Genomic DNA, 69685 nt, shown 5'->3' with positions numbered 1-69685 from the left:
GACGATGCCCAGGTCCTTACTATGCTCTCAAACACAGCAGTCCTCCCCTCCAATGCTGAGCTCTCATCTTGTGGATCACAACCATTTTGAAGACTCAGAAGCTAAATGCCTTTGATAGACCCAAGTTGGCCATGCTCCAGACAAACCCCATGTTTATGTACACATGTGCTTGCATGGCGTTAGCCTGGAATGCATGCTTACCAGTCACCACTACATTGTGACTTTGGGCATTTCTTCATCTTTGAGCTCACTTATGCCTCTGGTCCTATCACTGACCTGGTAGAATATGGATTTAACAGAAAGTCCAAAGCAGCAGGACTGTCCAGAGACAGGCACGGTCCTCCTCCACCGTGCACACGTCCCTAACCCTGCTCACATTCTTCCCATGCAGGGACTTCTGGAAGTTGTCCTCACTAAATCATGGGGGTGAGCCCACAGCTCATTCTGAATGAGCTTCTGCAGAGTCTTCTCCCAGAAACCAGGCTTCATCATGAGACTTTGAGAACTAGAAAAAGTGGAAACATAAGACTGCTGTCTCACCTCTCAGTCTAGCTACCTTAACATGGAGCCCCAGGAAAATCTCAGGGAGGCCAAGCTCACTGCCAATGGGAGCCTGGCAACTACGTCCTAGAGGACCAAGGTTAGATTTTCAGGTACCTGCAGGGTCAGGTGGGAGAGGGCCCTGCAGCTTCTGGGCCCCTATGGACCTAAGAAAAAAGGCAATTACATGCAGAGCCAATGAGAACAGAGGCTGCCCCCCACCCCACTTTGAGCGAGTCCTGGTTCCTGAAGACACACAGCCTAGCCCATCTAAGACAGAGGGCGATATTGCCTGGGTGCAGATCACTACCACTGTGCTGGGAGTTGTGATTGCCAAACTGACAGAGAGAGAGGTGGGAGCAAACTACGTGGGCTCTCATCAGCTGGGACTAAGACCCCATGGCGGCTGTCCTGCTCCAGGATGCTGCAGGGCCCTCAGCTCTCAGAATAAACAACTTCATTCACTTCGCTCAGATGACACTGGGATATCAAGTTTCAGAGGGTGGTCCCCAGGCCACTCAGCAGAGATGCAGCGAGTACCACCTTTTGTGAAAGGTCAAAAATAAATTTAAATGGAAATAATTTTTTTCTGAAAGGAAAAACTGTAAAACACTTCTAGGGATAGGGTGCCAAAGAGAGGGGTAAGGATGAAGAAGGGTGGCAGGGTGTGACTCTGGAAGCTGTTCTCTAGGACTCTGATAATGGCCTCACAGAAAAGTCTGTTTGCAGGAGCCTGTGACCACCCTGCAGCAAGCTCCCAGGCAGAGGAAACCTGGGCACACAGCCCTGAGCATGAGAAGGTCATGTACGTAGAAGCTGACATGGGGGCTCTGGCATCTGAACAGTCCGAGAAGGGCTGAGCAGGCTCTGCAGCCTGGAGATGTGTGCCAGTGGCTGACAGTGGCTATGCACAGACAGGTCACACTGAAGTCAATTCACCCCAACAGGGTGTCATCAGGACAGGGGAGACAGGTAGGAGACCCACAGAGCCACCAGCTGGAGACCCCTGAGGAAGGGACTCAGGGAGCCTGCTTCTGCTTCTTTGAGGTTTGGGACAGGCGCAGCTCTTCAGGCCCATGGGCAAAGGGGCAACGGGCAGCAGGCAGCACGCAGCCATCAGGATGGTGAGTGAAGAACCAGCAGATGCGCGTCTTGAACACCTCTGCAGGCAGGCTCCGCTTGGCTTCTGGAGGCTTCTCCCTCTGCAGCTCTCGCCGCCAGTCACGGATGTGAACTTGCCCATTCAGAACTGAGTTTAGAACAAAAAGCCTGAATGTCATTAGTGTGCAGAGACTGAGAAGCACACCTTGTGTGTGTGTGGGGTCTTGACAGAGGGGTGCAGGGTCAAGGTAAGGACCTCTAGTCATGAGTCCTGCTGGACAGGATCTGGGTGCAAGGGGTATGTTAATCAGGAAATGGCCAGGGTGGCCCACTGCCCTCTGCCACTTCATTTTCAGGAGCCAATAGCTTCATGTGAAACTTGGCCAAAGCAACCAAACCTTCTGGCCTCCCCAGTGCTATAAAACTACCTGCAGCCAGCATGGCGGGAGGAAGAAAAGTGCCTCATTGAGGGAGTCTGGCTCACTGGCTTCCAGAACTGAACTGAGTGTGTGTGAGTGAACGCAGCTTCCTGTAGGCTCTGGGATCCCCTGTAGTATGGCTCCAGCGAGGCTGGCTGCTGCCATCAGCATCCTGGGAATAAATATTTCCCTTGGAAACCTGAGTAATGCGTCCTGAGAGGACCCTATGGCACCTAGAATACAGGGAAGGTTTCATCTTCAGGGATGGCTTGAAGCCCCCAGAGTCAAGTGACATCACATGCAACCTCCTCCCTTGGGCTGAAGTTGGTCTTCCCTGAGCTAAAGTCCAGGTTAAGGTCATTTCAGGACACTCAGAGACGTTTTCCAGAGTAGATCTCCCCAGTGCAGCACAGGACACAACTCAAATCACTGTGGGCCCAGAACTCTCTGAACTGTGCTCAGGGGAGCCTCAGAGGAATCTTCCAGAAGCAGGAGGACATCTGACTGTAAGTGGCCAGGAGCCCCTGTCCCTGTTAGAAGTTTTGACATGTTTAAGCAATCTGAGGTCAAGCCACAGTGGACATGAAACCTGCCCTCGATGCTGGCTTAGGCCTTCTCTGTGGACACAGTGGCCAGCAGGAGAACCTCCCCAAATGGCTATGAGCCAGTAGCATGCCTAACTACACTTATGGTTGCTATTTGCAAGGTTATGTGACAAGTCCATCTTAAGTATGAAGACCAAAGGGAGCACAAATCACACAAGAAGTCCAGCATCTAATATGCAGAGCATTATCGGTGTGCCCAGTTTATACCAGGATGCCAGGCAGCTTCCCATTGGCCCCAGAGCCATCACTCTGGGAAAGTTGGTGTTAGGTGCCAGAGGGCTGGCCTTCCAGGGCATATGCCAGTCATTCAAGTCAAACCACCAACAGCTTTTTTTCTGGGAAATGTGCTACTAATTTGAAATGGAATTACGGGAAGAAATCTGCTGTCTTCCCAACAACCCCCCCAACTCATGCCTCCTGCTGGGGGCTTGTGGGACTGCAGAGAAACAGAGAACTCTCCACTCATCAGCCGCTGGACAATAGCAGCGTCTGGCTAGAACGTGCTGGGACCCAGGGAACAGGAAGAGCACTAAGGGTGTGCCCTGTCTTCAGGAGCATCAGTGCCAGGGGCTCGCCTGGCCTGGACTGCCACCAACTCATCGGAGCTATGGCCAAGTCCTCTAGATGAGGAGGCTGCTTCACCAGCTGACAGGAAGAGACAGCCACGCAGGTCTTGGAAGGGGTGGAGCCGAGGCGGAGTCAATGCTGATATGGCATGGACATGCAGTGTTCACACGGGCTGACCTAAGCCATCTGAAAGCTGCTTCCTCAGGAGCACACTCTCCTCCAGATGACCCAGCCACATCAGCTTAGAACAAACCAAACCCCACGCAGAGATAAGCCCTAGCTTCAGCACATACTCTCTGCATGACCGCAAAGAGAACGCTCACACAGCTCTGATCTCTAGGACTTCTACTCAGAAGTGATTCCAAAACTAATTGTTCCCCGAAGTGAACTCACAGAGAAGCAGTTAATCCCATATACACATATTTACACAGGACAGGAGCGATGGTCCTTCATGAAACCAAAGAAAACATGGAAAACAGAGAGGCGCCTCAGGCTGTAGTATTTTAACTGATTAAAGTTTTGTAAATAAGCACAAATTTCAGGCACTGGGAAGCTCATCTGGACATGTGTGTGTGGGGCTCTTGGTTTCAGCAACACCTCCAGGGGGCTATGTCAGGGGGACACACACTCCATGAAGCAGAAGTGGCCTGCGGGAAGGTCCTGCAGTTCTTCCTGACTTGTGCTAGACCTACACACTCATGACCTCAAGACCCTGTCTACACCTCGGGCCTCTGGGTGGACACTGCCATACTCTACCTCCCATCCTCAGACTGAACACTCCCGCAGGGCAGGGATGGAGCCATGACCCATGGAGAACGGGCCCCTTTCTCTCTGGAGCTATGGAATCCAGTGTTGGAGCAGAGCCCCAGTCTACCAGGAGGGTCACTCAAGGGTCCTGAGTCCCTGTGCTAGACCAGTAAGGTGGAGGCATTAAGCAGAGTCTAGCAGATGGCTCATGTCCCCAACCTGCCTGATGGACTCTACAGTTTCACATGCTTCTTACTGCAGGAAACAGAGGTGAACAAATGTTCTTGTAGTGACACAAGCAAGCTTTGCAACTGCCTACCAGCTCTGCATGAAGAATAGGCATCACAGAAGCAATGGAGGGCATATCCTAGACAGGAGCCACCTGGACCAAGACACAGGGAACCTGAGTCGAGGGTGGAGTGTACCTAGAGAGAATGATGGCTATGGCCTCACCCTGAGATACAAGCCGGTGATGGTCTGGGAGGGCACAGGGATGTCATATTGTCCACTTGGTTCTTATGAACATCTAGGTAGTACCTAAGTATCACAGTCATTGGGAACAAAAAGCAGAATTCTACAGAATGCAGAGAGGAACTGCTGGGGACAAGCAGGATGGACAGTGTATGGTGACCTCACAGATTTTACCTTCAAACACCTGATGGTTATTCCTGAGCAGGGTCTGTAGGCCTCCACACTCCCGCTTCAGGCGCTGCAGAGTCTCCGGGCTCAGTTCTGCAGCCACCTGCGCCAGAGAAAGGCTCCCTGTGGAAAAGATGTTCACACACAACACAGATCACAAGCTGTAGCCAGCATAGACTGTCAGGTCCCAAAGCCAAACCCAATCAATCCTTCAGCTTCAAGTCCTGTGTGTGCAGTTTAATGACTCCACATCTTATAACCACAGGACACGGGGGTAGAAGTCACCCCAGCCACAGTGACACAGTGTGCCAGCATGCAGGACCACTTGCTTCCACTGGGCAGGCTGAGCATCGAGTCAGTCTACCAACACCTGACAGAGTGGCCCAGCCCCCACATTCCTGGTACTAAACAAATGAGACACAGCCCAGAGTTGAGGAGGCAGGGTCAACAGGCAAGCCTTTAGCTGTGTCTCCTGCCAAGGGCCATCAGAGCTTTACAGGGCACTGCCCACATTGGCAAGCACACAGGGGGCTGGAGTGAGAGGTGTGACACAGAACCACAGAAGTCTGCTCTGACTAAGGTGACAGTGGGTCACCTCCCCACACTCTGCAGCTCACCTGGGTCTCACAGCAGAGCTGGGGGCTAAAATCAGACCCGAGGGCCTCCTTCCCAGTGTCCAGAATGGCTTACTGAGGGAGACACCTAGGCCTCCACCAGGCAGAGCAAGGAGAGGCTGTCTGCGGGCTCAGAGGCCCAGGACCATTCCCATCTCACAGAGATGCTTCTCACCCAGGGGCACCTGAGAGCCTTCAACGAGCCTAGGCCTCCAGACACCCATCAACAAAGGTATGGTACCCTAGCAATCCACCTGGTAGCAGGCAGGATGAGACCTAGGTCTGAAGAGGGTCCACCTAGTTCAGGGCTCCCATGCCAGGCAAAGCCTAACAGGCCCCCAATTCCCAGCATGTCCTCATTTAAACCAGGACTCCTGCTGTACAGCACACTCAGGAACCTCCACATCCAGAGCACTATTCCAGCACTGCCCTGAGTTCTTCCAACCTTCTGGGGAACCTTGCCTGCCTCCCTCTGCAAGGACCCCATCTTAGCATCTAAACAGTGATGCTAGCCCCAAATCACAGAGTGATGGGTCTTCAAGTTACATGGCACCTGAGTCAAAGCCACTCTGGCCAGTGGCTAACCCAGGATTGGTTAGTTCTGAAGGAGAACATACAAGGTCCTGCCATGTCACATATGGGAGATGACTTGAGAAGAAACCTGGAACCAAGAGGCTCAGATGAGGATGTGGCATGGGGGATGAGAGTGGAGCCATTCTGCTCTAGGCTATGCCAGGGGCCACTTGCTCCTGTGCGGGGTGAGAAAAGGCAACACTCACAGCTTCTGATGCAACCCTGATTCTAGTCAGCAGATGGTCCCATACCACCCTCTAGTGGCCACAGGTGGAAGGAAGGGGTGCAGTTCAAAGCTTTGACAACCTCAACCCTACTTACCTGTTTCTAATATGCAGGTTCCAGCCAATGAGCAATCAGATACAACTGTCTCTTCCATGGCAACAGTTTTATACTTAGGGATTGCACTGAATGAAAGTATTGAATTTGCATTCAAGGGAGCGGGGCTTTTGACACTTGGCAACCTGTTCTCTGGTTGCATCATTTCTAAGGAATAGAACACCAGCAACTATGGACAGCTGGTCACTCTCATCCTCTGGGTATGCTGAGCTACAGAGACCCACAGCCCATGCTGGCTAGTGAGTCTGCCCAGGAAGTTAGGGCCTACCTCCTTCATTCCATGTCTTCAGACTCCCGTCCTCAGAGCTCCCCGTGGTTAAGTTCTTTCCATCTAACAACAAATTTGCCACTTGTAAAACCACTTGGTCAATAAAGTCTCGAGGGAGGGCAGCACAATTCCTCACACGCTCGGTCTTTTCTCTGGGACAGAACCCAGGCATCCAGAGCCCTGTGGCTGGGGCTACTCCTCCCTCAGCAGCCAAGCCATCAGGCATGCCCTCAGCCCCGGCATCGCAGGTCCTGTGGCTGTCTTGGGGACCAGCATCGTGGGCAGCTGCCTGGGGTGCAGAAGGCATACATCCTTTAGCAGGTGGGCTCTGGGAGTGGCCCTGTCTGCTGTGGAGGTATCGAGTCCTCTGCTCATCCATCCAGACCTCTGCAGAAGGCAAGTACGTTCTAGATTTTCCAATGAGGCAGACCTGTGTTTGAAGAGACACTGTCTTGCAACATTCTTCATGGATCATGCTTGTGCTAAATAACAATTTAGACCAAAGTTTTAGAAATCAGTTAGAAGACAGAAATTCTTATTTCAGCCTTTTGGTTGAATAGATAGATTCAAGGCCTTACACATGTGGGAAACATTGCCCTCTGAGGTCTACTCCAAGTCCCGAATTCCATTTTTTTAACAGATACCAACAGACATGATTTATAAATAAAAAAACCAACAATAAACCTAGTGAGGAATGTGGTGCAGATCTATGGAAGGAGTAAGTTAGCTAAGTGCTTCACTCAGACGGTCTTTCTTAGGCCTGCCTTTGCCCCAGGAGTGACACAATTTACCTCTGAAAGTTCCTGGGGAATCTGTGTAAGAATGAGGCTGTTTATTAACCTGCTAGCATGACACCCGAAACAATGCAGGTACCCAAAGCATCTAAGGAACTTCCTCCACACTTCCCTCTGGTCATTAACTCCAGAGTTAGAGTGCACACCAGCAAGAGGAGCCAATGGAATTCCATTAGGGTCACCCAGTCCTGCCTGGGTTTGGAACAGTGGGGCATCTGAAGTGTTTGGTCCCCACCAGCTGTGTGACTGTCTAGCACTGATTGGGCACCTCCCAAACTACCCAACGGTAACACTGGGTCAGAGACTGCATGAGCTTCCTTGGTTTTCATGATGAGCAGTGGAATGGCAAGTACAAAACCCAGATCTCTGACACCCCAGACTGAACCTTCTCCAACCCAGAGGGGCAAGACTTGCTGGCATGATGTGATCTGGGAGAAAGGTGCAGTCTTAAAGTTGGGCTCTGAAGGAAACGTCTGGAAGAGCCCCAAGCAGAGCACACTCCCTGGCTCTGCGCCTGCCCTGGCACATACCCGCTTGGTAGAAGGAATCCTGAGGCAGTCCTCCTGCATATGGAAGCCACAGGAAAGTCCCACCTCCAGCACGAAGTCCAGGTATTCACGGTACTGTGTCTTCCTGCTCTGCCGCCGGTGGTATCGCCCCGCAAAGTCAAAGAAACAGCAGGGCAGGACGAAAAAACGGCAGGTGTAGGAAGACCTAGAAGACAAAGAGACCCAGAAAATCCTTAAGAGGCCAGCACAGACCCAGCAAGACCCGAGGAACCCAGCACAGACTCAGGAAGACCTGAGGAGCCCTTCACAGACTCAGGAAGACCTGAGGAGCCCTTCACAGACCCAGGAAGACCCAAGGAGCCTAGCACAGAGACCCAGGTAGATCTGAAGAGCCCTTCACGGACCCAGGAAGACCTGAGGAAGACCCAAGAAGCCCAGCACAGACCAAGGAAGACCCAAAGAACCCAAGAACACCTAAGGGGGCTAGCACAGACCCAAGGAACCCAATACAGAGACCCAGAAAGAGCCGAGAAACCCAGCACAGAGACCCAGGAAGACCTAAGGGGCCCAGCCAGCACAGAGACCCAGATAAATAGGCACATCACAGCATGCACAAACAGCAAGGTCAAGTACCTAAGCTGCTCCTGGCTATTCTGACATCTAAAGAAATGGGTATTTCTTATCTACTTTTTTTAAGGCCAAGGGGTCTCATGAGGCCCAGATACAAATGCACTCAAGTGCACCATTTATTCCTAACTTCTTATCTCCACCTTCAATGTACTGGGGTTACAGGCATAGTCACCACACCAGATTGTTTCCCACGGATCTCTAAAATCCATGCAGTGCATTGTATCTTTCAACAAAACAGAAACTGAACTAATAAAAAACAATTTTCCTGTGTCGTTACTCCAGCCCACTGTGGCATCAGCTTTCTAGAGCTGGAACTTCAGGTAGGAATCAGAAAATAAGAGAGGACAGCAGGTGGGTGGTGGTGGCACATGCCTTTAATCCCAGCCCTCGGGAGGCAGAGATGGGTGGATGTCTGTGAGTTCAAGGCCAGCCTGGTCTACAGAGTAAGTTCCAGGACAGGCTTCAAAGCTACAGAGAAACCCTGTCTCAAAAAAGAAAAAAAATGTAGACTTCAAGACAGGGCAGCAAAGGTAAGTTCAGACTTGACCTGAAGTGGAGCTAGGAGCACAAACAGCTCAGAGTCCTGGTTAGGAGAGGCCCTGACGGAAGACTAGGGGAGGGGGGCTGAAGGCACTGGCAGTGTCTCAGACTTTACAAAGTGTTGTCTAGAGGTGCAGCGGATCTGTCTAAGGAAAGATTTCCCCTAAAAGTCAAACCCTCTAAAACCAGTATACTTTCCAAAAAAGGTGCACATCTATGAACATGGGACAGAAATGTCATAAGATGATGTAACCGGGATCAGTGTTGGCTAACAGAACGTGAGAGGAAACACGTGTGTGGCTTAGGTGTTCTAGGAGCCAAGTTTCAAAAGAAAAGCAGGTAGACTTAAATTTACTCAATATACCTATGCTACTGCCAGTTCAATGCTCTGAGTTACCATGTCAAAGGTCGCACTGCCACAGTGACTAGGGGCCGCCATCGTGGACATTAGTGCACAGGAAGAAACAGCCACCTGCCTTTCCTACTCACCTGGCTGCAATGACAGGGATCCAGGGAGTGAGCTCATCAGAATGGTTACCAATCAGCCAATCAACACCAGGGAACAGGGTCTTGTCACTCGGGATGATGGAACCTTCCTTAAGAATGTCACAGGAGATGAAACAGTCAGTACATCTGCCAGAAGCTCTGAGCCATGACTCATAGTCCACCTACCACATGATCCTCCTAGGCCTCCACTGCGCCCAACTTACTAGGAGGAGGAGGTGACTGTCCTGCCCATAGATGGTCTCCAAGGACACAAATCCCTGGCAACTTTTGGGGTCCCCCAAAAGATCACTTTTCTGGGTGATGACTAAAACTTGTTTCCTGCATAAACACAAGAAAGCAACCAACAGAGAGACAGCTGACGACTGGTCCCCTCTGAGAAGAGGACATGAAGTCTGCTCAGTTCTGGGCTATTCTGTCACTATGGTCAGTGAACTCTCAGCAGTGACATCTCACCCACCCTGCCCTTCTGAGTCTCTGCACGTCATCCTTCCTGGAGGTCAGCAGCCAGTCTCAAATTACTGAGTGACATCTTAGAGAACTGACCGGAGGGCCATCACAACTTGAGATGGTGCAGGATGGACCCCAGGGGATGGAGTAGCACTCTGACCATGCCTGCCTCTCCAGCACTGCTCTACACCAGTCCTGACAGTGGAACTGTTAGCTCCCCACGGCAGGCCTCACAGTAGAAGCGTTACAACTGTGGTGCTGTTTGCACAAACGCTGAGACACTGAACGTACAATTGGCCAATTGCCAAGTGCATGGCCACAAAGGAGAACAAGCCTTTAGAAACATTTATTATCATTCCACTCTCTACATTTAAACCTTCCTGTTTGTCTCTTCATGAATCAAGAGCTTATTTATACTTTGAGTTGCCATTACCAGGCTACACTGTCCTAGAAACAGCCAGACTTGCTTCACAAAAGGCCTTTTGAATATACCAAATTGCAACCATCTTGTTTGATGCACAAACTTAAGACAATCTGAGATCAGCACAGCAACATATTAACAAAAGACTGCAAACACACTTGCACTGAACAGGGTTAGAAAGAAGCTTAAGTCAAGATGGATGGGATTTCTAGGCAGAGCTATCACAGACACCATACAAACACAGCTAGAAACAAACTATCACTGGGAAATATACCAGCAGCACACATAGGTTCAGGCAGAAAGTGCAACAGAAATGCAGCCGACTTCCATCTGAATACTCAACACTAGAACCAGCAGTGTTGGCACTGGGACTAGAAGGGATTCCTGAGTCAGGTGACTCATTGACAGGTCGGAGGCAGGAGATGGGGACCTAATAAACAGCTCAAACTTGTATACATTTCCTAAAAGCTCCTCACACCAACCAGCTGCTCCTTCAGTTAGGACTTACTAGTGGGACAGTGTGAAGTTCATTCCAAGCAGAGGGTTAAGACCTGACTGAGGACACAGGGATACTGACATCTGCTAAATTACTCCTGTGGATTATCAGTCTCACACATAATTCAGAGTCTTAGGCACCAACCATGAGGCTCTATGGACTGCACATCCACCTAAAGGGCTCCCTATGAACCTGCCAGCTTACCAACAGTCCTCAAAATCGAGACACTAAAAGCATCTCTCTTTTTAGACATAAGATCTCGCTATTTAGTACTAGCTGGCCTAGAACTCACTCTGTAGACTATTGTAGAATATTAAATTATGGTGTGTTACATTTGTTTAGGCTGTGAAACATCTGTTTAACGATGTAAAGATGTACTGCATTCTTTCATGGTGCATTTGTTTAACTGTGAATGTGTGCTATTTTACCTGTCTAAAACACCTGTTTGGTCTAATAAAGAGCTGAATGGCCAATAGCTAGGAGAAAAGATAGGCAGAGCTGACAGGTAGAGAGAATAAACAGGAGAAATCTGAGTAGGATGAAGGAGTGAAAAGATCAAGGGATGAGAAAAGAAGGAGTCAGTTACACAGTCAATGAGGGGGGAGATGTAGGATAAAGACAAAAGCTTGGAGGCAAAAGGTAGATGGATTAATTCAAGTTAAAAAAAAAAGCTGGCTAGAAATAAGCCAAGCTAAGGTCAGGCATTCATAAGGATAAGCCTCTGTGTAATTTTTTTGGGAGCTGGGTGGTGGGCCCACTAAGAGACAAAGAGCAAAGAGCCAAAAGAGTAAAACAACCAACAACAGTAGGTAGACTAGGCTGGTCGAGAACTCAGACTTTGCCTGCCTCTGCCTCCCAAGAGCTGAGCTTAAAGGCATATGTCACCATGCCCAGTCCTAGAAACATTTCTCAATGTTCTTTCCTTTTTTTTATGGTCAGGGTCTCATGCAACCTCTCATGCAAGGTTGGCCTTGAAGTCATTATATAGCTGACCCTCCTGCCTCTATTTCCCAAGTGTTGAAATTACAAAAGTTCACCTTCTTGCTTGACAAAATTTCCTATAACATAAATCAGCAAGCAATTAAGAATCCCTGGGAAAGCAACCATGAATACAGAAGGAAGAATGAGCTGAGGGACTGGCAGTGAGCTCCTTGCCCCTCAAGCCTTTGTCATATCATCTCAACTTGAAAAAGTGGTATGATGAAAATGCAGTGGTCTCTAAAGTTGTATTTTTTTTTTGCTGCAGATGAACAGTATTAGCTGTGGGCAGTGACTGGGCAGCATTGGCAGTCACTGTGGCAGCTGTGGACAGTGGGGGAAGACAGTTACAGCAGCATCATGGGCAGTGCTTGGGGCAATGGGGGCAGTCAGTACTGCAGCAGCTGTGGGCAGTGTCTGGGGCAGTGAGAGCAGACAGGTACAGTGGCAGCTTGGGCAGTGTCTGAGGGCAGTTGGGGCACATGGGTTCAGTGGCAGCTTGGGCAGTGTCTGAGGGCAGTGGGGGCACATGGGTACAGTGGCAGCTTGGGCAGTGTCTGGGGCAGTGAGAGCAGGTAGGTACAGTGGTGGTGCTGATCAATAGTTGGTGCTCATCATGTTGAGATGGTTAATTGTGACTGCCAACTTGACGGGGTGTAGAGTCACTAGGAAACACACTTCTGAGTCTAAGAGGTTATTTCCAGAGAGGTTTAACTGAGACATGACTGGTGGGCTGCTGCATGTCATCACTCAGAGCAGGTGTCTGAACAGGTTCTTGCAGCAGGCCTTGAGAGAAGGGGAAAAATACATCTCCCCACTGTAGACAGCATGGAGCATCTCCTATGCACACACATGAACAGCATAGCTCAGGGAAGACGGTCTCCAGCAAGGTCACTGTAACCAGAGGCTGCACAGAGCTCAGTGTCCCTTGACTCTCTCCTTCCTATGTGAGAGCACTCACACTACAGTGAACTGCTACAGTGACTGAATCCAGAGGCACCCCTGCCACCAGCTGACTCCAGGAGACAAGTCTGCTAGAGCTACAGATCTGTGTGGGGTAGCAGGGAGAGCAGTACCTCCAGCTGAGTTTGGGGTCCATACATGTCCCAGATCTTCCTTCTTCGGACATCAATCCCTCTGCCTGGATGCTGAAATAAGTAGTTTTGAAATCATGGGTTAAGTTCAGGCAACTACAGTAAGCTGGCACAAAGTAACAAGTCTGCAGGCACTGCCCTGCCACACAGGAAGGGCAGGACATGACTGGCATCTGCAGAAGGCACAGTTCTCAACTCCTGGCAACACTACACACCTGCATGGCTAGTGAGAACTCACACCCTGCCAATGATCACCACAGATCTTCAAATGAGACCACAGTGGCCTATGTGTGGGACACCACTGCAAATGACTCCTTTATAAACACCCCAGAAAGCTCCAGCTTGGAGCTGTGGGCACCACTCTGAGACTGATATGAGTCCAGGCAAGAAGTGTTGTTGGAGCTGGGTGGCTGCACACTCCGGAGTCAGGGACAGCGTTTCTCTGTGAGTCTGAGGCTAACCTGGACGACACAGCAAGTGCTAGGCTACTGAAACCTTGCCTCAAAAAATTAAAAACAAGAAACATGGGGCCCCTTTGCCCAACCTATAGGACCCTTAAGAAAAGACAACAGAGCCATGCTCACCCCCTCACTGCTCAAGATGTGGACCAGGAGGCCATTTCCGCACCCTAAGTCCACGAAGGACTGCTTGGTGGTGACTCCCCTCTCGGCCCTCTCATCTTCCCATAGGATCTGAGGAAAGAGACAAAGCAAAGACAACCCACATGTTGACTCGTTCTGTTCCAGAGCAAACCTAACAGAGCAAAGGCACACACGTGCCATCTTGGGAAGATGGGGCAGGAGGACTATAAGCTCAAGGCTTGCCTGGGAAACCCGGTGGGATCCTGTCTCAAGATTTTAGAAAGGGAGTTGTGACGAATGGCTCAGTAGTAGAGCACTTGCCTGCCATGTATGAAGCCCTGGGTTCCAGCCCAAGTATTATACAGAAAAAGAAAAAGAAAGACTCAAACACTAATGCCACGGGGGAGGGGAAGGATGGAGAAACTTCTCCCAAGGCCCCAGGGCTCCCAGACAGGTGACACGAATGTGCAGAACAGAAGGGGTCTTTGGCCCACGGACACAGCCCTACTCTTCTCCTTTGATGCTGCATTCATTCAGGGCCGGGGTATAGCTCAGAGGTTATGTTGGAGTGAGCCCAGCACACAAGGTTCTGGGTTCGATCCCAGCACTGTTAAAATGGCATCCACATCCAGTAGTCATCTCCAGGAACCAGCACACCAAGACGATGCAGGGTTTCTTTATACTTTCTCCTCATCCTTTAACTTCTGCAAGCCTTATCAACCAAAAGAACCCTGTTCCCTAAACTAAGAGAACTACAAGTTAAAGGGAAACTGGGAAGCTCTAGTTTAAACGCTTTACAGATAAGAAAATCAAGAATACTGAGTTAAAGAAGTGTCCAATTGAGCTGGCTACCAGCAAGTTAAGGACAGACTAGGAGAGAGAGGCCCAGGCCACAGCTGGATGGCACCAGATTATCAGTGCCTCCACAGTGACAACTGTGTCTCATTGACTCCTGCCCATCTGCCCTCTTACACCCAAATTCCTAATTCACATTAACTCTGTGCTCATGCAGGATGTGAAGTCATTTCACAGCAGAGCAAACCACAAGCCTGACTTGGTGACTGGTCCACCCCAGCTAGCAGCATCTGCCAGAAGCAAGCTTCACACTTCACACACTCCATGAGTGTGAACACTGCTAAGTGTTCTTACCAGCAGGTATGTAGCGATGGCCACATCTTCATAGACAAACTTATCAGGATCTGTTACTTCAGGCCAAACCTAAAATGTTTTCAGGGAATATGGAAATAGCTGTGAAATTACTTTGAACAACTTAAAGTATTTCATAGCAGCCTAAGTCAAACCAACTACAACTAAGAGAGCTTCATACAAGAGCACAGGCATACACTGCATGTATGGAACAGAAAGTGTCCTACACAAAGAGATCCAAAGCACCAACAATATAGTTTAAGATGTCTGATACAGAAAAAAGTCAGTTTATCCGGATAAAGATAATACTAATGGGGCTGGAGAGATGGCTCAGTGGTTAAGAGCATTGCCTGCCCTTCCAAAGGTCCAGAGTTCAATTTCTGGCAACCACATGGTGGCTCACAACCATCTGTAATGAGGTCTGGTGCTCTCTTCTGGCCTGCAGACATACACATAGAATATTGTATCCATAATGAATAAATAGATAAATATTAAAAAAGATAATACTAACGAAATGAAGAAGGGGGGCAGGGCTAAGAGGGAAGCTCAGTCAGTAAAGTACTTACTTTGCATGAAGATAAGAATTCAAATCGCTAACACCCACATGAAAAGTCATGTATGGCCCTGTCCCAGCCCTGGGTCATTGGTAAAAGGAAGATCACTGGGGCTTGCTGAGTGCCAGCCTAGTTCCAAGTTCAGTGTAAAACCCTAGCGACGGAGCATGTTACATGACATTCTCCTTGGACTTTGCATGTGTGCACACAGGTGTATCCATCCTCACACATACGCACGTGAGTATTCAGACAGATACACGATGGGAGTGGTGCAGACAGACACAGACGGACTCAGGAGACTAGGCCAAGCGCTCAGGCCAGGCTCTGCTGACAGGCAGGACAGTAACGCACCTTGTGAGTCAGCCATGTTCAGAACTGACGGGGCCAGTGAGTGACTTAATGGACAAACCATGTCCTGGGAACAATCTAATAGCTGAAAAACAGGAGTACCTTCTTAAAGGAATGGAGAGTCCACAGAAGACCCCCGGGCCAGAGTCTCCAGAAGGGAGCCCAGCTGTGTACAGACAGACCTGAACTGCATCTCTACAATGAATAATCACTGTGGCTCGAGCCTGTGGTTTTGGCAACTTTGCCCTATAAGCACAAGGACTAACTCAAGGCCACGTTGTCATGAAGCATGCTACTTTTTTGGAGCACTTGCTTTAGTAACACCTGTAAGTGAATGGGGCCAGAGCTACTGAGCCAGCTCAGCCGTTAGGAGAGCTTTCTGCTCTTGCAAAAGAACCCAAGTCAGGCAGCTCACCACTACTGCATGAACTCCAGGGGATCTAACACTCTATTACATCTCTGTGGGCAACTGCATGTCTGTGCACATATCCCCACACAGACAGACACACATATAAATTATTCAGTTTTTTCTTTTTAACTAGCCAGGCCCACATGGTGGCACATGCCTGTAACCTTAGCACTTGGGAGGTAAGACAGGAAGACCATGAGTTTCAGGCTAACATGGGCTACAGGGTGACCCTGGCTCGAAAAACAAAAATTAAATTTAAACAAAATGTAAACTTTATAATACAGTAACTAACACAATGTTTAATATTTTTTGATTAAAATTTCCCTTTTGAGTTCCTGAAAAATATAAAAAAGTTTACTCCTTCTGAGTTTAAAAATGTATCGGAACACCCACTTGGTTTACATTGCCTGCACCCACAGTGGGTTTTCAGTGTGGTGCCTGAATTTGATAGGATGCCCACAGGGAAGAGTCTCCCAGGCAGGCACTGGCTGTGTCACTTGTTAAAAGGGGGACCTCGGACACTCCTGGAGCATTACCTTTACCATGTCTCTGTACTTCTCTTTGAGTTCCTGATACAGCCTGCTGTAGCGCAGGACGGACACCAGGGAAAGGGTGCTTTTAAATTCACTCTTCCTGTTCTCCACGGCCCACCTGGCAAGCTTGGACAGCAGTTCTTCTCTAAGCCAGGCAGGCTTGGGGTAGACAACGCCATCTGAATGCCACCTCTCTGGACAGAAAATTAAAACAGATATGAACCTTCAAAAATAAGAGAAATACCAGTAAGAAGAGCTGGCTTCAATTCTTATTAAGTTATATGTTTATTCCCCAGAAGACAGCAGTAACTAAAACATCTTTTTTCTCCCACTCTGTGTGTGTGTGTGTGTGTTGCACGTGCATGTGTGTGTTGTTGTGATCAAACCCAGGGCCTGTCAAGGCACACAATGGGCAGTGTTCCACCACTGAGTGACAAGTCTACAATGTATAACAATCAGGGCTCTAAACTATGACAGGAAATGCCACCCACTCCTCCGATCAAACTATACAAATAGCAGCATGATGATGGGATTAGAGTTCCTATGAATTTGGCCTAGATTTGAAAGGTCTTCCAAAGGCTCCTGCATTGAAGGCTTGATCCCCAATTCATCCAAGTTTAAAGATGTGGCCTTTGGAAGTGGCTGGACCATGAGAGAACCAACCTCACCAACAGGCTGACTCATTGGTGGACTCAGCTTATGGGCCATTGGGAGTGGTGGGAGCTTTAGAAGGTGAAGTTCTGTTGGAGGAAGTAGGGAGCTGGAGGGGCACTCTTGAAGGGTAGAATTTGTCCATGGCTCCCTCTTGCTGTCAGCTTCCTGGCTGCCCCCAGTGAGAGGCTTGACTAAAGCACATGCTCCTAGGTTTTCACTACAGGTCCAAAAATCAAAGAGGGGAGACCACAAACTAAAACCTCTGAGACCTTGTAAAAACTACATACATACATGTATATCTGTGTGTGTGTGTGTATGCGCACGCACATGTGTGTGTGTCTGTATGTGAGTGCTCAGGTTCTCTCCTTCCATCACATGTGTTCTGGGGATCACTCAGGTTCTAAGATTTGAAGCAAGCACCTTTGTGAAGGTGTCATCTCCCAGGCCTTGAAACCTCCTGAAGGTGAATCCCTTTGGTATTTTGCCACGGCAACAGCAAGCTGACCAGCAGAGAATCCTAACTCGCTGCTGTAGACCATGGAGGCCATGTGGAACATAGAAACTGGGGACTACAGCTACACAGTAACCCCCAGTCCAGGACCAGCACCAGGAACCAACAGAGTGGTGACTGTAGTATCCATCTGAGACCATCCAACCAACACAAGACCTTGGCTCTTCTGCACCCCTGCCCAGGGGTAGGACATCACACAGCAGCGCAACAGAATGGTATCCGTCTCTTACCATTCTCCTTCACTGTGATGGAGCCGGAGCTGATACACATTGCTCATCTTAATATCCAAATTCCCCTCATCATCTTCTTCCAAGGGTAAAAAGGTGACACTCCCACTGGTGACATCTGAGGGGAAAGACAAAGCCAACAGGTTACACCTGCTCTTGGGAGCAGAACTGAGCAGCAATGAACATGAAGAGGCTGCTTTCCAGCCCTCAGTGACTGACTGTCTAGCACTGGGGAGAAGGACTCTGCACACCATTAGAGCCAGCACTTAGAAAGTACAAGGCCAGAGCAAGTGGTGGTGGTACTATCCTTTAACCCCAGCATGCAGGAGGCAGAGGCAGGTGGATCTCTGTGAGCTCGAGGCTATGGTCTACAGAGTGAATTCCAGGATAGTCAGGGGTACACCCTCCCCCCTCTATCTATCTATCTATCTATCTATCTATCTATCTATCTATCTATCTATCTATCTATCTATCTATATCAAACAAACAAAAACAAAATAAAAAAGAAAGAACAAACAAGTCCAGGACCAAAGATGGCTCAGCAGGTAAGACACTTGCTGCTAAGGCTGAAGACCTGAATTCTATCACTGGGGTTCACAAAATGGAAGGAAAGAACTGACTCTTACAAGCTGTCATCTGACCTCTACAAGGGTGATGTGGGACACACATGCATGTGCACATGCGCAAACACAATAAATAAGTTTAATGAAGAGAAAGAAAAAAGAAAGTTCAAGGCTCACAACAGTCACTCTTAGCAGCCAAGTGATAGGAAGAGAGTCTGAGAAAGGCCTGCCCACACGGGTCAGCGAAGGAGGCCCCTGCTCTGAGTGTCTGTCACATGCAATCTTGACTTTCTGAAGTAAGTGGCACAGAACATCACTCAATCATTTCAGGTTCTAAACAGCAACCATTGTTCCAAGGCTCTCACACATGAAGGGACATTGCACACATCTTCTCACTAAAACACAAGCAGAACTACCCTAAACTAGAGTCACTTGCATTATACACATCTATGCGGAAGCCAGAGGCCTGAGGGTATGCAGTTCCTTCTTCAAAATCAAGTGTGCCTACCTTTGAGATTAAAAAACAAAAACAAACAAACAAAACAAGTTGAAATGGAGGATAAAAATATACCATAAGAATACAAATTGAAATCCACCTTCATGAGGATGTATAGAAATGAAGCAGAAGTTGAGGAGTCTACTGGATCCAAAAGAAGTACTGTAGGCTGAGGGGCAGGAAACTGACACTTGGAGGTGCTATACACTGGGGGCAGTCAGAAGTCCTCCCCAGGAGCAATGCTTCTGAGCAGAGCAGAAGGTCAGAGTTCAGAGAGTGGGACATCTGCAAAGGCCTCAGTTTGTGAGAACAGAGGTGATTGGTGAGGACAGGGGAGAAATCACAGGGCACCAGGACCAGGATGTAGGCCACAGGGGCCTCACAGCTGACACAGCACAGCACTACCATGAGCTGAGAGACCAAGAAGAGGGATACTGTTTTGGATCTGAACCATCCCATTCAGAATGCACAGCAATTTTGTAAACTAGAGTCATTTTGCCACAGTCCAGATTACAGCTCTGCAGCCTTGGCACCCCTGGCATTTGGGACTGGACAGATCTACTACGGAGCTGACTATTTCTCTGCAGGATGTCCAGCATCACCAGGTTCCCCTCCCTAGCCCAGCTCAGAATGCGATCCAAATGCCTACAACAGAGCCTGTGAGATGGCTCAGCAGGTAAAGGTGCTTACTGTACACGCCTGAAAGCCTGAGTTCAATCCTCGGAACCCACATAATGGCAGGAAGAGAGGAGTGATTTCACAAAGTTGTCCTCTGACCTCCATATGCGTGCCAAGGAGATCATATATACACAACAATAATAAATAAACATTAAACTGTCTACAAGCAATCTGACAGTGATAAACTCTGTCCCTGGTGGAGACCCTGTAGATGTAGATGAAGAATCTGGACTGCTATTCAAGCCCAAAGGCCTTGTACTTCATCAATTGGTAACCTTAAATGGCTCTCTACATTAAGATTTTTATTTATTTATTTATTTATTTTGACAAGGTCTCACCATGTAGTTACAGCTATGGCTGGTCTAAAACTCAGAGATCTGCCGCCTGGGTACTGAAGTTAAAGGCATGAGCCACCACATCCAGTGATTTGTTTCATTTGTTTTTAAGATAGAGGTCCATGTAGTCCAGACTGGCCTCAAACTTGCTATGCAGCTGAGCCTGGCTTTGAACTCCTGATCTTTGTGCCTCCACCTCCCAGTGTTGGAATGACAGGCTTATGTGCCAGGTTCATATTGAAAAGTATGTACCATGCACCACCATTTTAAGCGCCCTATAGTGAGCCATTTCACTAAACTATTAGTATCCGATTTTGCAAATGAAGAAACTGAGGCACAGAGTCCTACAGCTAAAAATGGGCACAGCTGAGCTCCCCATGCATGGAGGTGAAGACTGTGATGAGTCTCCTGCAGAAGCCTGAGGAAGCAATCCTCATATTAGCACACTGATGGAGAGATGGTGCCTCTCCGAAAGAAAGGAAGGGGAATTCTATCTGGTTTCCCTCTTCCAAGCAGCCAGCACGCTTTCTGGACACACCCCATTTAAAGCTCTCTCTCAGCTCAGTAAAGATAGTTGGGGGATGGAAAAGAATTAATGTGCTGGGAATAATACCAACAGAACTACACTTGACCAGAGGTTCCCAGGCCCCGAGCACAGCACTTGAGATGTCTTGGGAAGGCAGAGAGACAGTCAATAGTATGTAGGAAGCAGCATGCACCTACAGTGACAACAGCCCAAGTGACCCACAGGGATCCCCAAGATGTCCATACCCTAAAGCTCATCACTCAGGAGTATGTGGTATTATGTAACAGGAGGAACTTTACAGACCTTATAAAGGAAAGTACTTTGGGCTATCAAGTGACCAAACTCATTCCCATCAGAGCCAACTGGCAGAGTACTTCCTACAAGAGGATGCAGGGTAGGACATCAGGGAGATCCATTCAAAGCATGCAAAGGGCCAGGCACTGCTGAAGGCATAAAGATGCAGGGGTCAGGACAAAAGAATCAAAGAGGCCTCTAGGAGCAAAGCACTGACCCCAATTCTACAACCCTAAACACTGGATCCTGACAGCCTGGGTGAGCTCAGAGGCCCAGTCTTTCCCAGAGACTTCTGGGAAGAGCCCAGTCAGCCAGTTTTCAGATTTGGGCCTTGAAAGAGTCCAGGACTTGGAAACTAGCAGAGCCCACCAGGATTCTGATCCCCCATCTTTGAGCAAGGATGAGTTTGTTCGACCAGCCATTACATTTGCAGCAATCTGGAAAGTTAACACACTGTGGCGGTTAAGTTCAAGGCAGGGGTCCCTGAAATCTCAAGGCTAGAATTACTCAAAGTTCATGTCTGAGGTACAATCACTACTGATGACCAACAGGCTGCTACCTCTACAGATGCTAAAATATCCTACAACATCCAGTCCATCCTTCACCTCTCCCGGAAGCCTTCCAGACCTCCAGCATCTGTTCAACAATCCCATGCTCTACTGAGGACACTTCCCACGTATCTCTCAAAGCCACTCAACGCCCACGACCTCTGCACGTTGCAAAGACACAGGCCCTACAGCTATGTTAAAGTCCTGTGAATAGATGCATCTCAGACCGGACACATTGGCACACGTCTTTAATCCAAGCACCTGGGAGACAGAGGCAGGTAGATGTGAGTTCAAGGCCACCCTGGTCTACATAGCAAATTCCAGGCCATATATGATATATGACCCTGTCTCAAAAAGCAAACGCTTTTCAATCTATTCGCGTTCTTCCCACTACGCTCCCACCTTGCACCACCAGTTCTTTCTTCGGTTCTGTAAGCGGGCAGCGAGGGTTCGCTTTCGGGATGACGGTTCTGAGAACCAGGTCGAGTTTCTGAGGGGCTTCAGGTTGAGAGTCCATCGCGGGCCCAGAGATGAAGGCCAACATTTCCGGATTGTCGTGGGCAAGGCTTTGGGAGACTCGGTCCCACAGAGAGCCCAGGTCAGCCGCGGAGACGTTGCCTTCGCGGCCCGCCCTAGGTCCTAAGCCTGGCTTTCCCTCGGGAGAAGCTTGTCCGGGTTCCCGCACGTCATGCCCCTCCAGCCCGGGTTCCTGGCCCCGCCGCGGTCCTTTCTCTATCTGGGCGCGGGGCAGGGAAGCGCTCCCGTGGGCCTCGGTGCGGGCGCCGCACAGCCGCTTGTTGGCCACCTGTGGCCTCTCCAGCCACACGGCCACGGCGGCCCAGAAGCCCGTGGGTAGCAGAGCATCCGGGTCTGCCAGCCGCACTCTGCCCAGCTCCGCCATGTCTCCGCGCATGGCGCGCTGCAATGACGTAACCCGGCAGCGCGCTGACGTCACTGAGGTAGAAGCGGAAGTCGGCTGTTTTGCACAGTGGGCGGTATCCTCCAGTGAGGCGTCCTCACTGGGCAGAGACGAGGGCGGAGCGGAGCGTGGAACGCCAAGTGGGCAGTCTCCGGGGAGCCTGTTCGGCTGAACGCGCAGTGGCCATGGCCATGGTCTTCTTTTGCTCTTTGACTTGCTTTCCTGCGTAGGAATAAGAGTTTCCTAAGAGCAGTACATCCATTTTATGCCTCCAAAATGAAATTTGGGCTCCATAGGTTCTACCTCTTGCAGAGCAAAGCTGGTAACACCGAGAGAAGTGGGGGGGGGGGGCGGGGGTCGGGCGTTGTTACTTTAGCAAACCAAACGTAACCGAAGCTCCCAGCAGAAAGCCACACGACGTGGAGAATTCTACAAGGTTGGTTGACTAGAAATAATTTCGTGATTGTTAAGAGTTGGAATGCAGATTCAAAGACAACATTACCTACAATGATTATCTGGCTCTTTTCATAGCCGTGGATTGCCTATCTCTGTCTCTGACCCAAAATTCCTATGACTAAAAGTAAAACCTCTGAAATATATTAACTTGGTAGAATATTAACTTCTGCCAACCCAAAGCTTAATCTGTCATCCCAAAACGTAAGAAACCTACAGCAGAGACGTCCCTGTTTCGCTATAACTTGGCTACCCAAGCAAATATTTGTTGTACAAACCAACGTGAAGGCTAAGAATGTCATCAGCCATTTGCCCACGCACTTTGTTCTAACCCACCTACCTGATGGTACCCGCGAGTGTATTTTAAAAATACTTTGTGAAATTTGTTACTATCTGTCATGAAACTCACCACATGGTATTTAAGCCATAGTCACTCATATTTGACTCCAGACTAAGCTATCTCTTATTACCTTTGAGGTGAGAGCTGTTTTTCTTTCAGCACATTCCAACAGCATGCCTTTGCTCTGTGGTCCAGCGAGCCAAGTTCTCACCCCTCAGCCTCACCTCCCAACCTGTTGGCAACACCCAAGGACGAAAGTTTTACCTTGTTGCTGCTTCTGGATTTCACGATTGCCCTTAGGCTGCTCCAGGGACACTTTGAAGCAGCCATACAATTACAGTTGCCTGCTGCCCCTGGAACAGATTGCAGCTCCTGAAGGCGACAGCAGCCTGGGAGCTGCAGGAGTGACAGGAGCTGTGGGAGAAGCAGGGGGGTGGCAGTGGGTGGCAGCTGCCACATCAACGAGGACAGTATGAGAAACAGCAAAACACAGCACTGGCAGCAGCCATGCCGGTTGTCATGGCAAGAGAAGCAGCTAAAAAGTCAGAGGGCAGCCAGGACCGAAACCAGAACATCGGGAATAAAGAGGGGGGTACAGAGTTGAGGCTGAAGGATGGAAGGCTGTAAAGAGTCAGAGGGAAGCAGCTCTAGGCTGCTTGAAGAATTCCAGAGAGCCAAGGGTCTCAGACACCCTCCACCCAAGAGCTGTCACACTGGTGCTGTGAAAGGCTGAGGAATTCTGACACTCTCGACCTGTGTTTAAGAGCTATGACACTTGTCACTGTATGGCTCAGGGTCCCTCCTACACAGATGGAACACTAGAGGGCGCCACTAAACTACCATAAACTCACTGTTACCATAAACTGTAAAAACCATCAAACTCAGACGGCCCTTGAAGAGCTTTCCTTTCGCCTCTTCGGGATTTCTGTACAGTTAGTGAGAAGGGCCTCGGTCTACTGAATGGCAATACCAGTCTATTCAAGGTCTTTAGCCGTGCTGCAACAGTGACCAATGGTAGCTGCAGATGTGTGTGGGACTGAGGATGCAGAGCTAAGCCGACTGTTCCCAAGACGCTGCCAGCTGCAGAGGAGGCTGGCCAACAAGTCGGTATCCTGGAAAGTAAGGTGTGTGTGTGTAGGGGGTGGGGCGTGCAGAGACACAGAGAGAAGCTAGTGACTCAGTGTGGCTCCTCTAGCCTCGAAAGTACTGAGAGAGAAAACTCAGTGACAAGTGACTTAAAGAGAAATGAGCTGTGCTTCTTCCCCAAAGCCAGACTCTAGAATACCCGGCTGTCTAAATAAAGGGGTCAGAACCCAACAAAATGTTTCCCCAGGTCACTGCAGCTTTCACAGTGGGGAACACAAGCTCATGCATATATCTGTCGGTGTTGCCAAAAGTAAAGAGCAAAGTTTCTGGAGGGAATGAGTATTTATGGGGGGGGGTCGCTGGCTTGGGGTTTCTGGTATAAAGCTGACTGTCATTCCTCATTTTAGTTGCTATTAGAATATAAAGTGTTGTTGTTTGGGGCTTTTGTTTCTGTTTTTGAGGCAAGGTCTTTCTGTTACCAAAGTTTCCTGGACCCTAGTAGCTGTAGGAGGCCATGTTACCAGGGCCAGGATGTCCTACCATCTCTACCAAAACAAATTAAAGAGACCAAAATTGGTGGATGCTCAAATCAGGGTTTGGGGAAATGGGGCAGCGACTGTATAAGATACACTTCACAGTAAAGCCGACTGTGGGGCTAGGGGTGAGAGCCACGGGGCAGTGTAGAAAGATACTGAGTTCAGTAGGATAGTTTCTCAAAAGAGCCCTTCCTAGGACACCAGCCCACATCAATTGGATGGCTCTTGCTCTTCCTCAGGCAGCAACTTCTGGATTTCCAAACTTTGCTCCAAACCTAAGCCTGCAGGTTTCTCGGGTCTCTTTCATACTGTTTTGACACACAGCAGTGAAATGGGAACTAAATGATGGTGTTACGACACACCTAGAAGCCCAAATTCACAGTTGTTTTGAGCTGGGATCTTCCTTTATAACTGCTTGACTTGACACTCACTATGTAGACCAGGCTGGCCTCATACTCAGAGATCTGCTCACCTCTGTTTCTTGAATCCTGGGTCTAAAGGCCTAGCTGGGGACCATCTTCTCTATGGTCTGATAGCCAAATGAGAGGGGAGTAATAATTTTTAAGACTGTCTTCACTCCTACGGGATGATGAAATGTTTTAGCTGTTAAGAGCACATGCTTCTCTGCAGGGCCCTGGGGGTGCAGGCCTTTAATCCCAGCATTTGGGAGGGAGAGACAGTCAGGTCTCCAAGTTCAAGACCGGCCTGGTCTACAGAGTGAGTTCCAGGGCAGCCAGGGCTACACTGAGAAACCCTGTCTTGAAAAACAAAACAACAATAAAAACAAAACAAAAGAACATTTGCTGCTGAGGACTGTCACGAAGACTGGAGTTCAGATTCCAGCTCAATATCTAGCAGCTCAGGAACACCTGTAAGTCCAGCTCCAAGGGCTTGGATGCCGTCTTCTGGCTTCCGTGTGCACTTTCACTCATGCACATGTGCATGCTCACAGGCACAGACAAACGCACAATTATACATATATGAAAACAATACCATCACGCCTGCCAGGCCAACTGCATTTCTACACAGGCTGACCTCAAACTAGTGATCCAGCTTCCTCCTCCTGAGTGCTGGGATTATAGGTGTGTGGTCACACCACCATTTAGTTCCTATTTCACTGCTGCACGTCAAAATGGGATGAAAGAGACCTGAGAAACCTACCGGCTTAGGTTCGGAACAAAGTTTGGAAATCCTAAAGCCGCCGCCTGGAGAAGAGGAAGACCCATCCAACTGATGTGGGCTGGTGTCCTGCGAAGGTTTCTTGTGGGAAACTAGCCTACTGAACTGGGTGTCTGTTTACTCTGCTTGTGGCTCTCACCTCTCAGTGCTACAAGGAAGTCCACCTCCCTTTAACCTAACTCCTTGGCCTTCTTCCTCCACCTGCTGAGCCCTGCCCCATTGTCTTTGATTCTTCAAACAAGCCAGGCTCACTCCAGCTTTGGGGCCTTTCTTCTAGATTATACATTTCCAGATCATCTCTCCCGTGAGGAGACATGCCCCAACCAGACACCTCTCAGATCCTGCTGCTGCTGTGGTGCTCTGTCTTTCTATACCTGATCTTGTTTGCTCTCTAGAAGGGGCACTGTTAACCTGCAGCATCACAGCTTCCCGTCCCCTCCCCCCCAGAAGGGGCACTGTTAACCTGCAGCGTCACAACACTAGGATGCTTTGTGGCATGTAGCAGGTCACCAAGGTTAGGAAGTGTCACCTGAGAACTGCAGAGCAGAGATGTCCTGCAAGGATTTCTGGGAGAAGCAAGTCCTACCCTTTAGGGAAAGGAAACCAGCAAGACTGGACAGGGGTCTGAGACCAGTGTGGCCATAGTGGAGGTGAAAAATTTTTCTGTCTGCCCTCTGAGGGTACCACTGGGCAGGCAGGCAACACATTCCTCCTTGGATCTCTTTTTTTGGGGGGGCCACTTACCAGAAAGTGCCCATAAATAAGGGAATCTGTTTAACTGCTGAGCCATCTCTCCAACTCTCTTTCCCTTTCTTATTAAACTGATTCTGTTTCCATTTCTGACCTCGTGTCCCTATTACAACCTTTGTCCTGGGATACAAGAACTCACTGAGCTCAGATCTGTGGTTTGGCATTTGTTTTGTTTTTTCTTGTTTGATTTTTTTTTCTCCTTCTCTTTTGAATCTTGGCCAAAAGTCTAACCATACTTACCCTGACTCTCTGGGCTTTTTCATGGTTCCTATGACTTCCATGTCGAAAGGCAAGGCTTTTCACCACCCTCCTCCCCACTCGAGTTTGCCTGTAGCATGGCTTATGGGGAGATGATTGCCTGAGATTGCAGCAATCCAGGTAAATAGCCTATATGAACACATCTGTATGTCTTCACCAACGAACTAATGCCAAGTCCTGCAGCAAGTCCTTGTAACATGGTTTGTGTGACATTTCCTTTGGTCCCTTGGTCATTAGCGGTACTGTGATCAGTCAGGCCATTCATGGCTGGGTTGCGATGCTCTGAGAGTGTGAGTCTGCTTTTCTTTTCGGGCTGACAATGTTGGATTGAATAAGATTTACAGTGGGATTTCTCCCTCCACTGGTTCACAGTAGGCACATTCACAAATGACTAAACTTCAACATTTGTGTGCGCATCTTCCAACCCAGTGCCCTTCGGGCTGCCCGCTACTGTACAGTTTACAACTAGAAGGGGACTGGTGTGGATGGTCGCGACAGGGCTGTTGCCAGCCACAGTAGGTGCTGAATCCTCACTCCATGTTCTCTACTGAGTGTTGTGGTGACTGTTCCCCCGTCACTCTCCTGTGGTGGTGACAGGGAAGGTATGGCAAGAGACAAGTGACCAGAGTGTGGGCGCAGACTTTAACAATGTACAGTCAAGTGTGTATACACTGCCGCCACCACCAAACAAAAATGTGCCGATGCTCACTGTTAGCAGTGACAGCAACAGAACAAGTGACAAAAAGGGGGGATGCGCATGATAGGACAGTGGAATGAGGTGGAAGCAAAAGTGAGTAACCAGGGAGCAAGAGTGGGGTCTGCTGGTTGGGCCCCTACAAAAACTGCCAGGCCACTGTCTCTGAGTCATTCAAAGAGCCAGCCCACCTACAGCCTTATCAGGAAGTCTTATCAGGAAGCAGCTGTTGAGGCAAGGACAAACACTTTCCTTCTGACAACCTGAGCGCTGCCTGTGCCCGAGGAAGGCGTGGCCCAGTTCTCCTCTACACCATCCTGCAGTCTCATTGTCACCCGGGTTCAACACAGATGCCTAGTGAAGTTCTCTGTCACACACAGGCTAGGCAATGTCCTAAGACTCAGGAGGGGACCATAAAGTTGGGAGGAGCTGGGTGGGCAAAAGCTACCAAGCTTTTTGAAGCTTTCTTGAAGAACGGCAGGCCAGAGCTGAGAATGACAGACTGATTTATTTAGTTCGCAATACCTTGTTTTGTCAGCCAGCCTGGCTTGAAACTTACTGCTCTCCTACCTCGGCTTCCCTGGTGCTGGTATTGCAAGAAAAGTTCAGCATTACACTGGATTGGTAAATCTTTAACCCAAACACTACAGAACTAAATAAAGACGGAAATACTGGCATCCAAACATGCTGAGGCAGTCCCGAGAAGAAGGCTTGGCAGAGGCAGAGAACTGGAGAACAGTTGAGAGTGGAGGTGGGGGAGGGGCGGGACAGGACGACGACGTGCACCTTGGGTGGCCAGAGGAGGCGGAATATGCTTTGTGAGTTTTCCCTGCATGCTCACCTACTGCATTGGTACCTCTCCTACACAGAACTGACAGTCAGCGGTTTTCTTTCTCCCACTCACCCAACTCCACTGCCACAGATACTACTATTATACTGTGTGCAGGCACAAATGTACTAGGGAATGCTCCTGGAAGTTGGAGGATCTCTTTCAGGAGCACTATTCCAGGAGTTCCTGATAAGGAGGTCCCTTTGAGAAACTAGTAACAATTCTGGATAAAGTGCGTCTAAAAGAGCCACGGTCTCACTCTTCCCGGAAGTTCCCCCAGAGTCTCAAGAGGCCTGGACCAAAACAGGACCGCTCTGACCTCGGCTAAGGGCGGTTTCTGAGTAAGTCCGAGGGCTCTAACCAGGCCGAGGGCGACCAGGACGAAACCCTGTAACTCCAAACCCAGAAACACATCTGAGCTGAGCCTTCGCAAGCATCCGCATTTCCTTGGTTACGGGTCGGCACAGAATGATGACGTAGCACCAGCTAGCCAAGACTTGGGGCAAAGGGCGGAGAGTGGCTTGGAGGGATGGCGTCACGCTCCAGGATGGGTGGGAAGAGGCCGGGCAGGCGGCGCCAGCCTGCCCCGCCCTCAGACATCAGGACACTTCTGATCAACAGTGTGCGTAGGACGCCGGGGTGACTAGCACCGCAGACCCCAAGCTGGATCCGGGCGGTGAGGAAATGCGGGGCTCGGGAGGTTCAGGACAGGACAGGAACCTGCTGGAGTTTGCACCCTGCCCCGAGGTCATGCTCTTTAGTACGAGAAAGAGGTGACTGCAGCTTTTAGAGTCTGTCCCTTCGCAGGGAGTTATCCTAAGACAGAATTTGAGCAAAGTTAGCTGTAGATTGAATTTGTTTGTAGTGTTTATGGACTGCTCCCCACTGGACCTTGGCAGGATACTCTTCATGCTTCTCCTCAGGTGCAGTGAACTCTAGACCTAGCAAAATCTTAGGAAGCTGGCTGCCACCGATTTATACCCGAGACCGATTCTCCTGGCCCACGAGTCTTGGCAGTAGTCATAACCGTAGGCCAGTTATGCCCAGCACGAAACTGAGTTTTTAAAATGGAAGCAGAGACAAGGAACAGACTCGTGAAGGTGGAGTCACCAGCTACTTTGTTGAAGACTGAAACAGAGAGGAAATCTTCGAGTAAGGCCAGGTGGACTGGAATCTCCCAGGCGGCCTGGAAAGTTTCAGTTTGATAGTGCAGTGTGTAGTGTTAGTGTTGCCCCGGTCTGGTCTGTGGGGGCTGTACATAGAGGACTTCAGACCAAAACCAAGGCCTCATGTTTAATTTTAAATGGAGGGGAAGACTGGAGAACAATGATATCGAAGCTGCCGTTTAGTGCAGGAAGCATCTCAAGTGCTTGATCTGCGTCCCAGGAAGCTCCTAGGCAGACATTGCCCTGTGTGACCATATCCTTGCTTCTGGGAAGCAGGTGGCAAAACAACTGGCTAAGGTCACTGGCCTGGTAAACTGTATCTATTGGGATTGGAGCCAAGACAACCTGGCTCTGCGGGCTGTTGGTGACAGCTGTAGCATGGTGTATTTGTGTTGGTGAACTTAGGTGGCACGGGACCCTTGGGAGATGGTGAGCATCTGGGATCTAGAGCAAAGCACGTTGCTCCTTTGCCACCGGTGTTTGTAATTAAGGTGAAACCCACTTTCTCTTGTTGCCTGTGATGACCTGTATTAGTCAGGGTTCTCTAAAGGAAGCAACCGACAGAATGGATATAAAGGAAGGGCTGTAGCAGGCCCAAGCATGGCGCACATGATCTCAACAGGTTTTGTCTTTTACCCTTCTCCCTGCTGCTAAAAACCGGTTTACGTTCCTAGAGCTAGCCACCAAGGTCTGTTCCCTTATTTGGCCACTTCCTCCTCCTGAGACTGACCACTAAGGTCCAGCTATCAACGTATCAAAGTCCAGCAATCAAAAGCCCCCTTTTGGCAACCCCTAATTAATCTGCCCAATTAAAATTAATTGGATACCTCATCCTAACACAGGCTTTCCCCTTTTCCTTTTACGAACTGCCATTTGCCTAGGAGTTACATCTGCCCTCTCTCTATGCAGAGGCAGTCCTTTGTCACTCTGGGGCAAATGTTCCTTTCCCCCTTGCCCCTATTCTCCCCCTCCCTTGTCTCCTATCTCCTGTCTTTGTCCCTCTGCTACAAACACATCTCTTTTGTACTGAGAACTTTATCTTTGTGTGTCCTGTGCTGATTCAAGTCCTTTTGATATGTATTCATAGCTGTATCTATATATGTGTATAAACTATATGTATAATTTATTAGATTGGCTTGCAGGATTTGACCTGGATAGTATGACAATGGCTGCCTCACTCTGAGAGGCCAAGAATCCAGTAACTTCTCTGTCCTCAAAGCTAGATAGCTCAGCAGTTCCAGTTTGGGGTTGTAGTCCTGGGGGGGTTCCTGGGGAGCTCCTGGTCTTTAGTCTTTGTTGGAATCCTGAAGAAGCTGGTTCTAATACTGGGGAAGGAATCCCTCCACAATGGGATAGATGAACTTGCCAGTGAGAGTGAGAGCAAGCAGGCAGAAATGCCACCAGAAGGGGCTTTCCTGCTTCAGATGATCCGAACAATAACACCCCTCGCAGGAATGACCGGAGGCTTGTGTTTTAGTTGACTGTAGATGCAGTCAAGTTGGAGATCGGAATTAGCCATCACATGCCTTATCCAAGAGTGTTTTGCAAATCTAAGATGACAGAAATTGGCTCCTCCATCATCTTCTAAGAGTTTGGTGGGTCTAGTTTGTCTGTGTAGATCTGCGAATGGGGGAGATAACTTTTGTGTATGTGAGAACCTTGTCCTTTTACGTGGAGCTCTCCAGGTGTTGAAAAGACTGCTGCTTCTCATTGAATTTCTGTAGCATGCCAGACAAGAAGCAAGTGACAGCTTGTGCAATTTTTTTCTTTTTTTTTCTTTTTTTTTTTTTTTTGTCAGGGTCTCATGTGGCTCACAGACTGGCCTTGGACTCACTAAGTAACCAAGGCTGGCCTTTAACACCAGGTCCTCCTGCCTCTGCCTCAGAAGTGCTGGTGTATGGGAGGTATGTGTGTATGTATATAATATATATCATGACAGGTATGAGAGATATGTGTGTATGTATATGATATATATCACATATGTTGTGGGATATTATTTTAAGGTGTATTAGATTTGTTAATGCTGTGGAACGTTGGTTTAACTCTCTGAAGCTGTGTTACTTTGCCTGTCTAAAACACCTGACTGATCTAATAAAGAGCTGAACAGCCAATAGTGAGGCAGGAGAAAGGATAGGCGGGGCTAGCAGGCAGAATAAATAGAAGGAGAACTCTGGAAAGAGAAGAGAAGGAGCCAGAGAACAAGGAGAGGAGGACACCAGGGGCCAGCACCCAGCTACACAGCCATCCACAGAGAAAGAAGTCAAGAAAGGTATACAGAAATAGAGAAAGATAAAATCCCAGAGGCAAAAGGTAGATGGGATAATTTAAGACAGGAAAAGCTGGCTAGAAACAAGCCAAGCTAAGTCCGGGCATTTATAAGTAAGACTTAAGCCTCTGTGTGGGATTTATTTGGGAGCTGGGTGGCGGGCCTCCAAAGTGTAAAGAGTAAAAAACCACCAACAACACACATATTTATTTTATGTGTGTGTTCACCTGCGTGTATGTGTATACAGCATGTGTATACAGTGCCTGCAGAGGACAGGAGAGGATGTCCCACCCTCTGGAACTGGAGCTAGCTGGTTGTGAGCTGCTATGAGTGCTGGGAACCAAACCCAGGTCCTCTCCAAGAGTGACCAGGGATCTTAACCACCGAGCCACCTCTTCAGCCCCATAAACACAATATGGATGCATTAGTTACGGTTCTTGTGGCTGTGACAAAATACTTAGCAAAACAACCGAAGGAAGGAAGCCCTGCTTCCGCTCACAGCTCAAGGGCACAGTCCATCGTGCCTGGGAAGCATGGCAGGCGAGGGATGAGTGCTGTGCTCAGCTGGCCGTTTTTGAGATTTATTTGTGTGTGTGTGTGTGTGTGTGTGTGTGTGTGTGTGTGTGTGTGTGTGGTTGGATTCTGTCCTCTCTTGTAGCTCAGACTCCATGCATCAACCGTGATTACCAGCACTTTTGCCTACTGAGCCATTTGCACCCTCACCCCTTATATTTGAAAAAAAAATTGTTTTATTCATTTATACTCTGGGGCCGAGGCTCATGTGCCTACATAGCATACACGCATGCATGCGTGTGTGTGTGTGTGTGTGTGTGTGTGTGTGAGAGAGAGAGAGAGAGAGAGAGAGAGAGAGAGAGGGTCATAGAACAAACTAGGGGAGTTGGTTCTCACCCTCTACTATGTGAGCCTCTAGGATTGAACTCAGGTCTCCAGGCTTGACAGCAAATGCCTTTAGGGCTGAGCCAAATTGCCTGCCCCTCTTTTTTTTTTTTTTTAATTTAGTCTGGAACCCCAGCCCATGGGATGATGTTTCCATGTTTAGCTTCGGTCCTCCTTCAGTTAAATGTCTCCAGAAACAGCCTCAGGTGCACCCAAAAATAAGATTTCTATGAGATTCCAGATCCAGTCAAGTTGACAGTCAGGTTTGACCATCACAGATGGTGAGGGTAGAGGAGATTGCTTCTATGGACTGGAATTGTCAAACTAAAATCATCTGTGGCTGTTCTCTGCTTTCCACCCAGTTAGGTGGTCACAGCCCCCATTGCTTCTCCCTGCTGATGGCTCTGTTGCCAATGTTAGCTGCTAGCCATGAGTTACTGGCCAATGTTGCCAGGAGGCTGATTACCTCAGGTAGCTCATTTGGGTCTTGGAGGTGTTCCAGGTGCTAGTAATTAAATTAATCTCTCCTTACAGCTGCCAAAATCTTAGCTAGCTATCTACAGCCATGCTCCTCAATCTTCCTAATGCTGTGACCCTTTAATAAATTGCCTCATGTTGTGGTGACCCCCAATTATAAAGTTATTTTCATTGCTACTTTCTAACTGATTTTGCTACTCTTTAATGAATCATAGTGTAAACCTGTGTTTTCTGATGGTCTTAGGGGGATCACTTTGAAAGGGTAATTTGGCCCACAAAGGGGTCACGACCTATGGGTTGAGAAATGCCAATCTACAGGGTTGTCTTATGGCTTTCCTAAGCTAGGGAGGGGTTGGTAGAAGCCGTCTTTACTTGCAGTATAGTTAGTTCTAATAGTCTGCATTAGAAACAATGTGTTAGAAGCAAGAATATGTAGCAAGCAACAGTGCCCAGCTTGTGTTTGCCTAACAGGGAAAAGGCCTGGTGGAAACTGCTCCCTGCCACTGGCCTTGTTTCTTGGAGTCTTCTTGCCTCTAACAGTCATGAGTCTGTCTCGAACCCAGTAGCAGGCGTCTGTGTCTCTATCCTTAGTGTTGCTACCGTCATTGTTTGCTTGTTTTAATATTTAACTTTGTGTGTATGTGTGTGTACCTGAACATATGTCTGTGAACCACATGTGTGCCAGAGCCCAAGGAGTTCAGAGACATGTTAGCTGCCCAGGAACTGGAGACACTTGTAAGCTCAGATAGGTGCTAGAAACCAAATCCATGTCCTATGCAAGAACAGTAAGCCTTTTAGATACTGGGCCTTCTCTCCAGCCCTGGCTTCGTTGTTTTAACCCCATCATTCCCTTTTTACCTTGTGTCTTCTTCCACTGTAGCATGTGGGGAACGGGGAGTTTTCTCCATGGCCTCTTTCTCCTTACTGCCTCCGTGAGCTGACTCCCGCTTCCGTGTTCCTACAGTGCCCCTGGTGTATGGGTTCCTGAGGTCCCTGCCCGCTGTCTCCTGACCAGAATCCGAGCTTTCTCTTTTCCTGGGAACAGAGGGTGGAAGTTTTCCAGTCCTGTCATCTTTACCAGGGCACAGCTTTTGTTCCAGAAACTCACTCTGTTGTCCTTCCCTCGCCTCTCCTTTGGGCCCTTGCTCTCGTCTCTGTGTTTCCTCCCTCTGGCCTTGGATTTAGTGGCTTATGTTTCTTGGGGACCAACTTCTTGGCTCAGAGCTGGGGAAGGTCTCGTAGGACTTGATCTGTGAGGGCAGGTGCTCAGCCATGCTATGTCCCTGCTTTCCCTGTCACAGAAGAAAACATTGCCAGCACTGTGACCACCACCTGAAATCCAGTCCTAGACCATTTAAACCGTCACCTCAATGGATCCCTAAGGTGTTTGGGTCTCCTTGCCTGGATTTGGCTCTCAGATTCTTGTTGGCCAGAGCATCGGTCCTTTGCCTCTATGCCATGATGAGTCAGGTCTCTAGAAGAGGACCCAGTTTATCCAGAGAATTCCAGAACAGTCCTTTGGTGAAAAATCACCTACCTGGTCTGTGAGATGCGTAAGTACTGAGTACAGACCAACAGTAGTCACGGCGTCTGTGTCCAGTGGGCCTGTGTCCAGGCGAGCAGGGACATCGTGTGTTGTAAGCAGCCAGATTCCAGAGGGGAAGCTCCCTGGCTCTGGGCCTGATGATCCATGAGGGACCTGAACTTCCTGCTACTCCAAAGACCACAGTGTCCTCAGGTCGGACTGTCTACAGCTACCTGGTTTATCACAGCCTGCTTACGTTAGCCCTCTTCCTACTTTCTTCCCAGATGGCTCAGCTCCACCTGTGTCTTCACTGTCTGTTCAGGAGTGCAGTCCAGGAGGGGGGTGCTGCCTCACCCTCTCTTTTGGACATCGGTGCCTCCATGTTAATGCTTTGCCACCTTGGCTACTCTTGCTTTGGAGCCGCTGGTTTTGCTCTTGTTCTGACATGACTGTGGCTGTTCACAATGGCGTCATGCAGCAGGTTTGGTTCTCATGCAGGTTGGCAGTACCATGGGATCTACAGCAGAGGGAAGAGACTGTGCCTTGTGGCCGGACATCCCCAAGGGCCCGCTTAGTGTCTGCCGAGCAAGAGCCTCCTTCAGCTCCAAGGAGCTGCTGCACTTCTGGGACGACAAGGATGTGCTCCAGTTCAAGGTGAGGGTCACATGGAGTCTGCTTGTGTCTTTATTCCCTGACGGAAGTGACTTTGAAGTTCTGAAGCCCTGTGACTTTTCCGGCCCTCGTAGCTCTGTGGTATGGATAGTTCTTGGGACAGTGTGGGTCTGTCTCCTCTTTCCCAAAGAAGGGCCCCAGGATGCCAGAAGGAGGGAATGGACAAGATCTTGAAATTCCTATGTCCTCTTCTCAGCTGGGATGGATGTCTTCATCTTGGGGATTGTGGATCAGACTAGGTGCCAGGCAACCATGGCCCTGAGAGAAACCAAATGTGTAAGAGCACATGAAACCTCACCTTTGGCCTTCAGGTTGACGCCCCATGCCCTGTGTTTACAGGAAACCATCTTCAAGACTCTGGAGAATGATCCCCTCTTTGCCCGCTCCTCTGGGACTGATCTGCCTCTAGATAAGCAACGGGAACTGAACTTCCTTCGTTGTAAGCGGATCTTCGAGTACGACTTCTTCCGCGTGGATGAACTGTTGAATAATCCCATGAGGATCCCAGTGTTGATTAATAGCCTGGGCATGTACGACTGGTCCCTGGCTGCCAAATGTGTCCTCCACTTTTTGGTGAGTGTGTGGTAGAGAGCAGGGAACCCATGTCCACGCAAGGCCACACACATCAGACACAAACCACAGCCACATGGCTCCAAAAATATTCAGAACTTAGAGTCAGTGACAAGACCAGATTTTTGACTTTTGGTGCAAATTTACACTCATGGTTGTTGGATAAAATAAATTCATTCAGTAGTTCAGTAGGAAGAGATGAGATGAGGAGTGTGTGGGGTAGGTGTGAGGAGTGCCGGCCCTGAGCCAGGATCGGCTGCACCCTTCCACACCCCACCCCCATCTGTGTTACATTTCAGGTGTTTGGATCTGCACTGTTCAATTCTGCTTCTGAGCTGCGCTTTGAGTACCTTGAAAAAATGTATAACCTGGAGGTGAGTCGGCCATGGTGAGCCATGACCAGCACCATCACCATACTTACTGGTGGACAGGCAGGCCACAGGAGAGCCCTGGGAGGCCAGGCTCTGCTTGTCTAAGTGCTCTCAGGCTGGCACTCTGCCTTGCCCTCTCTGTCTGGTTGTGGACTTAGCTCTCCTGTCTGCCTGAATGCCCCCGTGGCCTCCTCTGGCTGTAAAGATCTTCGCAGCCTATACCCAACCAGGCTGCTGCCAGCAGGTGGGAATGGTATCCAGTGCAGCAGGGTAGCTCAGTCATGCCATAGTCTGCCTGCATAGGCAGGAAGAAGTGTGCCCAGGCCCCTGGCTTTGGTCTTCCAGGGATCATGGTGGAAAGATCCCCGCAGGACTACACGCAGGAACGCGTCTCTCATCCGGTGTCACTTTGTGCTTTAATGTTCAGATTTTTGGCTGTTTTGCTCTGACTGAACTGAGTCATGGGAGTAACACCAAGGCCATGCGGACAACAGCTCACTACGATCCTGCCACCCAGGTAGGTTCTAGAGTCCCCCGGACCCTGTGGAGCACATGAAATGTTGCGAGTGAACAATAATTAATTAATCAAGAGTGTTGTCCCCTTACACACTCTCAGTAGAGGTCACTGTCAGATGCCTCTGAGAGCATGCCTTGTGCTGAGGCATGAAGCCTTTGTCTTCCATGCTGAGTGAATGGGGACACATCGAAGGTCAGATACTCCTGCTCCGTGAAGTGTTCCAAAGGAGAGTGGTTCTTCCCAGCCTCAACCCTGGGGCCTGCCCTGCCTGCATGCTCACAGGGCTTTTGGTAGCTGAGCAGCCTTCTCTGCCATTGCTGCCTAGATCTTAGCTACTTGCCACATTTCCGGCCTCCTTGTGATAACCCTTACTGACCACTGGTAGGACATTGCCAGGTACTGTTCTGTGTGGACACCGCCTTCTGCAGGGAGACACTGTGGGGACAGGCCATTACTGGCTCTCTAGGAGGTCCTAGTATTCAGGGTGGGAGGGACATGGCTCTTGAATGTCACGGATGGTCAGTGCCAAATGGGGTGTGGAAGCCCCCTTCTCCCCTTGTTTGAGGATCGTGCTCTGCCGCCACCTGCCTTTGTGTGCTGTTGGGAGCCTCGCCCCTCTCTATTAGCGGGGTGTGATCAAGAGGGTCTGCATGCAGAAGTGAAGCTTTGTGTTCAGCTCTTGCTCGCTGCCCATTCGTCCACATGGCTGACTGTGGGCTCCAGCTTGCTGTGTGGTGGAATGGGATGGATCGTACCATGTGCAGCCCTGCCAGGGCAGGGACAAGCGAGGAAGGAGCCCGCCATGCCGCTTGTCATACCTGTCAGCACATAGGCCCCCATGGTTTCTTGCCTGCTTCTTGACCTGCTCTTGGTCTTTCTGCCTCCTTGCCCTTGTCTGCTCCCACTGTACTGTGGTGCCCGTGGCTTCAGTGGGACTTCTGTGGGTGGGAAGCCTGTGCTGAATGGTAGCAAAGGACCCCGGGGCCATACCTTAGGCTGTGGGGCAATCGCTGACTCAACAGAACCAGAAGTTGCCTCACATCCGTGCCAGGGACGTGTGGCCCTAGCTCATGCACCAGTTTATGCCTCCCTTGTCCATCCCCAAAGTTCCTTTCCAAGGGCTGATGATCTTTGCAGATGCCCACAGTCAAAGCAACAAAGGGAAAGCAGGCCCCATTCGTTAACTTTCGGGAGGGAATGTGGCACACCTCTGCTGGCAGAATGTGGCCAGTGTCAGCCTCTGCGGGCAAAGTGCCAGCCAGCAGTTCATCGTGTGAGAGACCAAGCCTCATTTTCCATTTCCTCTGTAAGGTGACCCTGGGACAAAAATAAAGTCAGCTTGGCCCGTACAGGAAAGACAATGTTGAGTCCATTCTTGCTGTTGGCTCAGAGGCTTGGAGCCTCGGAGTCAGCCCGCCGCGAGGACAGGCCATTGTCTGGTCTCGGCTGCTGATTACAAAGCCGCCATCTCCCTTCACAGGAGTTCATCTTACATTCCCCCGATTTCGAGGCTGCCAAATTTTGGGTGGGCAACATGGGCAAGACAGCAACTCATGCGGTGGTGTTTGCTCAGCTTCACATGCCAGATGGCCGGTGCCACGGACTGCATTCCTTCCTGGTGCAGGTAAGCCCTGGGTGGGGCTGTCCCCAGGTAGACAGTTAACCTGCAGCCACAGGTACGGTGTTGTCATGCACAGACTTGTACTGCTGTGAAAGACGCTTGTGCTGGCTCTGGCTTCCTGCAGCATGCCTCAGTTTTAGACCACAGGGCTGCAAGGCTGCTGGAGTCTCTGAGTGGTGCTAAGCGCCCGGCAGCCTGTCACCATGTCACACATCAGTAGCGCTCAGGAAACTGAGGCAGGATTGTGAGACCGAGGCAGCTCTGACCTACATAGTAGATTCTGTTTCAAAAATCAAAATCAACAACTGTTGTTAGAGAAGCTCAGTGGTAAGTCACCATCCCCCTCCAGCAGAGCATCTGCACTCAGGGCACCTCAGTGACATTTCAGCATCCCCCTGCATCAGATCCCTCGTACTCAGGGTCCTCAGTGACATCTCAGCATCCCCCTCCAGCAGAGCATCCGCACTCAGGGAACCTCACCATCCCTCTTCAGTAGAGTGCCTGTATAGAGGGCACGGTCCATGCTGCCCTGCAGGATTGACAGTCTTGTACATACCATGGGAAATGGACAGGTGAATTCGCACAATTAATATTTATGAGTTAGGCATGGCCTTGGGTATTTTTGCTTTTCACTTTGGAATTCTTTCCAGATGAACTGGAAACTGGCACCAGTCATAAGATTTGCTTATTTTGTTTTATGTGTATGTGTGAGTGCTGTGCTCCATGTACATGCAGTTCCTGTGGCGGCCTGAAGAGGGTGTCTGGTGCCATAGAGCTGGAAGTGGGTTGGTTGTGAGCTGCCTGATGAGTGTTGGGAACAAAACCCATGTTTTCTGCAAGAACTACTGAGCCATCCCTCCAGGCCCCACTAGTGAGCTCGTTAGTTTGATTGTTTGAACACTGCCCTGTTAGTTGTTCCTCCTATGTTAGCTTTCTGCTGCTCTAACAAAATTCCTAACACAATAACATCAAAGGAGGAAAGGGTTAAACAGTCTCAGTTTTTGAGGCGTCCATCCCTGGGCTCCTGGCTCTGGTGCTGCTGTGGGCCTGTGGAAGCCCAGGTTTCCTGATAGGAGTGTGAAGCTGAATAAGCAGTGCCTGGGAACAAAATGAGAAGAGACAGGAGGTGGCCAGGGTCTCAGTAACCTCTTAAGGGACACACTTTGTCCTTTAAAGAACACACCATGTCCTACCTCCCCACCACACCATGGGCTGAAGACCAAACCGTTTAGCTCTAGGGATCGGAATCCAAACCTTGACATTTCCTGGTCATCTCTGCTGTCTCTCCACTTGTTCGGTTTTTATGGCATTTATTTCAAAAGGTTTCCAAAATGCCTGTGTCTAAATCTTTACTGAAAGATTATAGAAAATTAGAAGATGCCCTATGACTGAGCTTTAGCCTTACTATTATATATATTAAAGTTAAAGAAAATCAGATCTGCAAAATAAAAAGCTAGTGACTCATATAAATTGCTAAGTTCCAAGTGCCTGGATTCAACCAACCCACTTGAGGGGAAGGGAGGCAGTGGGGCCTCTGCTTTATGGTCGGCAGTCCTGCTTCATGCGGAATGAAACCTGGCTTTTTTGGCGGAGCCCCTGGGTCAGGAGTCTATAGGCAGTCATGCCTGCCTTCCTGTAGGGACTGTTTAGTGGGCACCCACTGGGGAGATGAGATCGGCATAGCTTGTCCTGACTAGCCTTCCCACAGCACATGTGTGCACAGCCATATTGTCATTATACTGGAGTATCACTGCAGGTCCTCTGTCTGAGGCATGAACGGGATCTCTGCACTTCCCCTAAACAGTGTGGGCTCCACCCCACCTTGTGCTGCCTGTCTAAGTCGGGAGAGCCACTGGGCTCGAGAGCCGGAATCAGGACTCAGTGTACTCCTTGATGGCTCGGGATGCTCTCTCCTGCCGTCCCCAGCTGCTGGTTTCATCCACTGGTCGCCATGTCATGCCAGCTTCTGCCCCTCTCTGAGTCTGTCTCCTTTTATAAGGACACCTACCATGGATTTAGGGCCCACCCAGAAGTCCAGGTGATCCTTGTGTTGAGGGCTCTGCCTTATGACAGCTGCAGAGGCCCATTTTCCACAGAAAACTCCATCTCCAGAGCTGGGTACATCACTCCAGGGGACCCAGTATGACCCAGAGCTATCCAGAGTTGCCCCTGAAAGTGGTCGTCTTGTCTGGACCTGCTGCCTTCCGCTGAAAGACTAACTGGCTGTTATTCCTGATGGTTTTGTACAGATTCGGGACCCGAAGACTCTGCTTCCAATGCCGGGGGTGATGGTCGGTGACATAGGGAAGAAGCTGGGGCAGAATGGCCTGGATAATGGGTGAGTGCCACCGGCCTCATCAGACAGATGCTACCTCCCTGGGGCTCCAGGATTGTTCCTAAGCCACAAGCTGGAGCTGGCTGCCAGTGCCACACTCGACCAGGAGCGGGGGTGTCTCAGGGCTTGTCTATGGTAGGCACCACCCCTGCACTTCTTTGAGTAGCAGCCATGGTCTGCACGGTCTCAGTTCTGAGAGGTTAGCCTTGCCCTAGCACCCTGTGGGTCAGTTTCTTGGAATGTGGCTCTCCGAGCTCCCAGGTTGGTCTAGGGCTTCCCCCTGCTGCTGGAGGAAACCTCAGGCTGGGAGGCCCTTCCTTGCTCTGTGAGGGCTCCTGGTGGTCGGCCTTAGTTGTCCACTGTGGAGTCTGCCATAAATATTCACTTTGAATCCCTGAGGCAGCAATTGGCAAAGTGCTGGGCGCATGATGGTCAGGGAAGTGCCTTTGACCCCCAGCCTAGGGCCGTTTGGAAGCAGGGTTGATCTGTAGCCATGTGCATTGAACACTTGGATGGAAGTGAATACCGTGGGCTGGGTTGAACCCGGAAGGACCTTTGCTAATTCCTTAACCAGACCGAGTTCCCAGTAGGACAGCTGGTTGGCTTGAGGTTTATCATGTCCCAGGTGGGGGAGCAGTGGTGAAGCCAGCTCCCGAGAGTTCTCTGTAAACAGAGACTGCTTGTTCATTTTCTGGCTGCCCAGACCTGAATAATCACACGGAAACTATATTAATTACAACACTGTTTGACCAATCACTTAGGCGTTTCCTAATTAGCTCTTCCATCTTAAATTAACCCATTTCTATTAATCTGTGTATCACTGTGGGACTGTGGTAAGGTTCCAGCGTCTGTCTCCTTCAGCAGCTACATGGTGTCTCCTTGGCTCCACCTACTCTCTGTCTCTATTTCTGTTCAGATTTCCCGCCTGGCTTTGCTCTGCTAAGCCATTGGCCAAAGCAGCTTTATTCACCAACCAGTAAAAGCAACACATATACAGAAGGACACCCCACATCAGTTCTCAGTGCCACTGAGCATCTGTCTTTGAGACCCAGGTTGGCAGCAGCTGAGTGGCATCTAACAGGGTAGGGTTCACTGTCATCCCTACCATTTCTAGTACAGCTTTGATGCCTAGCCCTCAAGCAGCCCAGGCTGCTTTCCTGTGTTCCCCTGGGTTAGTGTGTGCAGGTTCCACCCAGCTACAGGATGCCTGGTCCAGTGCACTTAGACCCCTCTTTGCCCACGAGGTAACTCATGACTGTGGAAGAGGCCAACTAGGGCATCCCCAAGCATTGTGTCCTGATAAGCTGTGTTAAGTGTTTGTCTACCTCAGTTCTGTGTGTGTTTAGGCTCTCAGAGTCACCTCAGGCAGCTGCTGTGTCTGGCTACTGAGACTAGCCACCTCCCAGGAGAGATCCTGACCTGTACCAGGTGCTTTCCAAGGCTCTCCTGGACACTGCCCTGTCTGCCCATCACCAGAAGGCTGGGGCAGGGCCAGGGGAGGGCTCAGGCCTCCTGAGTCTGCAGGTCGGCCTCAGGCGGTGTGGAGGGGGCCAGAAGCACCAGGACCTAGCAGTATCAGCTTTAGGAGAAAGATCAGGGCTCAGAAGTCACAGCTGTCACCCCTCTGCTGAGGGCTCTGTGTGCAGCCTGGCTGACCTTGGCTTGTGCTAGTGGAGCATTGTAACATGTAGCCCGTGGTCCCAGGGCCTCTGTCTGCTGCTCTTCCTGGTCTACAGATTAGAGCAGTTAGAGTAACTTTGGGACATAACAGAGAGCTTGAACCTGGCCCATCAAGGCAGCTCCTGTTTTTAGGGAATAGGTAGTCTTCTGGGACGTGTCTCATAGGCAGCAAATCAGACATTTACATGAGCCTCAGCGTACAGGTATGGCAGAGGCTTGGCTGAGCGTCACCATGGACATGCTGCAGGGCAGCCTGAGCAACTGTTCCAGCAAAGCAAACCAGTACAGTGACCTGTTGTGTCCTCTCTGTCGTGCTTGGCCACAGGAGAAGGCCGCTGAGTCTTTGGAAGAAACTAAACTAAGCTTCCTGCCTGCACTGACCACAGGCTACCAGCAGAGGACGCCAGAGCTCCAGGACTGAGTGGCTGCTCTGCTGGTGTTAGGCCTCAATTCAAAGAGCAGCACTGTAAATTAGTGCTGCGCTCGCTCTCTCTCTCTCTCTCTCTCTCTCTCTCTCTCTCTCTCGCTCGCTCGCTCGCTCTCTCTCTCTCTCTCTTTCTTTTTTAAATTGTAATGCTGCTTTTAAACTGGGGTCCATTTCTAAGTGAACTTTTGTCCTTTCATGAGATTCCCCGAAGGTGTCAGGACTATCTAGGAATCCAGAGCGTCAGCTGCATGGAACACTTTCAATCAAACCTTCTAAAGACAGGGTCTTTTCAGGAGACACCGAGCCCAACCTCAAGGTGCCCACGGTAGTTATCATAATGAGGCCGGGCCTTGGAGTCCTCCCTGAAGAGGCTGAGGAGCCCTGGATTAGGATCTGCTCCAGGTGGGGCTGCGCTTGTCTTCTCGAGGGGGGCCCAGAGAAGGAAGTTGCTGAATTTTTAGCTGGACACCCAGGGCGGAAGTTATGTGACACACACACACTCTCTACACCCTTCCAGCACGCCTGCCACAGTCATTCCACATGCCCCATGTTATATGCATGTCCCCCATCATGTGTTTACGACACTTTCACTAGCCCCCTACTCATCTTTCCCTGTAACACTCGCCTTAGGTCACAAAGGTGTCCTGTGTCACTGTCCTGCTGTTCTTACACTCACACACACTAAGCCTCCACGGCCCCCATCCATATACCCCATATACACACACCTGCTTGACCTTCCCATCCCCCGTGTCGCACACCCATCCCATACCACACATATGTGCACGTGTGTGCCTTGTGCCCCATACTCCCTGTGTCACGCTGTCACACTCTGCTGCACACGTATCCCCTGCCCTCTGGAGACCACAATCGTCGTGTGCCCATCACCCACCAGTTGGACCCATTTGACCATTTCTGTGGATAGAAAAGTGACCCGAAGAGCATGTGTGAGGTTTTCTGACGCTACAGTGGGAACTTCACACGCTCCAGTGTGTTCAGACTCGTTCTACCTCTGTGGCAGAAAGGGGGAAGATTTTCCATTCCTTAAAAAGTGCGTTCCGTTGACAACATTGGACTTGAAAAGCATTCCTTGGCTTTCACGTAAACAGATGGAGCACCTCAGGCTTGGCACTCAGGCTGGGTTTTCTTAAAAATGGGGCATTGTGTGCGGCCTGCAGGCTGGGCGCAGGCCAGGTGGCTGCCAGACACAGCGCGCTCTGTTAGCTGGGTGCACTGTATCCAAGTCTGTCACCCAAGGGCTCTTCTTAGCTCTATCCTGTCGTTACTGGGAAAGGCTGCTGTGTCTTCCTGGGATATGGTCTTTGGGGCTCCTTCACCTTGGAGGATTTCCTCCTACCCCAGCACCTCTGTTCCTTTTCACTAAGTTCCTGGTAGGGGCCAGGAACTGTGGACTTGTAGTTCCAAGAATCTGTTGCAGGAAAACGGCTCAGTGGGGAACAGGGACAACCGAGTAATCACTCTGAATGGGACTACCTGTTGGTGTCCCGGAGATGAGGAGTCTGCCTTGTGATCTTTACAGAATGGGTGGGAAATTGTGTTCACTTCCTAGAGGAGATGGCAGCTTGCTTCACACAGCGGGAGACCCATGGTTCTCAGGGAAGAGGCGGGGAGGGCCACAGGTCAGCAGAGAGCTAGCTGGGTCAGGTGGAGCTGTAGCAAGCATAATAGTCTTGAGTAGGGTGTGTCCTTTTTGAAATACTTTGTTTTTGCCTGCTGTTCAGTGAGGGCAACGCAGGTAGAGGGAGGCTGCCTCCAGCCAGGGGCTAAAGGAGGTCAGGTGCAGGCTAGGAGCCCCAGGCTGCCTCTTGTCATCACAGATGGTTGCCGGTGACCCATGAGGTCCTCTGTGTTTGCCTAGCGTCTCAGCCACCAGACTCGCTGCTATAGGAACCACAGAGATTTTTAAGTGTGTTTTATTTTGCAGTTGACATAGATTTGTAGCTTTGCACAAACTTCTTCCTTAAATCACTGCAAAATGTTTTGGGTTGTCAGTGCCCGGTGTCCCTAGCAACGCCTGGTGGACCCTTTTCCTAGCTGCTTAGGGGAAGCAGACCTCTGTTCCCAATCAGTGGACCGGGCTGTAGGCTCTTCAACTTCACTTAGCATTTTAAACCACCATCTGCTGGTTTTCTCTCTCTGTACTGGGAATTCTGATTTGAAGTTGACGTCTGAGGTTTAGCGATGCCAGTCCCCCTATCGGGTGTGGCCGCTGCTGTGCGCAAGTGGGTAGTGGGTGTGGAGCTTCTCTTTGCCGGTGACTTGGGAGCGCCTCTACCCTGGGGAATAAAGAGCTCAGCCATGATGGTCCACACATGGCCCCATTACACATGCACCTTGTGTAATGTTACCTTCAGCTGCTCTTGGGGACAGGAAAAGCCCAGGAACCATGTGACGTTCTTGTGGGACTTGCATGATGGAAGCCCACCTTTTCCCCTGCACAGATTTGCCATGTTCCACAAAGTTCGGATTCCTCGCCAGAGCCTCCTGGACTGGACTGGGAATGTCACCTCCGAGGGCACCTACAGCACCCCCTTTAAGGTACCCGTGGGCTGTTGATATCTGTGGACAGAATTTCTCAAGTGTCTGTCCCTCTGTGTTGGAGATCACCCCAGGAATAGCTGGCCCTAGGTACCTCACACACCAACTAGTCTTTGTTGAGCTTGGTGCCCTCAGCAGAGAAAAAGCTTAGCCATGGTGTTGGTGGGCAGGGGTGGCCAGGATCTGGCAGCATTTTCTGGCTATACCTAGGTATCCATGTCTACTTGGGTAGGGGACTGCTCTCCTAGATCATACAGATGTCTTGGTTACTATTGCTGTGATAAAACACTGTGACCAAGGTAACTTACAAAAGAGTGTTTAATTTGGAACATGTGGCTTCAAAAGGTTAGAGTCTGTGTGGCCGAGCAAAGGCATGGCAGCAGGAACACCTGAGAGCTTACATCTTGGTTCACAAGACAGGGAGAGACACACCAGAAATGGTGTGAGTGTGTTGAAACCCAAAGCCTGCCCCCTCAGTGTGACACACCTCTTCCAACAAGGCCATCCTTCCCAAACCACTGACAGTATTCGAACATATGAGCCTATGGGGGCCATTTTTACTAATAGCAGCAAGGAGGGTCACTGGAAAAGCTGTGTACAGATGGGGTAACCAGATGTAGTAATAACTGAGAGTAGTCAGGCTATCTGGGTAGAGATGAGCCCATGGGGTACCCCACAGCACAGCTCTGGGGAGTGGTGAGCACACAGGCAGGTGGCTGACCCTGAGGACAGAACTCCAGGAGGAGATGTCCCAGGGAGATACTCCCAGGAAGGACATTCCTCAGACAACTCTCACCCTTTGCCTGGTGAAAAAGCAAGAATGAATACAGAAAAGTGACTTGAGAGAAATCAACCCTGTGAGCCAAGAAGCCACGTAAGACACAGAATAATATGAAAATGACCAGTTCAAATTTACCATGATGTGAAAGACCTGGAAGAAAGAAGGCAGTGGAAGGTTCTGGTAAGGTGAGTGTCCTGCCTACCACAGTAGGGTTCAGAGAGGTGACAGACAAAAGTCCCCAGCTAGAGAAAAAGAGACTGCTTGAAAAGGATCTGTGCTGTTACAAAGAGGAAAATCAAGGAAAAGCTGTCTACTGACACCAGGGAAGAATAGGATCATTAGAGAGAAGGTGCAGAAACCATGCTGCCAGGCCCAGGTGAACAGCCACCGCGTTCCCTCTGTTCCTCGGGGTGCCACTGAATTTGAACTTTTTGTTTCCTTTTTTTGTTTTGTTTTGTTTTGTTTTCTCTGTGTTGTTCCTGAAGTGGCCATCCTGGACACTCGCTCTGTAGACGAGGCCTGTCTGGAACTCGGAGATCTGCCTGCCTCTGCCTCACACGTGCTAGGATTAAAGGCCTGTGCCACCATCGCCTGCCAAATATAAACATTTTTAATGCCAGCAAAACTGTCTTCTCTACGTGAGGTTGTGACAGATGTTCCATGTTGGGAGACTGTCACATACACACTACACTGTTTTGGAAGAAGGACCCAAACAGTAACCCCAGAGCAGCAGCAGGGGACAGGGGGCAAGGACATCAGGCTGTCCCACAGTACCGCCAGGGAACCTGAGCACAGCTCCTGCCAAACAGTGAAGAGCAGGACAGCCGTGCCATTGACAGTGAGGCTGGAACACTGGGCCCCCAGGAGCCATTGCACCAGCAGAATGCCTGGTGAATGTGGGGCCCCATGCTGAGCCACCGTGCATTCTGGTGCCCATGCAGGAAAAGGCAGGTCACAGTGCCCTCGGGTGGACAGTCCCCAGCTCAGTCACAGGGCATGCTGGGAGCCCTCTCCTCCCCCCACAGTGCATCTGGTGTACACCTTCGTCTTTGGGATGTTCTCTGAGGCTGCACAATGTCTGACTGACATGTGACACTGCTTTTCTTCCCCAGGATGGCCGGCAGCGTTTCGGAGCATCCTTGGGCGCCCTGTCCTCAGGACGCATCACCATTATCGGCTTCTCTGTGACCAACCTGAAGCTGGCAGTGTCCATAGCGCTCCGGTTCTCAGCCACACGGTGTCAGTTTGGACCCACAGACGAGGAAGAAATTCCCGTCCTTGATTATCCACTGCAGGTATTGGCCTCCGGCATCAGTTCCTGCTTTCTGCTCTTCTTGACCTCAGGCCCTGCCCTAAGATTAGGACAGTGGGCAAGAGTGCACTTGCCAGGAACCAGAGCCTTGGGGTGACTTTTAATTAAAAAAAAGAATGGGCAGAGGAGAGCCAAGATCTACGGTGGCAGGTACAAGTCCGCCGAATGCGCAGGTGAGATACTATGCTTGGGCAGGTGACGCTGTTCTGGGTCTGGCTACATTCTTTGACTCATCTGTCCCATCCCTAAGAAATGGCCCTGAGGAACTCATTTCTGGAAGCAGCAGGTGAGCTTTAAAACTCTGGCATTTAAAGCAATAGAAGTGGTACCCAGCCTTGCATCCTCAGAGGCAGCAATGGGGCAAGGCACAGAGGCCATGAGTGGGAAGGGGTACATCACAGCGACCTGTGATCCCCACTGCATGTCCTACTTAGGGGCCCTTTGTAGGCAGAGGGGACAAGGGTCAGGTAGGTGACCTGGTTGCTAAACTGGCTTAGGTCTGGTGCCAAGAGCTGCATTAAGTAGGTGTTTGAGTGACAGTCTGAGGAAGTGAGACAGAATTGCCCGTTCTCTTCGCTTTCCCTCTTATGTTGGTAACGAGCTGTTTAAGAAGTAAATATTAAAAATAGAAAGTTCCTCCATGCCTGGGTGGCTCATGTACCCTACTGTGCTGGCATCACTGTGCCCATTGCAATGATGTATTGACTACTCTGGGAAGCCCAGTGGCTAAGGAGCTCTAACCCAGGTCCTCACTGGTGCTGCCACTTCCTGGGACTGCAAAATACTGTAGAGTTGGCACATGGAAGCAGTTGGCATACTGTCTGACACTTCGCACACATGGAACAGCCGTGACGGTAGCTCACTGGGTCTGTTTAGGCTCCACCTGTCCCCTCCAATCCATTCATCGCATCCATTTGTCTGTCCAGTGGTGTATGCTGTGTGTGTCAGGTGCTGTGTGCGAGTCTCCCATCCCAGCGTGACTGATCACCTTTCATGGATTCAAGGAGTATAGTGCCGGGCTGAAGAGAAGGCTTGGTGATTTAAAGCACTGGCTGCTCTTCCAGAGGACCTGGGTTTGATTCTCATCACCCATATGGTGGCTCACAGCCATCTGCATCTCCAGCTTCTGGGGAATCTGATACCTTTTTCTGACCTTCTTGGGTACCAGGTGCACATGAGGTGCATCTATGTAGGCCATGCAGGCAAAACATTCGCACACGTAAAATAAGTATAAAACTTGGTTCCTGTCTTGGGTTGAACTGGCACAGGCAACGGGTTTCTTTCATTTCTAAGGAAGCTGACTCCGGGTTCCCAGGGTCAGTGGTAGGCTGGCTGACTGGGCCAGCCCCTCTGAGTACCTGCCATGTGTCTGTTTCCCTCAGCAATGGCGCCTACTCCCATACCTGGCAGCTGCCTTTGCCTTGGACCTCTTCTCTAAGACAATCTTCTCATACCTGATAGAGCTACAGACAGACCTGCTCAAGGGGGAATACGGTGCCAAGCAGGTAAGGTATCTGGTTTACCGTTGCTGAGGTTGGGCAGCCCCGCTTCAGCACTGGGGCCAAACAAAAGCAGCTGGCTGTGCAAACAGAGCCTGTGTGAGTTCCTCCAGCTGCCCCACCAGCTTGGGGTTTGGCTTGCCCGGTGACTTGCAGTTTGGGCTCCATCCATCACCCCATTTCTTAGAGATGGGTGCTGGCAGAGCAGAGCTCATAGCTTCTTTTGAGAGCAGAGTGGTTTTCACACTGCATCGCTGCCCTCAGAGGGCGACTCGGCTCTTGGCTTTTCATAAACAACTGTACGAAGGTCTGAATCCACTCTCTCTGAGTTGACAGCCCAGGATTTGTGCCAGAAGTGAGCTTGCAACCCCACTGGGTCAGCTGCTCTGCACGGGAAGGTCCGTTGCCAGCTTCTGTGTTGGCAGCCTATGGGTTGGTGTTCGGCCCCTCCTTGTGCCGCTCCCTGAGTGGAAATCAGATGTGAATCAAAAGATATGGGTCTCGGAGCAGATTAGAAGTGCTGCAGACTGTGGGTGCGTGCTTTATCCTGAACAGCCTGACATGAGCAGCATTGGGATGCTCAGCACAGCTCCGGAGTGAGAGCTTGGGGCACTGCACGGGCCACTGAGGGGTGCTGCTGGCACAAAGGGGCCAATCATGCGTTCCCTAGTGAGTCTGAACCTGCCTGCTGACACTGTTCTCCTATTTTTTTTCCTTCTGAAAGCCTGTGATTAAACCCATCCAGGCACAGTGGCAACTGAAACTGTCCTTCGTTGAGACAGACACCCCTGAGCAAATGGATCATTTTGTGTAGCAGGCATTGCATTCGGTGAAGTAGAAATGAGGATGTGTATGAAGCAGATTGAGTTTCAGGAAGGAAGGCCCAGGAGTGCCTGGCTGCCAGGCCATCACCAAACATCTGTGTGACCATGGTCCTAGGCCTCCCTCTCCTCAGAGGGCCACACTGCTTGTGCAGTGTTGTGCCCATCCCTGCCCCTGATTGAGGCCCTCTCTGCAGATGGTCATGTTCAGTATGCATCCATTACCTTTGTAAGAGCCGTGTCTAATAAGCATGCTCCAGCGGTCTGTAGTAGATCTGCTGCCCTTGAGATGTATTTCCATACACAGCTGCGGTGTGCTTGTTTTCCTGCCGTGAACTGTGCAGTGGAGTCCATCTTGCCTGTGCTCTCAAGTGCTCCCTAACCCCTCTTTGTCATAGCTGGGTTTCCTTTCTTTGACACTAGTGTTGAAGCTAGGACCTGACTGGCTTTGTGAGAGTCTGTCTTCACCTCTCCTCACCGGTTCTCTCCCACAGGCAGAACTTGGACGTGAGATCCACATTCTGTCGTCAGCTGGCAAGCCCCTAGCTTCGTGGACAGCCCAGCGGGGGATCCAGGAGTGTCGTGAAGCATGTGGGGGACACGGCTATCTGGCCAGTAAGTTTGGGTTAGTTTGGGGCAGCTTTTCATCCTTAGCTCTCCCATAGGCTGCTAGGTCAGGGTTCCACTAAGTGTAGCCGGTTTTTCTGGTAAGATGTTTCTGGAATACAGCCATACCCACTCATGCACACCCTTACTCTCACAGCCACACCCACTCATGCACCCTCTCTGACTGATTCCACACTGTGGTGGCAATGCCAAGTCCTCATGACAGAGATCTGAAACATTTACTTCCTGGTCTATCACAGTGCAAGTGTACCAACCCCTGCCCTAGCCCGATCCCACTTTCTGATGCTTCATGCTTCCTGGTCACAACTGGGGATGGTAAAGAAGTATGAAACGTGTGTGATCCCAGCATGCAGCTGTGCGGAATTAGCAGGTTTTTTTCAGTGTGACATTTGGCTGATAGCTGATAGGGAACCAGCCTGGTTTAATGTAGTTCTGAAACCCGGCAAGTCGAGCTTTACTGATGCCGAGGTTCCCATCATGCAAGCGGCTAATATGTGACTGCAGGTGAACCACCAGCTGGCCCAGTCAGAGCCTGGTGTGGTCTCCATGGTAACTGGACGGGTTACTCTCACTCTGTCTCAGCTTTCTTATTAGAAGATGGTGAACTTATATATACACACAGCCTGTGGGTTCTTCCAATGAGTCAGGGCAGATAAATGGTTAGAGGACCTGACCTATAGCACTGTGGTATACAGTCCTAACTTCACTGTAGTAGAGGCGTGGCCACCTAATACTTCCCTACCGTTAATTTAGCATAGTTACTCTGACCTCCATGCTCGGCCACTCACGTCACATCAGAAATGACTGATAGTGGCTGACTGCTCAAGGATGACTGCGCAGACCAGCCAACCCTCCAGTGGCCCGAGAGGTGACGCAGGCTGCCGTGGAGCTGGCGATGCTCCTGTGATACTCTGGATCCTGTGTGCCCACTAGCCCGTCCCTGCAGCTTAGCCTGCTCTGGTCTAGCCTCCCCTCCTCACCCCCCACGCCATCTCTCCCTGGCACCAGCTCGCAATGGCCAATGGCCGCGTCTCAGTTATTTGCGATTATGTTTTTATCTTTTCTGGAGTGTCCTTGGCAGGGCTTTTATTTGTTTCTATAACTCACAAAAGCACATAAATAGTTTGGCTTTGTTCTGGTTTTAAGTAAATAAGGAAATTACATCTCGAAGTACTATAGATGCAAAGGTGACTGACTCATGGCTCCTGACTTAGCAGTCAGGATGCAGGGACCAGAGTCAACAGGAACGTAAAGAGCCGTGACAAGGTTACATGTCAACTGTCTGGTCCCCAGGAGGTCTCCCCAGGCATTTACCTGGTGGGTTAGTTAGAGCATGGAGGGGCTGTGCTGCTCCTCCATCCCCCTCACAGGGAATGTTTTCCATCAGAGAGGAGGGGCTGAGAGGCTGGTTCATGAAGTGCATGCAGGCCCGACTGTTCGCATAGCAAGAGAAGGCGTGAGGGTGGGAGCTATCTCAGGTTAGAAGTTGGCTTTTAAAGGTTTCTTTTAGCTATAGAAGAGTAGCCCCGTGTCCTGTCTCTGGAGTGGTCCCCACACTCCGGAGAAGCTCTGCTAGGCGATTCTTCAGGTAATACCAGCAGGCAGGAGGGTGACGGTCCTAGACCCTCACGGCCTCCAACTGTGTGCTGAGTGTTTTTCTGCCGTCCCACAGCCTTCCTGGAGGTGACTTTTATTCCCTAAGGATGGGGAACAACCGGGGCAAAGCCAGCAGATGTGGACCAAGGGGCAGGGAGGCGAGCACTTCCTGCCCCTGGCTGGGTGGGCCTGTCGGGGCGGGAGGTACCTCTCAGAGCATCTTAAGTGACACCGTGGCGTTTTTGCAGTAAATAGGCTCGGCGACCTCAGAAACGACAATGATCCAAACTGCACCTATGAAGGTGACAACAATGTCCTGCTACAGCAAACCAGCAACTACCTGCTCAGCTTCCTGGAGCACAAGCTGCAAGGTAGGCGCCCCCGTGGGAGGCTGAGCTCAGCGGGGTACAGCACTCTCTGTCTCTGGGGTTCCAAGCTTGTGTCAGGCTGTGTCCTCGGGCCAGGCATGGTGGCACAGTCCCTAGTCTGAGTGCTCGAGCCAGTGAGGAGCAGCTCAAGTTGGAGGCAAGACATTGTCTCATTGGGTGGTGGTGGTGCGTGCCTTCAATCCCCGCACTTGGGAGGCAGAGAAAACGGATCTCTGTGAGTTCAAGGCCAGCCTGGTCCTCAGAGCGAGTTCCAGGACAGCCAATGCTACACAGAAAAACCTTGTCTCCCCAAACCAAAACTAAAATAAAAGGCTACAGCAAAGGTGGACCATCTTTGGGGTGAATAAAGGCCATCACCTGGTGGCACAGGCGCTTCCGAGCAGACAGAGTAGAGGCACCTAGCCAGAGGTGGCTGGGCTACTGCCAGGCTCTGGTGGGGTGGGGGGCTTCCATGTCTTTCTCCTAAGTCACAGAAGTGTGTGCCCTAGGTGGAGCTCCATACACACACCCTCTCAAGATAGTGGACTTCCTGGAAGCCTATCCTGAAATCTTGGGCCGGAAGTTCACAGGCTCCAGCAAAGCTGACTGGTTGGACTCAGCAGGTACTAACGTTCTCTGTTCCATTGCCCCGTTCTTCCTGTCATCGCCCCAGGAATGCACCTGGCCATAGGAAGGAACAGTGACGCTTATGCTGGGGTGACCACTGATGGGCACAGGTGCTTTTCTGGCTTGCAGTATTTCCTTGGTTTTGTTGCTGTCCATAAATTTTGGAAAGGTCTATGTGACACTCACCTTTCCTGCTACCCACCACTTGGTCCTTTGGAGGAATTGGGGAGCAGTGAGCCACATGAGCTAAGAATAGATGGGCAATATCCCAGCCTTGGCTGTGACCTCCAGAAGTTGACTCCAGGGTTTTGACGTGCTAAGGGCAACATTAAGGTTCAAGGATGACCATCTTTGAAGCCTGGATCTTGTTCTGGGGCTGTCTGGGTACTGAGAGGACCAGACATCTATTGTCTCACAGTGTAAAAGTAGACATCCAAAATCAAGTGGTCCTTCCTCGCTTCTTCCTGATCCTGGGAGCTCCAGGCACCCTTGGTTTGTAACTGTGACACTCCACCCTCTGCCTCTGTTGGTGCAGGATGTCCTTTGTCTCTGCATAAGGACCCTTGTTATTGGAGTTGAGGCCTGCCCTAACCCAGGGTGGCCTCGCTCTATTAGCCACGAGGTTATCACAGCCAGATACTCTATGCATCATTTTCCTGGGGACAGGCTCTGACACCAGAGGAAATGGGCCCACACCTGGTGTGGCCATACCTCCTGTTTCCTTCCCAGGAGCTCTGAGCCATAACCAGCTGACTAGAAGAGATCCCCTTGCTCCCTGGTCCCTGAAATCTGCAAGTCCTTTGAACCAGGTGCCTGGGCCTTTTTACCGTGGGGTCTGGGGTGTGGAGAACATGGACGCCACCATGTAGTCAGAACCTATTTCCCATCCAAGGCTGTGTGTCCTCGCTCACCAGTGCCCTATGTCCTGAGTAGTGTGGGAAGTCAGCTCAGGTATGGCAGGAAGGATGAACCCCCCTTCTGCCTCTCTGCCATTTGCTGCCAGATCCCAGAAACCCACCCCAGACCTCCCCTATGTAACTGCCTTTCTGCTGCCAGCGGGAGCTTGTAGGAAGCAGCATGCCAGACTGAGGCCTTGGCAGGGCAAGGGCCAACCTACTGCCCTCTGGCTGGCCAGTGGATGAGGATGGGAATACAGATGCCCATCCTCTCAGCTCTTGTCCATCCTTGGCAACTGGGCACTCTGATGCCCATACAGACCTCAGTGCCCCTGAAAGAGCAGCCACTGTGTCTTTGCTGGCTGAGTGGCCCTGTGATCTGTATGGCGGTGTGGAAATGCTGTCAGACACACCCGCCCTGTCAACTCCACCTGGTAAAGGGCCTCGGGCAGCTGTCCTCAGTGACTGGGTTTCCCTGTTCGCAAAACTACCCATTCTCTATTAGCCTCATGAAGACCACTGGGTGCACACGGCCAGCAGTGCAGTCTGCCCGGGGTGACAGGCGTGGTGACAGATGCTCTCACTTGTTTCTTGTGTCCCCTCTGCAGCCCCCCTGGCAGCGTACCACTGGCTTGTCTGCTACCTGCTCCATGGGAGTCATCAGAAGTTCTCTCAAGAGAAAAAGTCGACAGGCAGTGACTTTGAAGCAAGAAACAACAGTCAGGTAGGTTTGCGTCACTGCTTGCATCTGCGACTGCTCTGGCGTGAGAAGTCAGTGTCCCAGCCCCGCCCTTGCACTCTGTAAAGATAGCAGCCTTGCTGCCTGTGGGAGAGAGGAAGGGTGCAGCATTTACAGGGCCACGTGGTGGCTGCTGGAAGCCAGAGCAGCAACAGCCGGAGTGGAGGGTGTAGTTCCTCCTCATAGGAGAGCCAGTTGTACTGCTGTAGTGATCGCCTGCCTCCAGCACACACCAGACCCCTTTTTTGTTTGCAGGTGTACTACTGCCAGCCCCTGGCCCTGGTCTTCCTGGAATTCGTCGTGGTACAGCAATTCCACGATCACACGCACAGCTCCAGCGTGCCTGTGTCTCTGCGGCCTGTGCTTAGGCGGCTCAGCACGCTCTACGGCCTGTGGTCCCTGAGCCAGCACACGGCCCTGCTCTACCAAGGTGAGACTGGAACTTAGACCTCAGCCAAGGCAGTCTAGTGACTAGGTATCTTCTTCAGTGAGAAGCATCCTAGAAGTAGCTCCTGTCACCCACACATTCCCAGTTGCACAGACCACTGTTGAGATTCTACAGGAAGGCTGCTGTGGGCTTGAGGTGGCACCAAGGAGCAGGGTCTCCTACTCTGACCCCTGGTGGCTTCAGAGGCCTGTGTGCCCCACAGACCTGAGCTCCATGACCCCTCTTGGATGCCAGCTCCTCACAGCCACCTGCAGTGCCTCTGGGCACCTGTGTAGTCTGATGCTGACACCTGCCTACCTGTGTACCCTTTGTTCCTCCTATGGTGGCATTCCGCCAGCCCCAAGCCTCAGGGCCTTGCCGCCCTCACAGCTTCTTAGTCAGGACTGACACATGCCCAGGGACAAGGAACCCGAGAACTGGCCCTGAGCCAGCACGTTTCTGCCGAGACATCACAGTAGGCTTGTCAGTGCTGTGATACCCTGACACCTCTGTCCCGAAGGCCTAATGGCGCTGAGTGGGAAAACCACTTCTAATGTGCCGTGGTCACAAGGTGTGTGACAAGGTTGTGCTTGCAGGTGGCTACCTTGCTGGTGAACAAGCAGGAAGAGCAATGCAGGATGCCATCTTGGCCCTGTGTGTGCAGGTGAGTCCCGTCACCTTTGTTCACACTGTACACCCCCCACCGTTATCCCAAGGCTCTCTGCCCGCCCTCTCCCATCACCTAGACGTTAACTTAAACTTCAGTGTGCTTGGCAGGAGTTATCTGAAGAAAAAAAAAATGCTTGCATTTCCAGAAAATCCTTGGGCGTCTCTGTAGCAGATTGCTCTGTGGGGCTTAATAATCGTCTGTGTGAGGAAGCAGGGGTCACGGAACTTCAGCTGCAAGCGTGATAGCTTTCACAGGAGCTCAGGAGCACTTTCTGCCCTCGTGGCTTCTGGACTTCCTTTCCTGCGTCAGAATAGCAGTTGTCAGCTTGGCCATGGGCTGGGGATGAGCCTCAGGGGATGCGCTAACGAGCTGTACTCGTCACCTCTGCCAGCTGCGCAGCCCCGCTGCAAGAGCAAACGCTGGCTGTCCTGAGTGGATGGCGACACGGTAGAAAAATGCAAACAGGGCGTCCATAACCCAGACCGGTGAGGCCTCAGAGCTCAGGTTTCCAGTGCTCTGTAGCAACCGGCTGCGTGCTTCTGTTACTCCACTGTTGCCCTGGAGACTGTAGAGCGTCGCCAAGTGGACAAACTTTGTTTCTCAACAGCTGAAAGATGATGCGGTGGCTCTGGTGGACGTGATCGCCCCTCCTGACTTTATTCTGAGCTCCCCAATTGGCAGAGCTGATGGTGAGGTAAGGGGAGTGACCCCTGTCGCCGCTGAGGCTTGACCGGAGTCTGAGGGTCCTAAGGTAGCGAACTGTCATGGGTGCCTCCCTGGAAGTTGTCTCTCAGAGGGGGCTTCCTGCGGACAAGAGAAATCAGGTGGTGTCACAGCTCTTTGTCACTCCAGCTCTGTAGTCTTGGGTACCCATGCCTGCTGGCCCTTTACCCTATGGAACAAGGAAGCTGCACTGTTGCCCTGAGGTGACATGTAGTCCTCTGTGAGGACCAAGATCTCAGCCTCCTCACCCTCCCTGCCTGCTCTCCACATAGGCCCTGCAGCACAGTCACAGACACCATTAGCCACCCTGGCCCTGACCCCTCAGGTCAGACAGGACCCCATCTGCTTTCTCTGCTGTAAAACCTACAAGTTCTCCCCCTAGCCTGCCCTCCAACCCCAGATGACTACCCTTTGCTTATCCCAACTGTGAGGGCCTCTGCCCCTCTGTACCCACCCGTACAGCCCCACACTCCTAATTTAACTTCCTAATGCCCACTTGCTACCAAATTTTAGAATGGTTTGTTTAGAAGCAGTTAGTGGGCTTGGGCCTCTCTGTCCACAGGGCCATCCCATCTGCCAGCAGTCAGGCACTCAAGATGCAACTGGACTCTCCCACCCCTGCTGCACCCTCCTGCCTGCCGTGCCTACCTCTGTTGCTTCTCTCCTGCCAGTTTATACTGTGCTGCTCTGACCCTCCAACCCCAGCCCCCATTCTGCCCTCTGTTCTAGTACATGGGGTGGTTCCCACCACAAGGCCCTCACATAGGCTGCACCCCTGTCTGGAGTATCCTTCTGTTCACTCAGCCTGCCCTGAGCCCTGCCGTCTCTGTCTCCCTCACACAAACACCCATTCTTCTGCCAGGTGGCCCTGACAGCTCAGAAGTAGCTTCCTGTGTGACACCCTAGCACGAGGTGATGCCCGTGTAGGGAAACGCTGGCAGCCTGGCATTTCACAGTGCCTTGCTACCTGTGGAGTTATGCCGCTGTTATTCTGGAAACATGACTTTGCAAGGTGTCCCAGCCATGTGCTGAGGTCTGATGGCAGTGAACTGTGGGGTGCTTTTATCTTCCCCACCTCAGGATCATGGTGGCCTTCTGTGAGGTGGAGAGCAATGTGAGGGCCTGTAACCTACTGTCTGCAAGCAGCACTAGACTCAGGGCTTCACAAGCCTGTGAGGCCCCCCCTCCAGGAGTTTGAACTCCAAGATTGGTGCACTCAAGCTGCATATACATTGGGGTGGGCATCCAGGAAGACAATATGAGCTGTGGCTGGGCAAAGAGTTCTCAGATGTATCAGGAGCATCTGCTGGCAGGGCCAATGGCCAACTGTGTGATCACATCATTTTTGTAAGAGCCCAAGGTGCAGAGAAGTCTACCAGGTGCACAGCAGAGCCAGTCTTGGGCAGAGGTCTGGGCCCTGGTGTTAGAATTGATGGAGCAAGGACTTTGGGTATGGAGAGAACACCGGGGAGTGGGGCTTGCCTCACTTGGACTCCCCACCCCTAAGCAGCCAGGCCTCCCAGGCATCTGCCAACAGGACCTGCATTGTAGACACTGCATGCGGAGGCCTGTTGCCTGCAGAAGGAACTGCAGCACCTGGCCTCTGATCAGGAACTGCTGGAGGTAGGGAGGAGCCGTCCCTAGGTGGAGAGGGACTTCTGGCTCTGAGTGCTGCAGCTCAGCCCATGGCCCCAAGGCACTGCCTGGAAGGGTGACTAACTGCACAGACTCCCCAGCATAAGGAAGGGGTGCTCTGACCCACTCTTGCAGGGAGATGTAGTTTCCCATGTGCAAACTCAGCTGGGGATCTGAGAGAACTCAGTGCTCAGCATTGTGGAATGGGCCAAGTTCACCCTCCGTGGGGGAGCAGTGCAGGAGGGCAGCTGTGTGCCATGGGTCCCTCTGAACCATTTGCGCTGTTGTGGCTTTGCCCTAGCTGACTCCACCCAAGGTGTCCACTACAGGTGTAGAATCTGACCAGGTCTGTACCTTCCCCCTAGATAGCACCCACCCTACCTATTTTCCACTGAGGAACTGTGGCTAAGAACAGCTAAGACGCTAGTGGGGCCACTGGGGACCCAAGTCTCCAATCCCACTCCAGTTTCCTAGCTTGTGCATCCTGAGGGCAACTGGGGACAGGTCTCAGAGAGGGCAGATCATGTCCTGGCAAATGTGGGAGGTGAGGGTAGGGGTCGGGGCAAGGAACCTGTGTGGACTAGGGGTAGTCACTGTAGATAGCATTCCCAGGGAGGAAACATCTCACAAGGGGATGGTTCCCATCAGAAATGCTTTTATGGCACTTTATAATTAAGTTTTCTTAATTACTTCCTACTAAAACATAAAAGGCTTATATAAATTAAGCATGCATCTTCTTAGCATTTCCTAAAAAGTGATCGTGGGGAATTTCCTGTTCCCACAAACCAGAGGCTACCACACTGGCCACTTATCCTTGGCTAGTGACAGCCCTTTACTTCTGCCTACAGCTGTATAAAAACCTGTGGACAGCCATCCTGCAGCAGGAGGGGATCCTGGAGCGTGCCACCTGGTGGCCTGAGTTCCCTGCCAACAAACCCTTGGCCAACAGGCCGAAGTCCCAGCTGTAACCGTGGTGGGAGAGGCAGCCACAGCAGAAGCAGCTGATCCAGAGGCCTGAACCCAGGAGACACCAAGATACCCATACTGAAAAACACGCACATCGTACCTTTTCCTTGACCTAGTCAGCCTGCCATACCCATCCTCAAATGGGGAAAGGTCGTGTTGCATGTGCAGGGTCAGGGAGTTTGCATAGTGTGTCTCCCTGAGGCTCTTAGGACTTTAACAAAGTATTTTTATCCATGCTCTCTTGGTATACAATAGGAAGGTAAAGTAAGGGCTCACAATGAAGGCTTCTGCTCAGGTGAACTTTGGGGTCCATGGAAGATTTTTGCAAAGCTCTCTTCTCTATTCTGCCTTCGGATTCCTTAGCCCTTCTGTGCTGTGGCCATGACTCTCTTTACTTGCCACTTATGGTTCTATACCATGAACATAATTTGAAGATTTTCTTTTTTGAGAAAAATGTTTTATGACTTCTTTTGGTGGCACCAGAATCTCCACTGAGGAAGTGCATGGTGGTAGGGACATCTAACCTACTCACCATGACATCCCCACTGTGTCAGTGACTGGTTGGCTGTGGCTTCAGTCCTTTTATTTCTAAAACAGGATAAATATACCCAGTGCCATCCGTCCCCACCAAGTGTCCCTCAGCAAATTCACGTGGCATGCCCCTGCTACACTGGCTAAACCAGACCTTTGTGCTTCCAAAAGATACACAGGCTGTGCTGCCATCCTTGCCAGCTGCAGGAAGGATCCCGTACCCTTGGCCTTTCTGATGGGCTGTTCTGAGCCCCAGGTGCTCACCGAGCCCAAGAGCCCACCTTGATCTTGGTCAACTCCCCCACCCTGGCTCAGCCCCATTCCAGAGTTCCGTTCCAGCCCAATGGCATGGGTGGGATCTGGGGACCACCATCTGGAGTCCCTGTGGAACCAGAGGGCCATGTGTTCACAGATGATCCCCTCCACCTGGATCTGTGGCTTTTCCCAACAATGAAGACTAAGTCTTAGATCTTCCTAGGTCCTGCTAGCTCTTGGGGTTTGTGCTCTCCCATCCTGCCACACAATGGTCTTCTCAGCCACCTGTTCATCTGGCCATATTTTTGTGTGGGAGCTTGGTTTACTCTCCTGTCTGGTTGGAGACTGACCAGCGTGTCACAGAAATGAACAAGATCAGTAAAGTGTTGGCTCAAGATAAAGTCACATGGTTCCTGGGGTCAGGCATTCTGACTGCAGAGCTTCCATTGATGGCTCCTGTGCCTACAGATTTCAAATGATAATAAAAAGTATCAGCAGCTATGGCTTCAGGGGGAGGAGGGTCAGTTTTCTTTAAGAGTGGCCACTGGTAGGTTGGCCATACTCTGGCACATGCTCACACACCCAAGAGCGTTATATGCGGGCACAAAGTGGACTTGATGGATTTTTAAATATGTGTGTGTGTTCATATGCACCTATTGGGTATGTCTTTGTCCCTGGGCAGAGACTGGCTCTCTGGACACCCAGAATTTGATGACTGTCCTGTTAGCTTGCAAGTTTTACAAGACTTGCAGGGATGAAGCCTGTACCCCTATTCTCTGCCCGTGTGTGTGCACTCCACTCCTCAGTCCTGAGGATGAGGCTGGTGGCATGTGAAACAGGCATGTGGCCAAGGGTCACATTGTTAAGACAGACTTGTAAAGGTCCCTTAAAAATGAAACGTTTGTAAACAGCAGTAAAAACTTGAATAATTGGCAATAAAGTGTTGAAATTGCAGCCCTGCTTTCTCCTGTGGTGTCTCTGTCTGTGAAGCAAGTGCCCATCGCTGGGTGCTGTTGGGCAACAGCAGAGTTCAAAGAAGAAAACAAGTGTTTCTGGTGACCTCACACCTTCTACTCATTTGTGTCAATCACAAGGCACAGAGCCTGTTCACTGTGTTTTTTGGCTCCTGCCGAGTTCCCTCCACCCAGGGGAAGTTGGAACAGTGGGAGTGACCTGTGTTGTGTGGTCCTCTTGTCTCTCCCAAGGATCTCCAGCATCACCTGGCATTGCATCACTGGATGTCATGTTAGCATGCATCCTATTGGATGCTTTTCTTCATATATTGGGGTCATCTTTTCCCACTTGAAAGGATTTCGTGGCTGTTTCTCCCATCAACCCACATGGCCCTCCAAGGTTATCAGCCTCTTCTTGAGATACTTGAGTCTAGAGACTTGAGTCTAAAGGTTTGCACTCCGACCTCACTATGACTGGCACACATGGACCTGCTATGTCCTGCATGTGGCTAGCTCTGGCTAACTCTCAGAAAGGGGTTGCTGGGTCTCACTCCGTAGCCTCTGCTGTAGGATTTTGGATACCAAGTTGCTATACAAGAGTACCGACAGGATGAGCAGCGGCCAGCTGCGCCTGCTAGCTGTGCAGCAGTCTCACTTGTTGGCTGCACGCACACCAGATCTGTGAAGCACACAAGTCAGAGGCTGGCAAGAGATGCACTTGGTCATCTCCTCCCCAGCTCCTTCCTGGGGAAGGCAGGAGACTTCATGTCCTTAGGGTGAACGCCTTTCCCAGCAGCAGCCTTTGATATTGCCTGAGTGTTACCTGTATGTCCTCTTGCCTCACAACCCGTTCTCATTTGTTCTTGCTGTCCTGTGGTGACACATGTCCTTAGATTATTTTTAGAATGTTTAGGTACATGTGCATGCTTGTGTGTGTGTGTGTGTGTGTGTGTGTGTGTGTGTGTGTGTGCGCGCACGCGCAGGTATGTATGTGTCCTGGTGTACATGTAGAAGTCAGAGGATGACTCTTCCCCGCGTAGAGCCTTGTGCACAGCAGATGAATGTCTCTCCCTGTCTGCCCCCTTGCTGTGGAAGCACTGACTGTAGACACACAGCTTGATGTGGGCTCTGGGGATCTGAACCCAGACCTCCAGGCTTGCATGGCCAGTCCTTTTCCCACTGAGCTTGCTGTATGCCTGATAACACAGTTAAACTCAAGTGTTGTATCTGTTTTTTGTTTTGTTTCCTAGTTTGGTTTGTTTACAGGCAGGGTCTGTCTACATAGCCCTGGCTATCCTGGAACTTGCTAGGTAAAACAGGCTGGCTTCAAACTGACAGAGATCTGCCCGCCTCTTCCCAAATGCTGAGATTAAAGGCGCAAACTGGCATACCTGTCTATCTGTAACACATTTTTACATAAGGAAAGCAGAAAACCTTAGATAGCCTCTGTAGATTATTTTCCTTCATTGCTCATTTGCCTTGTGGTGTAGTAGCTTTCTCATTTTGACTTAAGATAGCTTAAGCTTTAAAAATCAGAACGATTTCTAGCTCTAAAGTCCAAGGAGCATATGTGCTGCAGACTTGGAAGTTACACTTAGGAATTCGTCTCAGGCCAGGATCATTGCATGAATTTGTCTTTGGGTGCATTTCAGGATTTATTGGCAGGGGCGTGGTGTGAGGTAGGGATCAGATAGACTTAGCTGGCTAGCTTGTTGAAGCCTGCACAGGCCTGAACGCTTGCTTTGTTGGAGGTGGGGTCCTCTCTCTTGCTATTGTCCCATTCACGTTAGCAGCCCCCTTTGGTTGTTCATTTTTGTTTTTCGAGACAGGGTTTCTCTGTGTAGATCAAGCTGACCTGGAACTCACTCTGTAGATCAGGCTGGCCTGGAACTCAGAGATCCGCCTGCATCTGTATTAGCATCTTTTGCTCCCAGTTTTCTGATTCTTTCTCTTTCCAGTGGGTAAGGAAAGGCTTGACTCTGATCTTTTCCAGAACTCTCTTAGGAAGTTGAACAAGGTCAACAGATCCAGAGGGTTCTTTGGGATTCGTTTGGAGGTTCTGTTTTGCTCATAGGCCAACACCAGGAGAAAATCTCTTTATAGGAAGGTTGTCTTTTCATCCAAGGCTCTTTTCTTCAGACTGCCTTGTTGATTTTTATTTTATTCTATGTATATGAGGGTTTTGCCTGCATGCATGTCTGTGCACCAAATACCTGGTACCCACAGATGTCAAAAGAATGTGTCAGACGTTCCGGAACTGAAATTCCAGACAGTTGCAACCTGCCATGTTGGTGCTGGGACTCAAACCCAGGTCCCTTACCAGGAGTAGCCAGTGCTTTTAACTGCTGAGCCATGTCTCCAGCCCTATGGCAGATTTTTCAAGAATTCCAGCCTTCTATTTCTCTGTGTTGTGCTCTGGAAATTCAATGCCATCATGTGATGTTGGAATGCCCTTTGACCTTTGCTAGGAGCATGTGTATAGACTTAACTTCAGTACCTAGTGGTGGAAACCTCTTCTTCGTTCACTGTTTGGTAGGTTTGGGTGACCTTGTGAGAAACAAGATAGCAATTTCAAGGGACTCTTGTCACTGTCTCAGAGATAAGGGTAAGTCTTAAAAACCAACTCCAATGCTGGGGTGAAAGTGGCCTTGTTTCTTCTGAGGAGCTCTTTGTCACAGCTGTGTCACCTCTGTGGACCCAAGACTTGAGCCAGTCTGTGGGATGTCACAGAGCAAAGCATGAAACAAGCCTGAGAGTGTCACGGAATAAAGGAGTCGGACAGTTGCAGGCCGAGGCTCCGAGGAATAGGTCCTGGAAGGCCTCACCGACCTAGCTGTCCCCCTTGCTGCAGGTCTCAGGTGGGAGGTGGAGAGAGTACAGGGCTCTAATATGAGGTATCTGGAGTCCCCAGGCTGTGTAGCCCTTCCCCCCAGATATTGTTCAACTCGGTGAGCGACATGGTGCCAGAGCAGAGTGTCCGCAGAGCCCTTGTGTAATATGAGGTCTGAGAGAGAACCCATCTCCCCTAGCTGCCTTACTGAGCCTTGGGTACCAGTGCTCTTGGGCCCTGCCTTCTGCTGTGCTTGCTGCTTTCAGTGAGCAGCAAAACTTCTCTGCCTGCTTGTGAGTGTTGTATCTTACTGGACCCAGTTCCTCTGCAGCTGCCCCTAGCTACCAGCACCACAGAGGTGCCTCCACTCTTTTGGGACAGATGTATCCTTCCTCTCCGTCACCCCAGCAGTGACCGTGGGGCAATCTCTGCTTTGTCCTGATCCTGTTCTGCAGCCACTTGCAATCATTGAAACTTAATCAGGACATGTCCCTCAGGCTCGGACTTGGATCTTAAATCCTAGAGGTCAGGGCAGCTCTGTGGGATAACCCATTCACAGTACCTCATGGCTTCCCAAGAATGTTCAGTTGCCCTGTTCCCAGGCAAGTGCAAAGACTGACTGTGAGCAAATTTCTATACCACCCCCTCCTCCATCACCCCTCGTCCTCACTCTAGCAGCTGCCGGGAGTTACTCAGTTGGCCATGTGATGCTCAGAGAAGTTCCCAGTATGGTGGTTAAAGGAAGGTCGTCAGGAAGACATGCGTGAAGGGAAGTCAGAGTGTGAGATGCCCCCTGCTTAGGCTCATGGCACTGAAGACACTCCGTCCTGGCCGGCTTGGTCCTGAGCCACTGGTACTGGGCTCGGAGTGGAGTATGCTTGTCCTTTGGATGGGGTTCACAGGCATGTTTTAATACAGTCAAGCGGGGACCAGTGTGCTGTTTGCTTTGCGGGAGGAGACCATGGATAGACTTACAGGGCTGGATGCTTCAGGGTATGAAAACAAAATCCCAGAATGAATCCCGCTCACCACCTCCTCCCTGGCTGCTTTGCTCTGCAGACTTTTAATTTAGTTTGCAGAAAGCCCTAATGTTTATTCAAAATTTAAAAATTTGTTGACACAGAACAAGAGTTTTAAACCTTTAGGAGGATTTTTCTATAGTGACATCCTATGAGGTCAGGACCATGGCCAGGTAGGCATCCTTCCTTTCAGCCCCTGGAAGAGTAGGCAAGTGGCTTGGACAGGAGGCCCAGGTCTATGTCCAAGCTCGGTACCTTGCTATGGTCATGTTGACCTCTCTGCGCTTAACTTTCTCTGTATTAAAACTACTAAGTCCTGCCCCACTGGCTTGTAAGGGACCGACTGAGGCAGTATGTGTCATCCCCAACACAATCTGGGACACAGGGAAGACCTATGGCCCACTGCACTGAACTTGGGTCAGGGTAATGCCTGTTTTTTCCACATCCTTGGGCAGTTCTGGATTCCAGGCCTGAATCTGGGGGGGAAGTCAGCAGCCAGTGATCCTGGGACAGGGAGGACCTATCCCTGGATCTAATGGAGGGAAATGAGTGGCTCCGCTTCATGCTATTTTTCTTCTTGCCTAGTATGCATAGCTCTACCCTCAGCTTCCGCCATACCCACCATGGGGCTGAGCCTCTTCCAGGACCAGAATTGTCATTGGATGTGTTCCCACTAAGTGTGCTTCCCACTAAGAAGGCTGTGTGTCCTGAGGCCTGCCCTGAGCAGTAGCCCTGGTCCCGGTTCTGTTTCTGGCTGACCGTCATCTCTACACTGATCTTTGGGAAACAGCCTTTCTAGCATAGACTAGCACCTTAGGGCCTGACACCTCCGCTCCCTGCCCTTTACACACGTCTCCACCTCTCCACTCCCTGCTCAGCACCTTGGGTGGACCTGGTTGCAGGGTTACAAGGAGGACTGGCCATCCACTTGGCATCGGAGCCATGGCAGCCTATCACTTCCTGTACCTATCTGTGACCCATTAGCCAAAAGGAGTTGCTGACATACCCCCACCAACAACATGGAGAAGCACGGGAGCTGATATTCTGGTTGCTTTGGGATTGATCTCACTGGGTGGAAGTCCACTGAGGTGAGGGTCAGCCATCTGTCTCCAGCAAAAGGCTACACACACGGGCAATGCGTGTAAATAAGGAGAAGTTGGGTGGGTGGGTGATCTGATGGACAGATGAAGGGTAGGTAGGTAAGTGGATGTGTGGCTGGATGGGATGGGCACATGAGTCAATGGTGCTTGATAGAGTGGGTGGGTGAATGGATAGGTAGATGAGTAAACACTTGGGTTGATGGGTGAATGGATTGAAGGATGTGTGGGTGGGTAGCTAGGTGGCGAGTGAATGGGTAAGTAAATGACTAAGTGAATGAATGCACAAATACTTGATAGAGAAGGGATATGGGTAGATCCAGATGCTGGAGAGAAAGGCAGACCACTTGAGCACCACCTGCTAGGTACACTGTGGTCTCATTATGGAGTGTGCAGGGGATACATACTCACTCTCCGCATGGGAGACCTAAGCTTGTGTGTGTGTGTGTGTGTGTGTGTGTGTGTGTGTGTGTGTGTTGACCATACTTGCCTCCTTCCTTTCTGGTTGGCTGTTTTGCATCAGGGCAGGGATTGTATGTAGTACCTACCCATGCGTAGGGCTGCCTGTGCTGCCCCTTATGACTATGGGCGGGGTGTTTAGTGGTGAGCAGAGGGCAGGCTCTATTGTTGCAAGGAGGGATGGAGCCAGATCTGCGGTGGGCAGGAGGTGTAGATGGCTGCAGAGTAATGCTGGAACTGGATATGACCCGATGGAGTATTTGGCCAGGGGAAGATGCGTTTTTCATCCTGTTATTGTTGGAGTTCAATTTCTATAAAAAACCATCAGAAGAAATGAGAAGCCAAAAGCTGCTGCCCCTTTTAGATCTATTAAATGAACAATATCACTGGGCTTTAAAGGCATCTCTGTTCCACAGAGTCTGTGTAGTGTGACGACGGCACTGGAGAGGACCCTGAATTGCTGTAGGAGGTTCTGCTCAATGTCCTGACCTTTGTCACTGAAGACAGCAATGCTAGCCTTTGGGGATGTGTAGAGGCATGGTATTACTGTTTGAATGTGAGTTATATCCTCAAAGCTACCATATTGAAAGATAGGTCCCTGATACAGAAGAGTTCAGAGGGGTTTGGCTAAGCAATTGACTCTCAAGTGCTCTCCCTTCTGAAGGATCCACTGATGATGTCATAATTTGACAGTATTATGGGAGGTGGGGGAAGCATTAAGGGGTGGGACCCAGTTAAAAGAAACAGATCACTGAAGCATGCTTTTGAAGGATGGATCCTGTCCCTGGCCCCCTCCTCTCTTCATCTGACTACCTCAGGATGAACAGCTAGAGGATACCATGCTCGTCCTCCATGATGCTCACCCCATCAAAGGAATAGCAGAACCAGCCAAGCATGGCCTGACCCCTCTGAAAGCCTGAGTTGAGCGGAGCCCTTCCTCCTTCACTTCACTTCTCTCCGCTGTTTGTCACAGTGACAACTGATTAACGTGCAAGGGCAAGGCTCATCAGAGGCAGGAAACTGACCAAAAAAAAAAAAAAAATGGAGGAACATAGGGTGAAAAGGGCCAAGGAAAAAAAAACACCTTTCCTCTGACTAGACCCAAAACCTGGGCCAAGAAAAAAACACTCTGACCCTGTCTTGACCCCAGGACCAGGGCTTGAAATCCCACCAATCCCTGAGCTTGCCTCAGAGTCAGGCTTCAGAATCTCGCCAATCTCTGAGGTCGCTGAACTTGAACCGCCACCAATCTCTGAGCACAAAATTCCAACAATTCCCGAGCTTGCCCCAGAATCAGACCACAAAAATCCACCAATCCCAAGGATCTGGATAGCTCCACCCCCAAGAAACCCTATATGAAGCTTTGTACCCTGTTTAGTTCACTCTTGCTTCCCTCCCTAGAGGCAGCCACCCTGCTGGATTCTTCCTTCCCAATAAATCTCCTAAGTGATGCTTGTTGTGTGGTGTGACACTTTCGCTGGGGCAGAGTTCAGCTGTAGCAACGTTGACCAGAACTGGAGCAGAGAGGAACAGAGAACAACTGTAACATTTTCTCTGGGGAAGCTTTCCTTTAGTGGACCAGAGTTGCTGGACTCCAGGGGACCTAAGCAGAGCTGTAACACTTTTGCTGGTGAAATTTTCCCCAAGCAGAGCAGAGCTGTAACTTTGGCCACCTGAGCAGAGCTGTCACACTTCTCTGGAGCTGTAACAACTTCACTGGGGAAACACTCCCCTGCTGGAACAGAGTTGTTACACTTGCATTAGGGAGCCTTTACCTGGAGCAGAGCTTTCTGTCCGAGCTGCAATGCTTACATTTGGTTCCACAACTTGGATATGCTCTCCTGGTGCCTGTGCTCCTCCTCATTGTCTGAGCTGCCCTGGGACCTCATCCCTCATCTCCAGTCCACCTGCAACTGACTCAACAGACTTACTGTTGAGATCTGACTCACTGATCGCTCAGCATCCCATCCACCAGCAGCAATTACATAATTTTCCCTTTTGGTTGGTATAAACATTTCTCTGAATCTGAGGATGTGACCCTTGAGTGTCTTGTTGGTGGAGGCTGCTTGTTCGTTTCCAGCTGCCCAGACCCAAAATAATCACACAGAAAGTATATTAATTGCAACATGGCTTGGCCAATAACTCTAGTGTATTCCTAGCTAGCTCTTACACTTTAAATTAACTCATTCCTATTATTTCATATTTTACCATAAGGCTTGTGATTTACCAGTAAGGTTTCAGTCAGCGTTCGCCTCCTTCAGCGGCTACATGGTGTCTCTCTGACTCCATCTACTCCTATCTGCTTGGAACTCCCACCTTGCTCTACTCTGTGCTGCAATAGGCCCAAATCAGCTTCTTTATTAACCAGTGGTATTCACAGGATACAGAGGGGAATTCCACATCACCTCCCCCTTTCTGTCTAAATAAAAAGGTAAGTTTTAACTTTAACATGTCAAGATTACATACAACAAAACAGTAATCTAGCAAGAATTATAGTTACAATATTTAGTCCTTTTATATTTAGTGTCCATCTTCAGTGTCTGACATCCCTCTGGTACTCTTGGAGGCTGATGTACCTGTAGCACAAATTCTAATTGTTTTTAATAATAAAAATTCATAATCAGCTATAGGGGTAAATGCTGAAAGATCAGAGAAACATAGCAGCCAGTCACTAGTTCTTACCTGAATCCTCAGATCGAATGGGTGATGCTATCTCTAGGAATCCTTCGATTGAGTGCCTTGAGCTCCTGTCTCCTCCTGCCTTATATTCTTCTCTCTGCCCAGTCGTATCCCTTCCTGTATCCACCTCCCTAGCGTGGGGATTAAAGGCATGTGACTTCCAAGTGCTCCCAAGATTAAAAATGCTTGGCTTCTCTGATCTTTCAGCATTTACCCCTATATCTGACTTGAGGTTTTTATTATAAAGACCAATTAGAAGCATGCTGCAGGTACCCTAGCTATGATATTTAAGGCTGTGGCTGGTCCTCCTCACCTGACCTAATCCTGCCACTCTCAGAGCTGCAATTCTGTAATTTCCTTGGGCCCAGCAGGGTTATTGCACCCCTTCCTGCCCTCTTCTCCCATCTTCCCTCTGGAGTTGTCTCTGATCCCTCAGCTCCTCTAGGCCCCTATGGCTTTTGTGACCCCATTCTTGACTCTTTCCCATGGATGGGATCCCCCTCCTAGAGCTCAGTTTTTATCTTTGCCTTCTGTCCTCTATGAAAGCCCTGGTTTCCAGGCACCAAGTCACTCCCCTGGCTTAGCTGTGCTAAGCCCCCCACCCCCATTGAGTGTGGTGACAACCCACTGAGCAACTTGGTCTTCATTTGGTCTTTCTTGGGTCTGGAAATGCCCACAACTACAGGCTGCAGTGACATTTTCCTTCACTCTCACCCATAGAAGAGACTGCCCATTCCCTACACTCGGGCTTTCTCTTTCTTTACTCCAAGTCCAGTATGTTGGTTTTTTTTTTTTTGGGGGGGTCATCTGGTCCTCTGCC

The 69685-nt window shown here is 50.4% G+C and overlaps 2 protein-coding genes across 6 annotated transcripts; one reads left to right on the top strand and one right to left on the bottom strand.

The window, feature by feature from the left end:
• Positions 1–1084: 1084 nt before the first annotated feature.
• Trmt44 (tRNA methyltransferase 44 homolog) lies at positions 1085–22163 on the bottom strand. Of its 3 annotated transcripts, none has more exons than XM_048415002.3 (11): positions 21634–22162; positions 17795–17909; positions 16403–16622; positions 14559–14627; positions 13413–13520; positions 12811–12882; positions 9375–9481; positions 7737–7920; positions 6413–6842; positions 4625–4741; positions 1085–1789 (listed from the first exon to the last, which is right to left on the bottom strand). In XM_048415002.3, the coding sequence occupies exons 1-11, from the start codon at positions 22142–22144 to the stop codon at positions 1560–1562; spliced, it is 2163 nt and encodes a 720-aa protein (XP_048270959.3). In that variant the 5' UTR covers positions 22145–22162; the 3' UTR covers positions 1085–1559. The 3 variants fall into 3 exon arrangements, with proteins under 3 accessions (XP_048270959.3, XP_087765226.1, XP_048270960.3); XM_048415003.3 differs by having other exon boundaries at positions 1677–1809; positions 21634–22163; XM_087909100.1 differs by lacking the exon at positions 14559–14627 and having other exon boundaries at positions 21634–22163.
• Positions 22164–28804: 6641 nt separating this feature from the next.
• Positions 28805–60782, top strand: Acox3 (acyl-CoA oxidase 3, pristanoyl). Of its 3 annotated transcripts, XM_087909099.1 has the most exons (19): positions 28881–28951; positions 29847–29932; positions 35105–35260; positions 35618–35851; positions 36148–36222; positions 36647–36736; positions 38217–38360; positions 40607–40695; positions 45259–45355; positions 47249–47431; positions 48831–48953; positions 50263–50383; positions 52240–52362; positions 52869–52982; positions 54491–54606; positions 54877–55051; positions 55645–55712; positions 56326–56412; positions 58925–60782. In XM_087909099.1, the coding sequence occupies exons 3-19, from the start codon at positions 35117–35119 to the stop codon at positions 59042–59044; spliced, it is 2103 nt and encodes a 700-aa protein (XP_087765225.1). In that variant the 5' UTR covers positions 28881–28951; positions 29847–29932; positions 35105–35116; the 3' UTR covers positions 59045–60782. The 3 variants fall into 3 exon arrangements, with proteins under 3 accessions (XP_048270823.1, XP_087765225.1, XP_085548107.1); XM_048414866.3 differs by lacking the exon at positions 29847–29932 and having other exon boundaries at positions 28805–28951; XM_085691981.2 differs by lacking the exons at positions 28881–28951; positions 29847–29932 and adding an exon at positions 31691–31710.
• Positions 60783–69685: the final 8903 nt, after the last annotated feature.

Source organism: Myodes glareolus, chromosome 8, assembly GCF_982192425.1.
Source record: "Myodes glareolus chromosome 8, mMyoGla1.1, whole genome shotgun sequence".
Classification (NCBI taxonomy): Eukaryota; Metazoa; Chordata; class Mammalia; order Rodentia; family Cricetidae; genus Myodes; species Myodes glareolus.
The sequence above is the reverse complement of the archived record's forward strand: the minus strand, read 5'-3'. Positions and strand labels throughout refer to the sequence as shown.

Excerpts from the sequence above, each read along its gene's own strand:
- Trmt44 (XM_048415002.3), bottom strand. The coding sequence starts at position 22,144 with ATGCGCGGAGACATGGCGGAGCTGGGCAGAGTGCGGCTGGCAGACCCG. Across the intron at positions 9,482-12,810 it reads GACCCCAAACTCAGCTGGAG|GAAGGTTCCATCATCCCGAG; the intron begins GTACTGCTCTCC and ends GACATTCTTAAG. Across the intron at positions 1,790-4,624 it reads TAACCATCAGGTGTTTGAAG|TTCTGAATGGGCAAGTTCAC; the intron begins GTAAAATCTGTG and ends TTCTAAACTCAG.
- Acox3 (XM_048414866.3), top strand. The coding sequence starts at position 35,117 with ATGGGATCTACAGCAGAGGGAAGAGACTGTGCCTTGTGGCCGGACATC. Across the intron at positions 47,432-48,830 it reads TCCTTGATTATCCACTGCAG|CAATGGCGCCTACTCCCATA; the intron begins GTATTGGCCTCC and ends TGTTTCCCTCAG. Across the intron at positions 54,607-54,876 it reads AAGCAAGAAACAACAGTCAG|GTGTACTACTGCCAGCCCCT; the intron begins GTAGGTTTGCGT and ends TTTTGTTTGCAG.